This window comes from Chenopodium quinoa, unplaced genomic scaffold (assembly GCF_001683475.1).
Source record: "Chenopodium quinoa cultivar QQ74 unplaced genomic scaffold, ASM168347v1, whole genome shotgun sequence".
In the NCBI taxonomy this organism is placed as follows: domain Eukaryota; kingdom Viridiplantae; phylum Streptophyta; class Magnoliopsida; order Caryophyllales; family Amaranthaceae; genus Chenopodium; species Chenopodium quinoa.
This window is the reverse complement of record NW_018745650.1, coordinates 3,391,955-3,464,043: the sequence shown is the minus strand read 5'-3', so window position 1 is coordinate 3,464,043 and position 72,089 is coordinate 3,391,955. Positions and strand designations below refer to the sequence as shown.

The 72,089-nt window shown below is 36.5% G+C and overlaps 3 protein-coding genes across 3 annotated transcripts in view; all 3 read right to left on the bottom strand.

Moving 5' to 3' along the window:
* Window positions 1-7,802, bottom strand: part of LOC110716979 (eukaryotic initiation factor 4A-3) — a 9,478-nt gene extending 1,676 nt beyond the window's left edge. The window contains exons 1-7 of the mRNA XM_021895625.1: window positions 7,345-7,802; window positions 3,856-4,096; window positions 3,639-3,719; window positions 2,919-3,026; window positions 2,716-2,835; window positions 1,758-1,925; window positions 57-143 (exon numbers count right to left, since the gene is read on the bottom strand). Coding sequence (XP_021751317.1) covers window positions 57-143; window positions 1,758-1,925; window positions 2,716-2,835; window positions 2,919-3,026; window positions 3,639-3,719; window positions 3,856-4,096; window positions 7,345-7,649 — 1,110 coding nt within the window. The 5' untranslated portion in view covers window positions 7,650-7,802. The remainder of the gene's footprint in view (window positions 1-56; window positions 144-1,757; window positions 1,926-2,715; window positions 2,836-2,918; window positions 3,027-3,638; window positions 3,720-3,855; window positions 4,097-7,344) is intronic.
* Window positions 7,803-17,905: 10,103 nt separating this feature from the next.
* On the bottom strand, window positions 17,906-27,285 carry LOC110716809 (ATP synthase subunit O, mitochondrial-like). Its single transcript, XM_021895449.1, has 6 exons — window positions 26,965-27,285; window positions 26,792-26,836; window positions 24,600-24,843; window positions 18,747-18,859; window positions 18,547-18,633; window positions 17,906-18,348 (listed from the first exon to the last, which is right to left on the bottom strand). The coding sequence occupies exons 1-6, from the start codon at window positions 27,091-27,093 to the stop codon at window positions 18,229-18,231; spliced, it is 738 nt and encodes a 245-aa protein (XP_021751141.1). The 5' UTR covers window positions 27,094-27,285; the 3' UTR covers window positions 17,906-18,228.
* A 16,332-nt stretch (window positions 27,286-43,617) lies between these two features.
* LOC110717004 lies at window positions 43,618-45,015 on the bottom strand. Its single transcript, XM_021895649.1, has one exon. The coding sequence runs from the start codon at window positions 45,013-45,015 to the stop codon at window positions 43,618-43,620; it is 1,398 nt and encodes a 465-aa protein (XP_021751341.1).
* Between the last annotated feature and the right edge of the window lie 27,074 nt (window positions 45,016-72,089).

Here is a 72,089-nt window from a genome sequence, read left to right as displayed (position 1 = left end):
AACTAATTTATAAGATGTAATATGATCAAGCTTAACTGTTAACAGATATCACATACCTTACGCCCAAAACGACCAGAGCGACCAATCCGATGAATATAAAGTTCACGATTATTAGGTAAATCGTAGTTGATTACCAATGAAACCTGAAGAAATTAACAAGTTAGTTAAAGCACAACTGAGGCAATATTTTTCCAAGAGCTATTAAAATATCTTAAGTGTACCTAATCAGTTATATAACCTTTAACATACTACATCATCCATTCAAAATTTTTTGCACATCACCCCCACCAATCGTATTTAAGTATAAGATAAAATTCACCAAAATAATCTTTGTGATAATTGTGACCCTCTAACCTTCTGTAATCACTCTTTAAAAACAAGGGATATCTGATATCTTGGGAAATCCAGTCATTCAACTTAAAATATAAGAAAATTCTTTTAGGACAACCAAAAGCAGTAAATGCGACTATTCCTTAAGACAGTGGGAGTAGAGGATAGTAAATAGTTGCAAATTTGAAAATACACAGTTGGCTAATAATAATGCTTCCTCCATTGTTTTAGTATTGCAACAATTGGAGCTCATCCCAACAGACAAAGCTATATCCATTAATATACTTAATTATTTTATAAGTAAGAATGATAAGGTTGGTATTTTAAAAGTATACATTGAGAAGAATTCAACAACACCACATGACAAAGTTTAAACTCAAGTATATATCGCAATAAATGATCAAAGGATAGTATGTGAGTAGTACCAAAACCCTATTTAAATTACCTTATTTTGGATGAAATTAAATTATTTAGATTGAACTTAAATTACTATTACTAATTCAAACTGATTTTCAATTATTAGTTTTTTTTTTTAATTATAAATGATTTTACTGATTTCCTTGGTTAGTTGCTGGTTTTTTTTTTTTAATGAATTAATATTTAGGGAATTAAAACTGATTTTTACTGAATATTAGTTTTTTGAAGTGATGAGAACAGGGCCTAGGTGTACAATTTATATAGGGCTCACACCAGCACAATATGGCTCTCTTTTTATCCCCTCAACACTCTTTTTAAACTCTCTTGAATTTAATTTGAATAACTTATTTTTGGTTCTCCCCACTTATGGGACTAAGGCTTTGATTGATTAATTTTTGGTTCCACTTTACACACCTTTTTTTTTCCCCTTCGCCCCACTTTTATTCAATCAACTATCTTGCTATGCTCAATTTTCTTGGCGAATGGTTCCTTATAACGATTCATGTTAGCCGCCCTTACACCATTTAAGGACTAAGGCTTTATTTTGTTGTTGTAGTTGGCAACCTTTGTAGTTCATTTCTTGTTTGTTTCTTTACCTATTAGCAGTAAAAAGTTATACTAGTTACTTAGTTAGGGTAATGGAGATGGCATCTCAACTATATTTCTATATCGAGAATGATAGTATGGCTGACTCAGACAACCGGCAGGACATAGGGTAATTAAGCTTGCACTAGTAGGTTTATCAAAGAAAAGAAATCCAAATTTGCCCATAAAGGAACCATTCATGATCAACATATGTAGAATCCAAATGGAAAACAGAGGATAATTAGCAACCTAGAAAACACAATGGAAACAAAGGAAATTCAAATATATGAATTAAAATCTAACAAACTCCAAGGATACGAACCATTAAAATTAATTTCGTGTAGCAAAATTGTTATGTAAAGCACCTTATAAGAGGGGAGGGGGGAGAGTAGAACTTAAACTTCAAACCAAGTATAGACATTTACCTGTTGGACATCAATTCCACGAGCCCAAACATCTGTCGTGATCAAAACACGAGTGTCGCCATCACGGAATTCTTTCATAATAGCATCTCGCTCTTTCTGGGGCATATCACCATGCATTGATGAAACAGTGAAGTTATTGTTTCTCATCTTCTCAGTCAGCCAATCCACCTATCACATGTTGAGAAAAATTCAATTAACTTAACCAGAACAAAATAGAGGAGATGCCATAGAAAACTGAGATAGCTGATTCAACAAAGTTAAATAAAAAATAACAGAGATCCTGTGAAGTGAATATGCAGTAATGCCTTCTTAATACTTTATTTCATTCTGCTTGCAATATCATCTTGTCTCACACCCTCACCCACCCCACACTCCATTTCATCCTAGGATTTATAGCCAGCTTTCTTAGCATCAACACAGCAGAATTAAAAACTAGTCATGATACTTATGAAGCACAGCAACAAAGAAAGAAGATGCTACAGATAACTGATTCAACAGAGAATAATACTCCGTAAAAAAAAAAAAAAAAAAAAAAAACCATTGATCCCGTGATGTGAATATGCAGTAACGCACTAACGCCACCCTAGTGCTTTATTTCGTTCTGCTTGCAACATGATCTTGTCTCACACCCCCACCCACCCCACACTCCATTTAATCCTATGATCTATCAGCTTTCTTAGCATTGACACAACAGATTCAGAAACTAGTCATAATTCTTATGAAGCACAGCAACCGAGAACTAGCAAAACATCAAAAACAAAAAAGTCACTTGCAACCAAGCTTGACAAACAAAGAATACATTAATGCCAGGTGATAAGTGAATCGAAGTCATTTATTGAGGGAATAACCGTATAATGAAAACCCCACCCCAAAAAATCAATCAATCAAATCAAAGCCTTAATCCCACAAGTGGGTGGCTACCCCAAAAAATAAATAAAAATTAAAATGAATATATTACCTTTCGCTTAGTGTTGCAAAAGATAACAGCTTGAGTAATTGTGAGGGTATCATAAAGATCACAAAGGGTATCAAACTTCCAATCTTCCTGCTCAACTGCAACGAAGAATTGCTTGATGCCCTGTCATTGTTGGTTGAATATAAGAATAAGGAAACTGTACCTGTTGTCTCATTTGCAAGATAAAAAAGGAGTAAGGTACTTACCTCTAAAGTCAATTCATCACGTTTCACGAGGATTTTAACAGGATCTGTCATAAATTTGTTCGTGATCTCCAGAATTTCATTGGGGAGGGTGGCAGAGATCAGCACAACCTACGAACAGCACAGACATATCGTATATTAATGACGTAGTACCATGTAAATTTAAACAAACATGAAATAATTACACCTATAAAAGCCAGTAAGAGAGCAATAAGGTTGTCTTGGTTTAGCATGACCATACGCCAAATACAAATTTTTTGACTATAATAAAGGAAGCAAAACATCATAACATCCTTCTCTTCACACCACATCCTCCATAACCAAAGAACATTACCTATCTGTTTTTGTCCTGCATATTTTCTGTTCCATTCTTTTCATATAACTAACTAGTAAATCAGCCAATTAGAACAAATATTTACAACAAAAAATTTATCATAATCTTTTAAGAGATCTTCCTTGCACAGGCAGCTTCATAAATTAGTAAAATGCAAACATTGGCACCCATAAACCAGACATTTAGAAACTTTGGGACCACCAAGGTCTATGGTGAAGATAAATTCTCTTGTAAATCATAGAATCAGGGTGACTGCATGAAAAAGCCTCTAACCCACTAAAGCAAGAACAATAGAAGGAAAATTAAGCCCAGACATCATTGTTTTTCCCTCTTATTATTTTCTTTGTGTGTGTGTGTGTGGGTGGGTGGGTGGGGGGAGGGGATGATACCTGAAGCTCTGGTGGAAGGTAACGATAGACATCATAAATTTGGTCCTTAAAACCTCTGCTCAACATCTCATCAGACTCATCCTGTAAAAAAAAGAAATAGTACCTGAGTTAACTAAACTAAATGACAACAATCCATTCAAAGCTCAAAAGCAGTAATATAATCTCCAATTATATAAGAGAATAAAATACTGATAAAAAAAAAGCACCAGTGACTTACAAGAATTAAGAGTTTGATGTTTCGGGTTCTCAGTGTTCTCCTCTTGATCATATCACACACTCTACCTGGGGTTCCAGAAACAACATGAACTCCATACTCCAATTTCCTGATATCCTCACCCACACTTTTCCCTCCGATGCATGCATGGGCTTGTATATTCATGTGGAGACCGATGGCCATTATAACTTTTTCTGTTTGCGAAGCCAGCTCCCGAGTAGGTGACACAATTAATGCTTGGACCCTAGAGAATAAAGGAAACATTACAAAGAAACATGAACCATGAAGCCAAAGAACATACAACTCTTACTAATCTCCACCAAGGTTACCAAAAAACAAGCAATAGAAAGAAAACAAGTTTATGAAAGATGGTATTAGATTCCCTTTCACCATCTGATCTAGAGTACTACTTTAACTACGTAACTCCACACAAACAACAAATAACTTCAGCAAATATAAGCTCCTTGTAATCTACTAGCTCTCTTGCAGTCCACCTGGTTGAATACACACCTTATCAGCCACTATATTCAGCACATATACACACACAACAGATAAAACCTTTCCACTCTATAATAAGGGAGTTACTATTTGACGAAATAAAAATACTCAGGGCAACATTATAAATGACCTATATACCCTTATAAATAATCCCTTCCCCCTAATTCAATCTACCTCATACACCACCATCTCCTTCACACTGTTCACCAAGCCGCCACCACCCACAACACCAACCTAAACGACAACAACCTCTTCACGACGACAGCAGCCCACCACGCAACACCGGCCGAGCTCGTCGGCTAGGGCCTAAACGACAACAACCTTTTCATGACGATAGCAGCCCACCATGCAACACGCAACACCGGCGAGGCTCCGCAAACCAGGGCAAGCGCGAGATAGACGCCACCACCGTCATGCCTTGTCAACGAAAGCAACTACGGGGGAAAACGCCGGTCACCGCGCTGGTAAGTTTTTTTGTTTTTTTTATTTTTGTTGTTGGTTACGAACGTCTGTCGGAGATGTCCTCGACGTGGTGGAGACATCTGTCTGAGATGTCCCTTCCACAATGGAGACATCTATCGGAGATGTCCCTTCCACGGTGGAGACACCTATCGGAGATGTCCCTACCATGGTAGAGACATCTACCTTTTGATGTCTCCACCATGTGGAGGACATTTTTTGTAGATGTTCTTCCATTGGTAAAGACAATGTGTCGGAGATGTCTCCACCTATGGTACATCTCCCTACAGATGTCCCTACCACAGTAGAGACATCTCGAGACATCTCCTACAAATGTCCACCGATATTATTTTTTTTAAGTTTTTAAAATTCTTTTTTTTTTTTAAATATTTCGAAAATAATTAGTCAAAATTAATGTTTTGCATCTAATTTGAATTTTCATAATTAGCCAAAATTAATAATTTTGCATCTAATATGTGTCGTCCTTAATTTGGTTTAATTATGCATAATTAAGCGTTCATTAATGTGGCGGTGTGGTGGTGGTGACGGTGGCTGGGGTATTAATGGTGGTGGCAGTGTAGGTGTTGTGGTGTGGTGGCATGAACTTGTGGTTTGAAGGTAAGTATGGGTGAGGATGTAATAACATTTGAAAGTAAGGGTATGAAAGTAATTAACATTGTCAACTTGAGTATATTTATTTCGTCAAATAGCAATTCGGTATAATAATGGTTGTTCAAAGTAGTCTAAAGGGTGAATAACAACTAGTTATGTGCAAGACAAGTCAGCATTTGAGAGGAGAAAACGAACGATTTTCCTCAATATTGTTGAAACAAAAATAAATTCCCATTATGCTTCGTTATAAAAAAAATTCCCAAAATACCGTTCATGCAGGATTGGTTTTCGGTTCAGCTTAAGACTGCTATGTTAGCGGTTTTGCAATTTCTTTTAATAAAGTCAAAGAGACCTGTTTTTATTAAAAGGCGATCTCTTTGAACTTGTCAGTGTAATTGACGACGCTCTCTTTTCTTGCTTTAGGCTAAGGCTTGTGAATTAACCGAAGACGCAAAGAGACCTATTATTAGTTAGAGGCGGTCTCTTTTCTAAAACCGCTAATGGTAATAGCGGTTTTAAGCTGAACAAAAAGAAAAAAATTAAAGGCCAACACCGATCCTACGTGGACAGTATCTAGGGAATTTGTTTTTAAACCAATGTATAATGGGAATCTATTTTTGTTTTAACAATATTGTGGGAAATCGTTTGGAGAAAACTCAAATAACATAGATCGACAAGAAAATGAGAAACGAAAGGACAGTAGCTCCAAGCCTCCAACTACGATTAAGATAGCATAAAAAGGTTGCACATGAAGAATGTATAAAACTAGACAATAAGGATATCCATAAATTTGAAAGAGAGTATAACAAATTCACAATAGGGGAAAAAGTGCTGAGGCAAAATGGAAGTTTGAAATGCAAAGTGGATCCAAGGTAAGAGCTTTTCATTACAATGGCAAATTAGTGGGACAGTAGTTTACTAGTTTCAATAAGGAAGGTCATTAAGGTACGAAAAAACTGCAACCTTGCTCAAGAGACAAAAGAAAGAAATTCAGGCTATTGGTTCGTATAATTTCGCAGAACTCATGACTCATTCAACTGCCCCCTTGGAGACATGGTTGAAAACTGACATTGCCAGGTTACCTCTATCCTTCCTATCGCATAGAACCAGCTTACAAATGCAAACTTTTACCCATAATTTCCAACCCTACCCCGTTAAGGAAAAAGTCGAGAGAAGGTAAGCAAATGAATGAGCCCTACAACAGATTAGCAGCAACTCTTTGTTTCATGCTCTGCAACTCTACCTCAGCCATGCTTGGGAAGAGTAGAAAATAGGATTAATCTTCCTAATCCACGCGCTTGCTCAAAGGCAATACAATTGACCACAGCATTAGTAACAACTTGTCCTCTCCCTTTATACTTATCCCATAAGGAGGAAAACACTGCACCTCATCATTCAAGCTCGTAAATTTACGCCCCTTTCTTCTTTGTCAACTAATTCCCAATGACAAACAGCCGTATAACACATCAAAAAGCATCTCGAGTTCTCAGCCCAAAGTCAATTGAAAAGACAGTATAAACCAGCTAATTCCATTTTGTTACAATCACAACCTTTTCCAAAACTTAACTCCTGTTACCTTCTTCCTAAACACTTCTTTTCACCAAACCTCATCGTCCTAAGCAAATTAACCCACTTTAATAAACCCACCTCGCCTTTCTGACACACTTGGAAATTAAGGATAAACATCAAGCGAACCCTAATTTCCAAATCTTTAACCTCACCTCAAACTTAATCAAGCAATTCATCAAAATCAACAAAAAAAAAACCCTTTTTCCCCAACCCTAATTTTCTCAAAACCACTAAAATCCCAATCAAAACAAACCCCAGAAAAATTAAACCAAACAATCACAAAATCCAACTATCAAAACCCTAAAAAAACCAATTACAACAAAAATAAAAAAATAAAATAAAAAATCCACATACTCTCGAGTAGAAGTATCAACCATCTGACAAACAGCGAGAGAAATCATGGAAGTTTTCCCAGTACCAGACTGAGCTTGCGCAATAACATCACGACCCTGAATAATCGGCATAACAGCACGCTGTTGAATAGCAGAAGGCTTCTCGAAACCATAAGCATAGATCCCACGTAAAAGGTCGTCTTTAATCCCCATTCTTTCGAAGCTTGTTACAGGTTCAATACCTTCTGTTGCTTCGAACTGTAGCTTTTCATCATCGGTTAGGTTTCTTCTTCCTCTATTTGCCGGAACTACTGAACCTGACGCCATCGTTGCCGCCTTCGAAAGGTTGTTCTTTTGCTGCGGGTAGAGATTTTCTTGGGTTTTTCTCTCTCTCCCCTTTTGGCTCGTTGTTAGCTGTTTCTGCCTGTGTTTATTTTTTTATTTTTTTTTGAATTAATTAATTGTTTGTGTAATTGTGTGTATTAAATAGGGCGAACTTAAGTAGAGGTGATCATGGGTCGGACTCGCTGGGCTTTGTCCGAAAAATTGACCCATTTTGAGCCAAGTTTACAGACCTGGTCGGAAAAGTTGTGCTCAAATTCTAATAAGTAATAGCTAGTCTCGAAACTAGCTATATAATTATAGTCTCTTGCTAGAAATGACACCGGTTAATTGCTTCAACAATAATGAGACGCGCGCATGACGTTTGCTCGTCACATTATGTCAAATCAAACATAATTACTTCTTTTAAAAAATAAATAAATAAATAAAAATAAAAAATCCCATTTTTCACTTTTAAAAGCAGTTATACCAATTTTCTCTCTCTAACCGTCACTTTTTCTCTCTAACCATCATTCTCTCTCTCTCTCTCTATTTCCTCTCAAAACCACCATAATCAAACTTCTAAAAATTAGAGATCAAAATTGTATGCATAAACATGGATATTCGAGATGAAATTAGAGGAGCATCTAAAGAATATGAAAATCGACCTTGGAAGAAACGATAATTTTACAATTTCCTTTGTACCAGTAGCATATTTGTTAAATTACAAGCTAGATTTTTTTTAGCAATTTTATTTGATTATGTATGGAGCAATTTTGCCAAATTTCGTTGCAATTAAGTTGATTTATTTTGCAATTTAGGTTGATTTTACCTACATTTTCAATTTTGGTTAATTAATTACAATTTTGCACATTTTGTTTATAGCAAGATTTCATCATCAGTGCCTGAAAAAAGATCAGCAGATGATTGAAATTATTCATCCTTAAGTAATTTTTTACTAACTACTTTGTTTACTAGCAATTGCCCTAACTCTTTTTGTTTAACATTTAGAATGAGAAAAATCTATGAATCACTAAGAGGAATGGAAGCAGAAGATTGTAAGTGTTTTGTTTTAATTTTGTTCATAATTTTGGAGTATAAATATTATGATTAGTTATGCTTTTATTGGCTAAATATTCATTATTTGAAAATTAAATGTTCAATCTCAGATCTGAAAATTATATGTTCATTTTGATGATACAGTGATGATGACAAAGATGTGTGACTTGTGTTTAAAATGGTTGTAAATAAAAACAAACGCAAAAACCTTAGTCATACGATAGATCAAAACCTCTTAAAAGGTACCAATAGACCCACAATGTAAGTTACAATTTTAATCATCAGCATTATCTATATAATAAACGTTAAGTTTCAAATAATTTAATGCTCATTTGCAAATAAGCTAAAATAATTTGGTTGTAAACTAGATTTTAATTTGTGGTTTTGATTGATGATTGATTGATTTTGCATTTTTGTTCAATTATTAAACAAATGAAGTTCATTTTTGTAAACCTACCTCTTAAAATTAAAGACACCAATAGATCCACCAAGTGAGTTACAATTTTATAATCATGAGCTTTTTTGTACAGTAATTGTTCAACCTCATATAATTTAATGTTCATTTGCATAATAAGATAATATAGTTTTCTTGATGGTTAGATTTTGTGGATTAGCATTTTTATTCATTTAGTAAACGAATATTTGCATTTTTATTCATTTAGTAAACGAATTAAGTTCATTTTTGTAAACATCTTAAAACATGTTAATAGTACACAAGTTATAATTTTATAGCTATTAACATGTTCTATACAATAAATATTCATTCTCATATGATATAATGTTCATTTGAAAAATAAGAAAATATATTTTGTTGTTGATTGGATTTTGTGGATGTGCTTTTTGTTCACTTAGTAAACAAGTGATGTTTATTTAGAATAATCTTGATATATAACACGTGTAATCCATAACATGCATGTGTAAACACCTGTTAATGAAAAATAATGAAAGTGCTGGAAATGCCCGCTTACATGAATCATACAAAGTTGAGGCATTATGTAGAGTTTTTTCAGTATTTCTTTTATAGGATAATTGATCCAGTTGAGGCATAATAAAAAAAGCACACCTCTTTTTCATATTCTTTAGCGAACGAGCTAGCTTAAGGTTGACTTCTGTAGGGCTTCCCTCTGTCAGCATCTGTTACTAAAGTAGGCTTTTTCTGGTTGCATATTACGGTGATGTGGCATACTTCTAATGCATGTGAAGGATGCCACGTGGAACACATATATCTTGTATTAGAAACACTTTTTAATATATAAGTATAGATAAATAATTTAGTGTTCATAATACATGAAATTGGATATTTCTTCTCATATGATTTAATGTTCATTTGCAAAATAAGATAGTACAATTTTGTTGTTGATTATTAGATTTTGTGAATTAGCATTTTTGCTCATTTTATAAAAGAGTGATGTTCATTTAGAATACTCCTAATCCATAACATGTGTAAACACCTTTTAATGGGAAATAAATAATCAAGTGTTCATAATTCATGACATTGGATGTTCATTTTTATTCAATAGGATGTATATTCTCATATACTAGTAATTAAATACTCACTTTCATTTACCTCATCAAAGTAATAGGATTACTCCAGTATCGCCATTTCTTCTGTATGCAATCAAACTCTTAATTTTTCTGGTTGCTTTCATTTTAGGAATTTCAGTGCTTTTGAATTGAGGGTTTTTTATTTATTTATTTATTTTTTTGTTGTTGTTGATTAAATTTATACAAGTTTACATTTTTTTATAACAATTAATTGAAAAGATGACGGATGGTAGTCAGAGGAGTTTAACGGCCATGACTTATGGCTCTACGCTTCTTCCTCCTCATTAACAGGAGCAGGTTGTAGCATAATACTTCACCCTTTTCTTTCTCTCTCCTCCCTTGTTGTACTAAATCAAATCTTCCCAATCCATATACTCATGGCTCTCTTTTATTTTCTCAATGTTAACTCTTCAATCCATTGTGGAAGAAGATTGCCTCACTTTGATGCAATGTTGATGGGCTAATAAAGTCGTATCACCTAATCAAAAGTAAATCCTAAGTCCTCTAACTAAAGCAAACAGGGAAGTAGGGTCGAATCCACAGGGAAACATTGTTCTTTTATTCCTAATAAATTATTATAATCTAAATAATCAAGTAACCAATTGTGATTTTATATGAATTAAACTAAAGGAAATAATTAAACTAAAACAATTAAATAAATAAGAATATCAATAAACTAAAACCTAGGGTCATAGGTTCACCAATAATTAATACTCTGGGATAAAACATAACAATCAATTATTAATGCATAAATTAACCAGATTATAAAGGGCTTTCACTACGTATTATAATCACATAATTAACCTAGTGATATTAAATCGCATCTTTCGAATCTTGACTCAACCATTTATAAATTAACCTGCCTATCATATCACTAATAAATAAAGTCGGTCTCGCAGCCAGGTCACGAGACAGCGACACTTGACATTCCAGTTTTTCGCCAAGCGTCGCGCCACGTAAGAGATAAATATGTATTATTGACACATATGATGCTAAGTAAGCAATTTTTGGATAAATTTTGTAAGATAAAATTGTTGCATAGAGTTTTATTATCGATAAAATTCTAATATTTCATATATACAAAATTAATCGTAATTTTTAATAAAATCATACAACTCAATTCTATTTCCATCATCAAATTCGTTTTAAAATATTCTTTAAATTAAGATCCATTTATAATATATTTAATCACAAACTTTTATACATAGCTGACCAAACCGTGTCACCACCTATTACAAGATCAGAGTTACTTCGTTAGTGTTATGGGGCTACTCGGTCAGTGTTATAATGATTACTCAATCAGTGTTATAGATAGGGGTTACTTAGTCAGTGCTAGAGGTTACTCAGTTAGTATTATAGGGGTTACTCGATCAGTTTTATAGGGGTTACTTTGTCCGGCCAGATGGTGTGGCTAGCCGCATACAAAATGCATTGTTATTTAATTTATTTAAAAAAAATTAGAGAATCAGTATAAATAAGTTTTAATCAGTAAAAATAATTTTAGTTTGGTAAAAATACTTTTAGTTTAGTGAAAATAATTTAAGTTCAATAAAAATATGTTTTAAAAAAATTCAATAAAAATAATTTCAAGTCAATAATAACATAGATATCTATTTACAAACAAAACTATACAAAGTACACTCCACATGGTATCGTATGTCCAAATATCCTACATTATCAGAACGAATTATTTGACCGTTTTAACATGTAAAAATGTTATCTTAAAATTTTATCAACCATCTGGGCATCGTCCAAACACAAAACTAGTTGAAATTAAGCCTAAATATCTATTCTCATATGTCGAATCTCGAATCAATATTGCATGACTCATACAATTAAACCACGCCTAATCTAATTACATAACATTAAATCAAGCAATAGGAAATTAACCCACAACATTAACAATCAACAATAATAAATCATCACTTCATATTAATCATGGATCCCCAAGAAACCTAAAGTTAAAATAAGCAGAATTAAAAAAAAAAACAAATCCCCAAGAAACCTAAAGTTAAAATAAGCAGAATTAAAAAAAAACAAGAAATTAAAGAAAACAATAATAATAAAACTAATTATAAAATCGTAACAACATAACAAAGAAAAACTAATAATATAAAAAGTATAATAACGAAAAGCGTAAAATGAAGTAATGGTATCCTAAACTAATAAGAACAAGAAAAAGCTTAAAAGTTAAAACTACCTAATCTAAAAACTAATACTAATACCGCCCCTTGACTCCTACGTACTCCCATCCTTTTATAACAAGGAAAAGGAGTTTTAGACAAACTCAACTTTCTCATTTAACTAAGCCCTGTTCACTTCACCTTAAAAAATTTAATATTAAGTAAAAATAATTTCATTTCAATAAAAATAATTTCAGTTCAATAAAATTAAGTTCAGTAAAAATAAGTCCAGTTCAGTAAAATTCAGTAACTATAAAGAAAAAATATAATAGAAAATCAGCAAAAATAATTTCAATTCAGTAAAAATAATTTCAGTTCAACAAAAATAATTTAATTTCAGTAAAAATAATTTCGGTTCAACAAAAATAAGGTAAAGTAAACGGGGCCTAAAACAAGGATTAGTAACAACTTACATCCCCAATCAGATACAGAGCACTATATTAGGCCCAAATCAAACAACAAAAATGACTTAACAAACAACTTGCGGCATACTAGCCCGATCGGGAATGAGGCCGCCTAATCGGCCCCGTTCAATTGAGCAGCGAGCTAGGTTGCTTTGTTTCTTGGATTTGTATCTTAGGCTTTTCTTGCTCCGGTAATTCATAATTATAATTTGGAGTTTTGGACCTTTCTCTTCTCTAATCGGGTGCTTAATCACCGAATTCAATTTCTCTAACTCGGTCTTGGGCTTTAAATATACGGTCATAAAATACGATCGGACTCTAATGCTTTGTAGTGGCTCGATAAGCTTGGGAATTGTCATAATTCTGCAAATTTTTGCAATATAATACCAACTTTACAAAAACACTAAAAAATGTATATTAGTAATAAAAATAGCTTCATAGAGCTCAGATAAGCACAAATATGACCGTGGGACAGGGAATAAAAATATATATAAAATAGACTCATCAAATTTGTATAGTTTTTGATCAAATAAATAATGGGATTTGATCCAATCTCTAATCTCTCTCTCTCTCTTCATTCAACAAGGTTATTGTTAATTCCTTCTCTATTATTCTTTTATTATTGCATTCTTGCTCTGCTATTTTGTTTTCTGTTAATTTGATTTTTTATTGGGCCAAGAATTTTTATTTTTATTTTTCTTTTTAAAAAAAAAAAAAAAAACAAAACTTGAATTTACACAATCCTACTATTCTAGGGATTAAGTGATTTTTATAAAAACTAGAAATTGGTTTTTGTGTATGTAAGAGTAATTAGTTAAAAATTATTAAATTAAATTCTTCCCTTAAAATCAATATCCAAATTAGATAAATAGAATTATGGGCGTCAGGTACTGCAAAATTGCAAATAGTAGCAATATAGTGGAAATGGAAGTAGCAGGACTTGAGACTATGGTTACTGAAAATCCTGCACCTAATTAGATGTGCTTGTGTAAATGGCTGGACAAAATGGATTTCATTACCTGATGAGTTGAACTTGAATATAGGACTTGAGACTATGGTTACCTAAAAATCCTAAATATTTAACAAAGGAAAGTTTTCTAGCTTCTGTCTCTGCATATTTGGATTTTGATTTATTTTTTTCATTTGAGTACTCTTTTTTTTTTTTTTTTTTTTTTTTTGGCTTGTTCGTGTGGAGCCTTTTAAAAGTTCTTTTAAAGAAGACATTTTGGTCTGGCTAAGTTGTGACACATTTTAAAGCATCACTCTAAACAGAATATAAACAAACATGTGCTCTTTTTATTTAATTGGATTTTTGGTATTTGCTATAGGGATATTTTGCTTATGAGAAATTTTTAAATTGTTAGTATCAGGAGGGGTTTGTTTAGAGATTATGGTGTTTGATTGAGTCTCAAGTCAGAGTTTGAAAACTAAATAGAATATCATCTAACAGAATGCTTTAACTATGCTTTTAATAATTATGCTTTAACTTAACTCTTATAGATTAAACTTTACTGCAACAATTATGCAATAGGAGGTAGCTTTCTGTAATCTGTGATTAAAAAGGCTTACAAGCCAGTGCTAAGTTTATGTAAAGAGTATTTTCATTATATTGAACTTTCATTTTTTCTACGATTATGATTTGGTGAATCTGTTAGGCCGGTTTGATTTGTATTTTGTGTTTGCGTATAAATCTGTTGCTGGTATTGCATGTATTTATGATTCTTACCTGCCGATTGCAAATTTTCCCTTGTGTTTGTGTGATGGTCAGGCTTGGGCGATCTGGTTGGACTGTTTGGTTTACAGAAGATAGATAGAACTTTGACATCGCAGCTTACAATTCCTTTGGTATGCTTTCTCTTAATTTGAATGGCTTTGCTTACTACGAATCAAGTTAGATAATATTTTCCCTTTGAAACATATTTTTATATGTGTTTTTACATATTTTTGCCAGAATTTGCATCCTTTTTGTACTTATATGTGTTTGCACTTATTGATGCATGCATTTTGTGTAACTTGGCTGCTTGTTTAAGTGTTTGATTTGCTGGCCAAGGTGTCTTAGTTTTGTTACTTCATTATTAAAGTTTATGACCAGGTTTTAGTTTCTGTATTCTGGAGAAGCAGAAATTATGTAACATCAGTTTAAAAAATTGCTTAAAAAGGGTTCATTTGGTTTAGCTTATTTTAAGTATATACATAGCGGGGTAAGGGTTTATTGGTTTGAAACCGTTTTTGAACTAAGAAATATAATTTCGGTCTCACAGGTAATGGCTGCAATGCTGCGTGTAATTCCGATTCCTTTCTAGCCATTGTTAGGGCATATCACTGCCTGTCTCCAGCTTTCTGGACCTGTTTACGAAATTCTAGATAGCTTTTCATTGAAGCTAGAGCAAACTCCTTGATCATTGAAGGGGGAATGTGGAAACATGGGAAATCTTCTAAAGCAGCTGCTAAGCTTGGTGTGCACGCTCTCATTGATCGGTATGATGTGTGGGTTAAAGACTTTACGTGTGACTGTATATATATGTATTAAGAGGTGTGGTCATTTATACCATATGAAGATACAAGAATTAGAAGATATTATTGCAAGGCGAGGTCGAACTCCTGCAAAGAAAAAGGCATCAACTATTTATTACAAAGACTTTCTGAAAATGTTGCTCGGAAACTGCGGCTATCCTTATTAATAAAAAGGAGTCTTTCCTCGTCTGTTCATTATAGCTTTGTATTACTACGTATTATAAGATTAGAGAAATAATAACTATTAGAAATTACTCGGCTAAACTTGTAAATTTTTTGGTATACTACAAAGTAATATTGTTTCTGAAATACAAATTTAATGATGTGTAGTCAAAATTCTTTATACATTTTGCCAAATATTTTTAAAAAATGTGTAGCCAATTAGCCATGTATAGTTGTATACTAGATGCTCACATTCTAAGATTTTTGTGCTAATGTACACATTCTAAGATTTGTTTATATGCAACTGTTACACCTTTGCTTATGTATACTTGCTCAATAAAACTCTTCAAAAAGTTAAAATATCAAACACAATGTCTCTATACAGATTCCAAAAATGGGTTCATCTCCTTAATAGAATGTAAAAACCATGTAATTGCACTTTCCGATTATGCTTATTTAAATTAGAAATAAATACACTTATTACCATTTACCCTCACATTTTAGCCCATTACGCTTTTAAAGAATATTGGAATTACGGCAAATTACTCTGAACATGACAATACAAAGAATACAAAGACGTGTTAAATCTAAGTACATCTTAAACTAATCATAAGAACGATAAAAGTACTTAGTTAATTAAACTAATAATTACGACAAAAAAAAAACGCTGGACTATCGCGCGTGTTGGATTACAAAAAAGTGTTGCATTCAAGTCTATATGTCACGTGGCACTTTCCCTTCAGGTGTTATATTCCATATCATACATATAAAACCTGTTTGGGAAAAGTAACGGTAACGGGTAACTTTTAGCGGTCGAGTAGCGGGTAGCTTTTAGCGGTCGAGTAGCTGTCAAGGTAACGATTGATAGTACGAGTCTTTGGTAAAAGTAGCGGTTTCAATACTAAAATATATCAAAATTCATATAAATATTGTTTAAAAAGTAATAAAATTTTGCCAAACACTACCCGCTACTTCTAAACGCTGCTATTTTTAACGTTTGAACAAAGCTACTTAAACGCTACTTCTATCGCTAACCGCTACTAGAATCGCTACCTTGCCAAACACTCTCAAATTTTTTCTAGTAGTGTTTTGACTAGTCAAAACGCTAACCGCTACCTCAAACGCTACCACCAAAACCATTCAATAATTGATGTTATCTTGTTAATGTAAGATATAATTATATAAACAACTTAACATTCATTGCATATATCACCTCAGGCATCGCCCGAACCTAAAAACTAGTTTAATTATGAAATCTTTGTTGTGGTTGTTTGTATATCCAATGTCTTGTATATCATGATTCAAGATGTTTAAAACTACATATAAGGTTAATTATTCGAAACCATAAAGTTAATAAAGTTATTTCATAACAAAATACAACTTGTCTTGCAATAATCACAATCCTTTTTACTTAGACTTAATAATTAAGATGCTTTAGGACTTCTTTCAAAAATAGTTAAGATGCTTTATTAATAAGACCAGGTACTTAGAAATTACAAAGTGATTACGGTCCAACGTTTTTTTTATTAGATGCATTACATTCTAAAAATGAAAAATTCAATTTAAATGCATCACTTCTCCCTTGTAATAAACAAAATACTCCCTCTGTCTCAAAATACATAATACAGTCAACATTATACATATGTCAATGCACTAATTTGACTCTATTTTTATATAATAATATTAAAGAAAATTATTTTAAAAATTATATTATGAAACTTTATATTACTACCTATCTAACAACATATTTTATGATAAAATATATTTTTAGTATAATAATACAAAAATTATGGTCAAAGCTAATGCGTGAATAGTGAAAAAAGTCCAACGTCTCATGTATTATGAGACGAAGGGAGTATCAACTAATCAGCTATATATTATCACATTAGATACTATTGAGGCAGAAAGTATTTTCTACTTTTCTATTGTTAACTTCAAGTTAAATTGATTAGTAATTTAGTACAAATTAATCAGTATTAAGTTCATACAACTTTAAAGAATCACATAATCAGAATTGAAAATTAAATGGTTCTATACTTCTACAACGGTACAACCTTACCAAAATTACCTCATTTCCACCTTTTCTGAAAACAGCACATACTATGAAATTGCTACTCGTACTTTATAAAGATTCACGTTGAATATTACTCGTAGTAGTGTTTGTGAGCAAGGCTACTCCATATATAATTGTGTCAAAACTTCATTTATACCTGGAGCACTTTTGTTATGTTACGCCATCTGCTAATCACATTCCTAGTCCCTGCCAATCTACAAAGCATTGTGCATAGACGCATAGTATATGGATAAATCACTTGCACTATTCATCATCACAGTTAAACTAGGAACCCTCCTATCTATATCAGGGGCGAATTCAGCTATAGACAGATCAACCATATTTCTAAGCACAAAGCATCACAAAATTTCATTCCAAGAAAATGATCGACTCACAGTGATTAACATTATAATTGCAATGCAATTGAACAAAATTACAAGAATAAGTCAGTTTACTTTGGCTGGGTGAAAATGCCAACCACAAGACCTTTGATTTTTATTTTGTGCATCAGATCACGTCAACTGAAAAATAGAAAAAAGTTGGCCTGAACAATTTTGAGCCAAAAGAGACAGAAGTAAAGACTTTTCATCTTATGCAGCACCATTGCCATTATCACGAACGGAAATCTAAAAGTCGTTCTGAAAGAATAAGACTTCAAGGGGCACTTAAAGATTGACTGGTTCTCGCAAAAACCTCTCCATCTGTTTTGCCCTGGTCTTGATGGACATATCAAAAACTTTTTGCCCAAATTCAACAACTAGACCACCAAGAATGCTAGGGTCAATCTGTAACAGCCATGGGAGTTCAAGAATCAGATCGACAAGTACACTAACATTTTTCAAGAGACTGCAGTAAATTAATACTCGACTACAATAAAGCAAACTCAATGGTTCAGTTTGGCAAATAGTCACAAACATAAAGAAAAAAAGAAAAAAAAAAAAAAAAAAAAAAAAAGACATGAGGAGGTATAGACATAAACTTACCTTCTGTTCAAGCTGGACTTTCTTTCCCTGCCCAAGTATTTCCTGTAGAGTTTCCTTCAGTTCTTTCTCCTCAGCAGGAGGAAGAGGCTGGACAAAGAAACCAAGACAAGGAACAAGAGAGTATTATCATAGATATACTATACAAGTTAGTGTTATTGTACTTTAAAGTTAAAAGAGAAAACAAGGATAAAGATACATACAATGACAGTTGTTACAATTGCTTTCAGCTCTCCCCTGTGTGCCATAGTCAATTCTGAGAATCTCTTTGCAATGGACTCTATGTGCTTTAGCCTTCCATACTCGGCCATAATAACTAATTGAAGTGAAGAGAAACATTAATTTTTTCACAATAAAAGAAAAAACATGATTGAAAAAGGGATCCAACAAAAAAGGATTTCAAAAAATCATCTCACACAATAACATTTAAGCTATCACATATGATATAGACTTCATATAAAAAGTATGCAATTATGATTTGCCTAACGTGATTTCAGCAAGGTGCTAGGCAAGGTACCAAGCTAGAAGAGATAGAATCAATGGCAGCCAAGGGAATGATAGTAGTATTGATAGACAGAGTGTTCAACAATACAAGCCTCCTTTCAAGAGGAAGGAGCTCTCCCAAAACAAACTTCTTAATTAATTTCTGGATACATTCCCCCTTCACCAATCACCTATTAATACACCAAAATTAAGCCATAAAACAAACTTAAACACACCTAAAGCATGGCAGCCAAAAATAACAAACTAATAACAAACTTATCTCTAGATTACTAATTTACCCTCTTCCCCAAAACTGATTCTAACAACCTTCCAACTCAGCATTCTTCTGGCTAATTCTTGGGCCTTCTAGCATAAGTGAAGCAGACATCGGGTTTAGGCTGATTACTTGCAATACCTCCCACCCAAAGTTTCACCTTGACCTCAAGGTGGAAACTAGGGAACCTGAGATTAACTTCCTCAAAGTATTCCCAAGTAGCTTCAAAGTCCTGCAGACCCTTCCAATGAATCAAAACTTCCATAGCAGCCTGAGAATTTCTCACACCAAGCACTGCCCAAGGCTCAACCTCCAACACCAAATCAGCAGCCAACTGTGCAGGAAGGTTGGTTGGTCGATGCCCTGCCCCAATGGCCCTCTTCAACTGAGAAATATGAAAAACTGGGTGTATTTTAGACCCCGGGAAGTTGCAACTTATAGGCAACCTTGCCAATCTGCTGAGTCACCTGGTAAGGGCCATAGAAGCGCGGAGATAGCTTATCATTGGATCTTCTCAACAAAGACCTTTGCCTATATGGCTGCAATTTCAAGTAAACCAGATCACCCACCTGGAAAGCTCCCTCACGCCTTCCCTTGTTCTCATATTGTTGCATGTACACCTGAGCTTGCACCAAATGGAACTTCAAGTCATCAAGTATAGCATCACGTTCCAGCAATTGTTCCTCTACCGATGACACAGCTGTGCTGCCACCTGAGAATCTGATCAAATGAGGAGGGTCCCTGCCATAGAGAGCCTTGAAAGGAGTGTAGTTGGTGGCGGTGTGGAATGAGGTATTGTACCAATATTCTGCCCATGGAAGCCAGCGAGCCCAAGTATGTGGTTTGCCGTTCACAAAGCATCTCAAGTAGGATTCAACGCCCTTATTGACAACCTCAGTTTGGCCGTCTGTTTGAGGGTGATAAGTCGTGCTGCGCATGAGCTGAGTACCTTAGAAGCTTGAACATTTCAGTCCAAAAAATTGTAAGGAAGACCTTGTCTCGATCTGATACAATGGAACTCGGTATACCATGTAACTTCACCACCTCAGACATGAAACTTTGTGCCATACTCTGAGCAGTAAAAGGGAGTTTGAGTGGGATAAAATGCCCATACTTGGTCAATCTATCCACTACCACGAGTATGGTATGCCAGCCAAAGACTTTGGCAATCCTTCTATAAAATCCATAGATATGTCCTCCCAAATCCTTTCCGGAATTGGGAGGGGTTGGAGAAGACCCAAAGGAGACAAGGTTGAAGACTTGTTCTGCTGACAAACGTGGCAGTGCTGGACATATTTTGCCACATCTTTTCTCATCCCAAACCAGAACCATTCCCCTGCCAAGCGATGGTAAGTCTTGAGGTCACCAGCGTGCCCTCCCACCAAAGACTTTGAGCAGCTTGGTGGTCAGCTCAACTTGCTTTGGAATCACTATCCGCCCTTTGTATTTCAAAACACCATTCTCCAATGTAAACCATTTTGGTGCTGCTTCCCCTTTTTGTAATTGCGAAATCAAACGTTGCACACTACATCCTTCTCTATAAAAGCCTGCACATAGTCCCAATGAAGACCACAAGAAGTCACCATAGACCCACACTCAATCTCATGGCTGTGTTGGCGGGATAGCGCGTCTGCCACCTTATTGGTAAGGCCCGGCTTGCAATGAATGTCAAAAGTGTACCCCATCAGCTTGCTAATCCACCTTTGGTAGGCTTGCCCCACCTCCCTTTGCTCCAAGAGATACTTAAGGCTTCTTTGATCGGTACGAACAATGAAGTGACGGCCCAATAAATAGTGCCTCCATTTCTCTACCGCAAAGACAATTGCCATCAACTCTTTCTCGTAGATGGGTTTACCCCAATTTTTGATGCCCAAGACTTTGCTGAAATATGTGATTGGGTGCTGTGCTTGCAGCAGGACAGCCCCCAAGCCATGCCCTGAAGCATCCGTTTCAACCACAAAGGGCAGAAAAATCAGGTGCTGCCAAGATAGGTGCATTCACCATAGCAGCCTTGAGGGTATTGAAAGCTGAAGTGGCAGCCTCAGTCCACCCAAAATTCTCCTTCCGTAATAGATCAGTTAAGGGCAGAGCAATTTGAGCATAGCCTTTTATGAACTTGCGGTAATAACCTGGAAGGCAATCTAACATGGCCTGAACCTTGGAAGAGTCCACTTCCACCGCGGCTGCTGAGATGATGTGACCTAAGTAAGCCACCCTGTCCTTCCCTACTTCACACTTCTTAAAATTGGTAAAGAGCTGGTGGTCGGCTAGAGTCTGCAACACTTGCTACAAGTGTTCCTTGTGAGTCTCGACACAAGGACTATACACCAATATGTCGTCAAAGACTACCAAGACAAACTTACGCAAGAAGGGCCTGAAGACTTCGTTCATAAGCGACTGAAAAGTAGCGGGGGCATTGGTTAGCCCAAAGGGCATTACGAGGAATTCATAGTGACCCTCATGGGTTTGAAATGCTGTCTTATGGACGTCCTCGGGTTTCACCTGAATCTGGTGGTAACTAGATTTTAGGTCAAGTTTTGTGAAGATCACCGAGCCACCCAATTCATCAAGTAACTCATCAATGATGGGGATTGGGAATTTATCAGGAAACATGAAATCAACACAGAAACGCCATGATCCGTCTTTTATCTTCACCAACAAAACCGGACTAGAATAAGCACTTGTCGACTAAGCATATCCGAGACCAACTTCTCGATCTCATCCTTCTAAGATTATCACCACTACGCAACACAATGGCATGCTCAATCTGTCTTTGTGGTGGTAACCCACCAGACATGTGGAATACATGCTGATATTCCTACACGAGAGGTAGGAAGGCTATAGGGATATTTGGTTCCACTTCCCCTGCCTTCTCTAAGTGATTCAATTCGAGCAGATAACCATGGCCTTCCTTCTGCAAGGTTTTGTACATTGCCTTTGGGGAAATACCAGTACGCCCCAAGTGAGGATCACCCTTCAAGGTGACCTTATAACCATCCAACTGAAATCTCAGTGTTAGTGTTTGTGTTTTCCAGTTGGTTGTCATGGTGCCAAGCTTCTCCAACCATTGGATGCCAAGGATCATATCCAAACTACCCAATCGAAGAATGAGGAAGTCTTCTAGATTTAGTTGGGTTAAGACCTAATTTCTGGGCCGCAACATTGGAGATGAAGTTATGGATCGCTCCAGGGTCAATCATCACCACCACGGAACTCCCATTCACCGCATCGTCTTAGGACTAGTTAGCCCCATTACGGAGCTCAAGGAAACTTTTGGGGTCGAATTTGGGTTTGGGTGAGGTATAATGAGGCCATCTGGGTTCATCTCCACCATGGAAAATTCGCCGACATAATCCACGTCTTCATCGTCCACCGTGAGCAACACGCTCAAGCCGCGACGCTGACAGCGGTGGTTCATCATCCATTTCTCGTCACAACGGAAGCACAAACCCTGCTCCTGCTTTTGCTGAAGCTCCTTCTCGGACAACCGCCTTATTTCGTCGGTATTTTTGTGGTTGTTGAAGGTGTTTTGGTTCGGGAAGGGTTGGTTGGTGGTAGAGTGGTGGATTGGGTTCGTGTTTAGGGTTGATGTGTTTGGGTTGGATCGTAGGTTTGGAAAGGGGGTACGCCAAGTGGGCATGTTACCGGCCGGTTTGGGTCGTGGGCCTAACCTCAGTTTTCTCCTTGATCCTCATGGATAGATCCATGGCTTGATCCAAGGTAATCGGGTCTATGATCCGGACCTCAACCCGAATCTCTTCCTTCAACCCTTTAATATACTGGCCCTTCGCAATCTCCTCTGGTACACCACCCTCAATCGGAGCTAAAAGTTCAATGAAACATCGCCGGTAATCGGCCATCGTGCCGGTGGGAGTGGTTCTAAAATGTCGGAGAAGCAATTTCTTCAGCGCTTCCCACGATAGCAAAGGATGGCGCCGATGCTCCCATTGATACCAGAGCAAGGCGTCTCCGTCAGCGCGACAATGGCCGCCTCCAGTTGATCTTCTTTACTTAACCGGTAAAAATGAAAGAATCACTGAGGATCCACCCATCCGAGTTTGTGCCATCAAACAAAGGTAAATCGAGTTTCCTCAATTTCCAATTCGATTGCCCTCCTTGATAGCCACCGTCTCCATAATCTAAGTGAGGCTGAGATGAGAACGGATTATCCCACTAAGATTGTGGTCCATTCACCGGTGAAGAGCAAAGTTCTTATCGGATTCTCTCCGGACGCTGCCATCGCAGTGGTGATCTCCTGAGCAACGTGCGACGGAAGCCCGGACATCTCCCGCTCCAACAAGTCCAGACACTGACCTTCTTCCTCGGCTTGGAACGTCACTGCTTTGATACCAATTTGCTCGGGATTAGTATGAAAACAGCAAGGTACCAAGCTAGAAGAGATAGAATCAATGGCAGCCAAGGGAATGATAGTAGTATTGATAAACAGAGTGTTCAACAATACAAGCCTTCTTTCGAGAGGAAGGAGCTCTCCCAAAACAAATTTCTTAATTAATTTCTGGATACATTCCCCCTTCACCAATCACCTATTAATACCCCAAAATTAAGCCATAAAACAAACTTAAACACACCTAAAGCATGGCAGCCAAAAATAACAAACTAATAGCAAACTTATCTCTAGATTACTAATTTACCCTCTTTCCCCAAAACTGATTCTAACAACCTTCCAACTCAGCATTCTTCTGGCTAATTCTTGGGCCCTCTAGCATAAGTGAAGCGGATATCAGGTTTAGGCTGATTCCTTGCACAAGGATTGTGAATCCCACCGGCCAAAGGCTTAGAACACATTTACATCCATAATGAATGATTCTTATCTCATAACTAATAAGCAACCTCGCAGAAGTGACTTTCGCCTCATAGAGATGGAGATAAGGTAGCAACCACAGTGACATATGCCAACAATAAAATCCATTCGCCCAACCCAGATGAACAAGAAGTAATGAGTTTGGCTAAAGATTCAGTGGGTTTGTGACAAATTTTTGAACAAGCATCTCCAAGACCAAAACGAAACCAGCATATGTTACCAAAGATGTTCCCTATGCCGCTAAGGTAGGCCAAAGTTCTATTTAGGCTGTTGCTATTCATATAGGACATATAAGACATTTTTACTGGAGATCTTATAGGTGATCCTCAATTTGATACGGCCTAACTAGAGATGAAGGCAGAATTTTATTTCACATATTGACTTAGCCAAAGAGGAGAAGCATCTTATATTACATGCACAAGAACAAATACAGGAAACCTTACAGCTCAAATCACAAACTAAGTCAAAGAGACGTACCCAAAAAGTTCCTTGTAATATCTGTGAATTTTGCTTGAGCACATATGTCACTCATAGCCTTAATTCTTACATCTGAAGATACAGAGATATCCTTTGTAAACTGAGAAAACCTTGGAGATTTCTTAGTAGCCTCAATAAGGTCAAAAAGCTCAGACTCAACCTTGTCCAAAGCATTAGCTTTAGCAGCAGAAAGATATAAAGCAGATGCATAATTCCCAGAACCTCCAAACATAGCAAAAGGAACCTGATATATCATTAAAGAACACCAAAAAAAACATATAAGATGAGAAGCATGGACTTAGATGTTAGTAAAAAAATTCTATGCCAATATTTAGCAAGCAAAGTTTCTACAATAGCATCCATTCATTAGATCTCTCCTTCCACAAGTATATATTCTGCTAAGTCAGACATTTACAGAAAAAAAAATTGCATAAACTATGAAGCCATATTAAGACATTTATTTTGCAGCTTACTATCCCAAAAAATAAATGCTCTTACACTATCAAAGGGAGCCTTGGTAATTTAATGCACGGTGAAAGCCATCAGATTCAATGAGGACAATTACAAGTCTGCCAAGTATGGAACTAAAACCAATCTGATCCATTACATTTTTTTTCGAAACAAATCAATTCATAGCTGTTCCATTACTTATATCCGTTCTATAACAAATCTTTAGCTTATTATTCCTTGCAAATGACTAGTCCAAGCAAACAAAAGGTTTGTGATAAAGGGGGGGAAAAGAAGAAATCAGAAGGGATGTTTCATTATATAACACAAACCTCACTCTGTATTATGCACCTTTTTTGTTCATCCTTCTCCAACCCTCTCCGCTTAGAACATGAAAGTGGTAAATAAAAGGCCCATTTACTTAAATAAAATTTGATTCTTCTTTCTTTACTGTAATTTTGTAACGGATATTACCTCTAGAGAATTAAGTGAAAGGTAAACAAAAGGTCCTAAATATTATAAATTTCATTGAATTTAATCAAAGTTTATTTCAAAAGAGAATTTATATATTGTGTATACAAGTGCATAGTATACAATATACTTAATAAAAAAGCCAATATTGCATACGTTTTAATTAGTATGTGATTTAACATAACTTATCTTGCTTTATACAATCCGTCTAGACCTACCGAAAAAGTAAAATAAAAGCAACATAGATAAGTTACTTTATTATGGTCTTAGATCGCTTGCTTCACAATGCTAATTAAGTCCTGTTTAAATTAATCTTTATGATTGTTGAAGCACCAAACCATCAAGGGACACGGACACTAGTGAATTAGTGGTCATACCCTATCTGAAGATATAATGTCCAATTCTTTGAAAAATCGAACAAAATTTGGAAGGTTAGCTATGATGTATAACTTAATAGCAGTTGCATTTACCACCTTCCTAGAGGGTGTAACTACTGGGTCTTGATATGTTGGAACTGATATTGGTCATTGTTATTGCTGTGTGTCATCTAATGCTTGATTATTCCCGAAAGCCACAAGCGAGCAAGGGTCATTACTAATGATGAGTCCTTGGAATATAGAGAGCTTGTGGTTTGGGTTCTGCCGCAAAAAGAAAGGTAAAGCCCTTCTTGTAAAACCAACTTTTATAAGCAAAAAAACATTACAAAGTCTTACAAATAATGTACATTTTCTTCAGATAAATTTGAGTAATTTGGATGTAATGAAGAACTAAGAATAGGCGAGTCAAAACCAATAATTTGTCAAACCGACGAGAATGCCAGGCTAATGAGATTCCAAAAACACAAAAATTATAAATTTATGAACAAATTTCCTAGCTTTTATTTTTGGAATGTGGTATGTCATGACTATAGAGACATCTATATTGATGATGCTGCAAATGGATAGTCGAAGGACGGGCATAAGTTATCCTAAACCAATGGGTGACAAGTGGTCTTCTTAGAAGTGAGCAGAAGAGGTTCAAGCAATTAGTATTACGAATCTAATTAACAAGATTTCCCAGCTAACTTAGAAGCTCTCCAAAGCTGAAACAAAGATCTCAACAACAATTCACAAGCAATGATTCTAACCTAACACAAATTCAAGCAGCTAAAAATCACCCGGCTTAATAACCTAATCTCTAAAGATCGATAATCATCAAATTAAAGAGGAACAATAAGAAAATAATTGGAATTAAATTCCATAGCAGAAGGAAAATAAAAAAGCGTTAATAATTACCCTTATTTCTTCCTTCTTAACGGGAGCTGATGTAGCATACTTTCTCTGAAACCCAAAAAAACAAAAAATTGGAATTAATCCCCAAATCAATCTAAGCCAAACAACCAATGAATTCAATTAAATGTCCATCCCCAAAATCAAAATACCCTAATTCAAAAAATGTAAGAAAATACCTGATCGTTGACGACATAAGGGTTAAGAAGAGTCTTCTGAAGAGTGGATCTTCCAGAAGAAAGAGATTGAGATGCCACAAATTTCTGAATCAAAGGAAGGCTCGATTTCATTCGTTGACACATCGCCATTCTTCTTCTTCTTCAAGATCGATGATTCAAAATGAGAGAGAGAAATGAAGAATAAGGCTGCTCGTTTGGGTGTTTTGGTGGCTAAGAGACTGGGCTACAGAATGTTGAGCTGGAGTGTTATGCTCTTCGGGTTTTCACGGCCTTGCAAAAGGGTGGCACTGGAAGAACCCCTTCTCACTTGATTATTGAGGACATTAATTGGGCTGGGACCTTCTTCGATCCTTTCTCTTGTAACTATGTTAAAAGAAGAAAATATTTTAAAATATCGGATGTATAATAAAATATTATATATATGCTATAAAGTTATTTTAAAATGATCAAAAGTTACCCTGTAACGAATGAAAGTTACCTCGTACATATAAGTTATCATAATATAAATAAAAATTATTTATAATTTATTAATAAAAATTACCCAAAAAAATCTAAAAGTTAACTTAAATTCAACAAAAGTTACCTCGATGTATAGTAATATTATAAAATGTATACAAAAGTTTTTGTTAAAAGAAATGAGAATGTTGTAGCACATTTTGTAGCTAGAGTGTTACACTGTTACCGGGGGATGAAATAAAACATTTGTATTTGTCTGACTTTTTACAAGGTCTGCTGGCCTCGGTGGATATTGATCTGGTGTAATTGCTCTTCTATTTATTAAAAAAGCTTTTATTAATAAAGCTTTTATTAATTAACACCAGAAAACAATGTAATTTCATTTGTGCCTCACTATTTTCAAACATATCTGATGTATAGTATACAAATTACAACCTACAACCTACAACAGCTAACAAAATAAATATGCATTCCTCAACTTCTTTAGATAAAGACGTATATGGCATCATAATATCCAATCATCATTTCCATCTTGTATACATTCATATACAGTCATTTGAAGCTCAAAGCTTCCAAATTCTTACAATAAACATCAATACAACATACTAAAAATAATGAGTCTCTTTGCTTCGATCAATGTGTTTGATAAATAAATATTATGCACCGATCAATGTGTCTCTTTACTTCAATTGAGCAAACTGGAAACTTATCAATAAAGGTCATCTCAAACTCTTTGATGTGATATTTTAAGACATTATCCCATGGAGGTGACTTACATCAACTCGATTAGATCTAATTGGCTGGCCTTCTTGGCCAACTTCATGGTGCCCTTGAGGATAAGCTTAAGCTCTACAGATTTCGTTCCATTCCAACCTTTCTCCTGACCATTCCCTAATAGAGGTATTGGATTGGCAATACTTTGCAACCAAATGAATTAAGAAGAAAATATTTGTAATCACAAACCCCACATAAAGAGAACTTCTCAAGAAGGCAAAAGGGTACAAAATTCCATAAGCGGAGATCGAAGATTAGAGATCGAGCAAGAAGGGACCCTTGTATTTTAAGAGGGAAGCAAAGCAAAGTGCACAAATTTTAATTTGTTTGGTTGAATGTACTGTCAACACCACTAAATTCAGTAATCTAGCCCTCTAATGAAATCTCCGAAATGTCCAAGCCCTATAAAATTTACATATATATGCCTATCTAAAAGTAGTATTCCTAGCTAACAAATCATCTAATAATCAAACACTATAGTTGTATTATATCCAATCTATCTATTAACCTATACTAAAAGCAAATCCTTCGATGACACTTGTCACTACCTTGTAAAAAAAATTCCGCCTTTTTTTTTTCCTTTTTTTTTTTGCAAAATATTTAAGTAAATTATTTATAGTTTATGATATTTTCTTTCCAATTTGATAATCATATTCCATATATACCCAAATAAAATATTTCTGAACATCTTTTATATACTTTATATTTTGTAATATTATTGTAAAAATATTTAACAACCGTGCATTGCATGGGATTTTAACCTAGTATACGATAAATTTCAAGGATTTCCTTAACCAAGATTAACTACTAAATTGGTAAAATAGAGGCAAATAGTTGCAACTTCATCCAGGGTGTACCGAGGGAAATCAATACTGTGTGTGTGTAGGCACCTAAAAATGTCTCCCCGATCGAAACCCGATGATGAGGAAGCCTTTCATCGCTATTTGGTTCAGGTTTAGTATTGAAATAAAGGAGTACTTCATATTATTTTTGAAACCCATTTAATTTAACTTTTCTAGCCCACATTTATTTTAATCTTAACCCCAATCCATATGTTTTAATCTTTATTCTTATTTTCATTCTTATTCTTATATTTTTCCGTCTCAATTTTCTAAAAATTATCTAAATCATAAAGTAATCTGAGTTTGAAATAAGCTTCTAAAGGTCTAGACGCGTTAAAAATTGTATAAAAATAGATTAATTTTTATGAACTGGAACGTACAAAGACTAATTTTCATAAAACTCAAAAAGCTGGAAACCAACTTGTATCGCGTCACGATGATTTGCATCGTTGCGCGATGCAGACCATCGCCACGCGATGATACTCAGCTGGCGTAATAATCTTCTTTCTGATAATTTTTATCTTTTTCCCGACTATTTTTTTATAAATACCGTGGCCTTTCGTGGGTCACGGACACTGTTTTCTGCTCGCATATTCTCTTATGCTCTAAACTTCTCTATCTTATCTCTCTTATAATCTTTCAAAATTCCTCCTCCGAGTGCTTTAACATCAATACTTCACCCGAATCTCTATTGGCGGTCCACGACGTGAAAGGTTGATCATAAACCCTGAGGGTTTCAATCTAAACTCAATTTAATTTTTATTTTCTTTAATTTAATTTAGTTTCTTTTGATTTTATATATTTTATTGAAGTTTACTAACAGTTTATTCATGATGTAGTTGCAAGGTTTCGCTATCAAAGTAAGTAGGTTTAATTATTCTTTTCGTTTAATTAATTCTACAATTTTTACTCTTGCTAGCATCATGTTTAGGGTTTTTTTTTTTTTTTTTTTTTTTTTTTTTTTTTTTTTAATTATTAGTATCATGTTTAGGCTTTATATTAATCTTGTTAGTATCATGCCTCGGATTTTATTAATTATTGCTTAGTATCATGTTAGGGACGTTTTAATTCGTTTCTCTAATTATTATCTAGTTGCTTCCTATATTTATACATGCTTATTTAATTTATTTGATTTATTCTATTGTTTTGATCACCTTTATTGCATGTTTAATTGGGAATATGTAATTGAAAATCACGCCTAATAAGATAATTTGGATAACCGGTTTAGGTTCCTATTAATCTTATTGCTTAATTCAAGTGGTCACAATAATTAGATTTATGTGCATTAAATATTCAACTGGCTTAGACTAATTAGTTTGGAGCGAATTGAATATTGTTTGTATGTCTTTTGGGTTGCAAATAATACATGTCGCTATAAGAATCGAGTGGAGGCCAATACGGGTGGTATTGGGTTCATGACTCAATCCGTACCATCATCCCTGAATATCCAATTATGGTTCAGGACCACTATGGAGTTAGTAATCTCATGGATTATGAATGGGGTGTAACCTTCATGGATCAAATCGTTGTTGCCTTTCGGTTTGTCTCTTTTCGTGGTTGCATTTAATGATCCATGAACGGTTTACAAGTTCCTTAAAAACTTGTTGGCGGCTCCATACTTTTTTGTCTCTATTGTTATATGTCAAATCCAACTAATTCCTATGATTTCTAAGCATATTCACCTATGCTCAACGTAGGCGCACTTCGAGCGACGCCTACAGTGTGCATACTATAACTTAACTAAGTGAGTGTATGTGTATGCACGCGCGCGCGCATACTATAGCTTAACTAAGTGAGTGAGTGTGTGTGTGTGTGAGAGTGTGTTTGTGTGTGCATAATATTTTAATTTCGCTGCAAATGATCTTAAGTCAAATTTTGCTGTATGATATTTATTCTGAGTAAAGTTCATGAAAAAGCACCAAAACTAGAGAAAAAGGAACTTTGGGGATTTCTGTTGCATCGTACTTTGTTAATGTAAATTTAGGATGTTCAGCGAGAGTGATGTGCATATCAGGGAGGTAACACATACATTTTCTTGTCTTTTCTCTCCTTATCCCTCTCTCTCACACATTCCCCTCACCCCTCTTATACCCCCTCTCCCTTCCTTTAACTTGTCTTTTATAATCTAAATAATTTGCAGTATAATTATAAGAAATTATTTTGGGCCACTTCAAACGTGCATTATAAGCTTGACTAATTAAATGTGTGTGTGTGTGCGCGCGCAAACTATAGCTTGACTATGTGTGTGTGTGTGGGCAGGGGGAGAGAGTGAGTTCTCATTGTTGCAAGGTCTTTTGCATATATTATAATAATGTGATCAGTTTAACAAAGAGTAGTTAACATAACTAAGTTGATTCTCAAAAAAACTTCAAACACACAGTATGTTTCCAATAATTTAATTTCACTACAAATTAGCTAAGTCAAATTTTGCTATATAAAATTTAAACTGAGCAAAGTTTATGAAAAAGCACCAATATTAGAGAAAAAGGAACTTCAGGGATTTCTGATGCCTTGTACTTTGTCAGTGTAAATTCAGGATATGTTCAGCGAGAGTGACATGCATGGGAGGTAAACATACATTCCCCCCCCCCCTCTCTCATTCCCCCACCCCTCTTATCCTCCCTATCTCTTCCTTTCACTCGTCTTTTATGATCTAAATATTAACAAGTCTTGTCTTAAGACCCCTTTTATCTCTCTCGCTCACTCCTAATATGGAATATAAATTTCAAAAAGTCTTTTCTTTTTATCTTAATCTCAATTACTAACTAAGAATGGCCTTTAAAATATTCTCCATCTCTTTGTTGCTAATCTTTTCCTTTAATCATTTTTCTCTCTCTCGTATTTTCAATTGTTCCCTCCTTTATGCTTTTAAATTTATGGTCAAACCTTGTCTAACTTGTTCTCCTATTCCCCCCTTCCCTCTCATTTTTCTTTTATCAAGATTATGTGAATTTTAAAGTATTTGCTTATATATTCGTCTAATACACTAATATACTCTTCTTCCTCTCCTTGCCTCAAGTCCACTCTCTCTTAATTGCATTCCCTTCCCTTACCAATCTCATTGCCAACTTCAGAAACTTCTCACTTAGTGCATAACCGTTTTACAAATTTCATAGAGTTGGTTCCTATTTAACCCCTTTGCGTTTGCTCACACTCCCTCTCCCATTGCTCTCTAATGGTTTTGCGTATTTCATAATATCTCTTACTTTATATAATGATCTCTAAGTGTGCTCATCTTGCGATCCTCGCCTTGCATCATCCCCTGCTTTCTTCGTTCTTACTTCCGTTTTCTCCGAACTTCTCTCCCCTCTCCTATAATTTCTTGCAATTATGAGTGTCTTCTCTCCCATTATTGGTATTTTAAATACTTTAATGGTATTCAATAAAGAAAAATGATATTTTAGATATTTTACTTTAAAATAAACCTACCAAGATGCATAATGCATAGCAGGCTAGCAGCTATCACCTAAGTTAATGTAGAGCCCCTAGTAGCCCTAGGACAACACAACACTATAGCAAGGTTATTTACAAAATTCATAAACATAAACCTTCAAGAAAATGAAAAGTAAAGAGGACATGTAGCAGTTTAACATTTCTATCCTTTAACACCCCCCAAAAGAAAAACCATTCATGATCATCGTACCTGCAAGAAACTATTTTCTTTGACCTATAAGAAATCATCTTTTATGTAGATGAGTGGACCTGATGTAACACCTGTATCATACAAAAGTGTTCATTATAGTAAATTATCTGAAAGAGTAACAAAGTTGGATTCTCTGATTATTTTGTAAATACATAATCAGAGAGAGAGAGAGAGAAAGAGAGAGAGAGAGAGAGAGTGAGTGAGTGCACGAGAGAAAAGAGAAAGATCAACAACTAACATCAATTAGCAGATTCAAATATTCAATGGCTTTTCTTTAAGTCATCAACACTTTAATAATCAATACTTTAAAAATCAGAAATGTATCACCCTTTTTTCTACTAATATTGATGATAAACTAAGCGTAACCAAGCTCATAAAACAAGCTAAGCATATTAAGCTCATGATACCTATAACCTACTTCCAAAAAAAAAAAAAAAAAAAAAACTACTTCCAAAATCAAAAACCCACATCATAAATTAAAAGGATATAGATGAATTAAATCAAATATTTCTTGAAATATGCCCTTATTTAATAAAATATTTAGTAAAGTAGTAGGAGAATTAGTTATGATTCCATTTAAAGGTCAATCAGCCAATCAGGTTCACCTTCCTTGCAGCTTTAACAAATATGGCCTAATAAAACAAATATGGCCTAATAAAAAAAGCCTCTTTGTTACTGTGTACATAGGGATGCGTACATCTGGCCCTATCCTTTTCTTTTCTAGCTTAGGCAAGAGTTGTGTTAGAAGCATTAGGATGATTTTGATATGTAGTGCATAAACACTAAATGTTGTTAATTATCTTGATAAGCTAAGTGATCTGATGTTAAACCATTTTGTACTTGACTACAAGGACTTTTATTTGGAATTGGTTGAAGCGTTGCTATATGACTACTAGATTTATTGTTAAATGATTATTGGCTTCTTCTAAGCTACGCCAGAACAAGTTCTTCTTATATGGTATTTATTTAGATTAGCTGGCTTGAACATAGAACGGCTTGTAAAATAGAGTGTGGTGTGAATTTTTTGTGAGGGTTTTGATTAAGGTAGTTTGGTTCTATTTCGGGGTTTTTTGGAATCCCTCTAGATACCTGCAAAACAATGAATATTCCGGTTGACTGAATATTCGCCTCCGACGATCAAGTTAGTGATCGGAAAACGAAAATATTTAGAGAAAGAAAGTAGAGAGAAGTTAGAGCAATTTAATATGTCTTGAATGATATGTCTCAATCCACCCCTCCCATCATAAATGATTGGGGTATTTATAAAGGTGGGAATGCGTGCATTCTAGGGTTAGTGCCCTAAAAAGGAGTACACTAATTGACGGCGCAATCAAGTTGAGACACATGTCTCTTGGGGCGCCGTTATGGCGCTTTTCTCGGGAATTAGGCCTCCTGATGTATGGAGGCCTTCTCTCCTTCAGGTGCTCTTATGCTTTGCCATATGTCGTCATCCTATTAGGACACGCGTCGCCCTTTCATTGGCCACGTGTCACTATTGGATTGGTCCACGTGATGGGGTATTTTTTACCCTAAACATTTGCCCCTCAGAGGGGGTGACTCGTACCATATGTGTCGCCTCCTATGATTTTTGTTCGTCCGGGTACTGGGCTTATTGAGCAATTTGTTGTTGAAAGGGGCATACTCTTTCTGCCTTTGTCAAACTGCCTTGATGCTGAAGAGGGGGAACTTAACCATACTGAAGATACTATCCCTCCCAATAAATGAAGCACAACATTTGCACTTGGAATGTGAGAGGTTTGAATGATCCTCTCAAGATAGGTGGAATTTGAAAGCTTATTTCTAGCAATAATAAAATTATAGCTTTAGTTGAGACTAGAGTTAAAATGCATAATTTCAATAAAGTCACTTCCACTCGCTCCAATGGAAAAGGAAAGCACCCGGACTAGTGGATAGTACCTTAGGCTGAGAGAGACTTTTTTAGGGCTGTGAGAAGGGGAAAAACCATAAAAAAAAATGACGATTGTTTGTGAAGGTTTGGACTGTCCCTTTGGGCTAGTTGCCTTGGGCTGTCCGCCTGTGTTCAGTTTGGACTTAAGTCTTGAAATCAGACGGACAAATGGTGCCGCCTGATATCAGACGAGACACTTGTCCTTCGTATTTTCCGGACCAACGGTTTAACTTCGTTGACCTGGCCGTTTGTTTTTCTAATACCCCGTATGTTTGAAAGGTATTTTCTAAATTAAAGAGTATTTTAGTCTCGTATTTTTGACGTATTATCTAAATTAATTATTTTCCTAAAGAGTATTTTAGTTTTGGAGCCAAAATGATATTTAAATTTTGGCGCCTAAATCATTATTTTACAAAACTAATTAAATTGGATAATCCAATAAATGAAACTATATTATACTTATGTTATAAATAGTATTTTTGAAAAAATAGCTAAACCAAAATTATATTAATTCGGTAGATTAATTAAATTGTATTTTCGATTTTCATAGAATAAAATTCTAAATTGTTTTAATATCTTTCCAAATTAATAATTTTCATGAAATATATTTTTAAAGAATTAATTTTCAGATTTTATGTAATAAAAATATGATTTAATTAATTATTATAAGTCAAATTTTTGGCCACCCCAATTATTTAATAAAAATATGATTTTATTCTTTCAAGTATTAATTTTCACAAAATAAATTTTATTGGATTATTAATTTTAGGCAAATAAATTATTTTACAAAATCCATAAATTAACATAGAGGGACCGAAATTATTGAGCAATATTAAGCTCAATATTTTCGGCCACTCATGAATTTTCTAAATGATTTTAATTTATATTATTAAAAAAATAAAAATCCTTTAAAATTCCTTATTTCTACTCTTAAATCTAAAATTTATTTGATCTTATTCTATACTTTCACTCCAAGCTCAAAACCTACTATACAAAATTTCATGATAAAATAAAATCTAATATCCTTCCATACATTTAAAACCCTAATTTCTATTCTTTAAATTTCCATAAATTATACAACCCTAAATTGCTATAAAATCATCATCTAAACACCTATAAATACCCCCTCATACCTCTCATATTCTTCACACCAAAAACTCAATTCCCTTCTTTTCTTTTACTCTTCTTTTCCTCGTTTCTAAAAGAAAATCTGCCCGTTTATCTTTGGAGCCAATTTTCGGGCACCTCTAGTTAGTTTTTGGATTTTTCTATTACACAGAAAATTATTTCTCTTGAAAAATAATTGAGTTTAGGCTCAAGAATCACCCAATTCAGAGTAATATCAAAGGAGTTATGACCTCTGCAAGTTCTGCCTATCCTTTCCAACGCAAATTCAATTTCCTTTAATCCTATTCCTTTATTTTCTTCATGGTTAGTTTTCTAAAATATAATTACCTATTTCACAGTTATAATTTTATATTAAAGTATTATTTTTAAAAGAATTTTATAGTCCATGCACATTAGATTTGGGTTTATGCCTAAAAATGTTGTGATAACCGTATGGTTATGTTAATTGCAAGGTGTATTCGTGATTGAACTTTGAAAGTGCGAAGTGTTGATTGATATTCAAAATTAAGGTACGTTATGTGGTTTGATACCTTCGAAAGTTGTCCATGAAATTGTATCTTATTATGTTCCTTATAAAATTATGTTTCATGATGGTTTGAATTAATGATTTTTGGTTAATCAAAATAGAATTTGAATTATGATTAAAATTATTAAAAAGGATTGGATTAAAATTGATTTACAGGTTTCTCAATATTCAAGAATGATGGATTTTTAAAAGGTGCTTTTAAGTAAATCAATCGATATGGTTATGAATCCCACTTAGGGAATGGATTAGAGAAGACTATGGACTTTGCATGACCTAGTCTTTCCTCAAGATTGGCCTTTGTTCATAAAGTAAACCACTTGGGGAGTGTGCACACTTAGTGTGGAAATGGTTTTGGAACGTAATCGATTGAGTTTTAAACTTGTCTTGAAAGCATTGAATTGGAAAAGCTCTTACATGAGTATGGCATTGGTGTTCTTTGATTTAAACTTAAATGATTTAAATTATGTTTTACTTATCTTACACATAACCTACTTAGCATAATTGCTAATATGTGCTTTTGTTTTGGCTTTGCCCTGCTTACCATTTATGGTAAGCAGGTGAATGTTACAGGTAGAAGTTGATTGATGCATACGGGAGTCCACGGGAATTTCACCTAGCTTACGAAAAGTTGGAGTCGTTTTTGTGTCGCAAATTATGAACAAGTTTTATTTAAAGTTTTATTAATAAGAATAAAGAACTTCCACTGCAAAAGTATTTTCAAGTATAAGCCTTGCGTTTTCACGCGGCGGTAATACGCCCAAGTCTATCTCTACGGTATTTATACGTATTTTTCTACATATTTCGTAGAGGGAGATTTGGGGTGTTACAGCTTTGACGTGCCGTTTTAATAACCGTACACCTTCTCCGTCTTTATTGATGGAACGGTTTAATAGCCGTTTGAGCTTCTAGGTTAAATTTTTCAAAAAGAGACATTTGGTCTTCTGGGCGGGAAAGGTAAGCTTACCATTTTGCCCCCATAAATTTTCCTATAAATAGGACTCGTTTGACTTCATAAAATCACTTTAGAACCTTGCGTTTTCTAGAGAGAAGTTAGAGCTTTTTAGAGAGAGAAAGTGTTTTTCTTTCCAATCTTCAAAAGCTTCGCCGCATAGTTGAGTTTTCCGTTCGTGTTTTTGGGTTTACCGGTCAACTGGTGGTGTTATAACGTGACATTTTCATGATCTTCAAACTTCCCCAAGTTTTCTACTCATACAGAGGTAACTGTTTGTTTCTTCTTTGATTTTTCTTTTCATGTACTTGTTTTATTTTTAAACACGAACTGGCACATCATTCGGATTCGTCCGTCTGTCCTCATGAGGTCGGTCGTTTGCTTGGGATTGAGGAGTCTAGAGTGGACGGAGCCGACTCCTCTTCTCTCTAGACTGGATCCATTTCTAGCGCGTACCAACTCACCCCCACGTATTCTTCTCTGTCCCTGCAGTCAAACATGGCGCGTGCGAGCGAGAGTGACGTACGACCGAAATATGGTCAGGAATCCAGACGACACTCATGCTGACAATTTAGTGCCTATAAACCCAAACGACACGGACATGGATGACACAGATGTGGACTTTAGCGGGAGTGCTTGCTCGGTGGTGGAAGTAACTGCCACCTCGTCGGAGAAAAACACACAACAAAACCCCTCATTCCCGGTTTTCGACCAAAAAGACCAAGGATAGAAAAACTAGGGCGCCTGGCCAAAATTCGGAACAACGCCCTTCACGTTACACTAGCTCGTTCTTGATGCCATCCGAGTTGCTTTCTTCTAAGAGGCCTCCTTGTTCAATTTAGGTGAACTCTAGCTCTCACCGAAGAGGGTCGTTCGGCCAAAATCCTCAACGACAATCAACCCAAAACACCAGCTCGACCAGGCCGTCCGGGCTACGTATTTCTGAAAGGCCTTTAACAAATGTTCAGGCAGACGTTCGCGTCCGACCTGCCTCCTTGCAACAGTCCTCCTTCTGGAAATCAAGCGGATGCTGAGGAGAGGAGAAAGGATAAGGGTAAGAGACCCTTGGTGCCAAAGGGAAATGTGGTTGTTGAGCCGGGCCAAGGCTCAATGGGAGGCAGCTCGGCCGAAGTTGGTAATTTGGACAAAGTGTTGTCCTCTATATTTGGTTCAGCCAGGAACCCCGAATCACAAGCTGTCGAGTAAGAGGCAGAAAACCCAAATGCTAGACAAGCGGACGAGGAAGCTTATGCGGTCAACTTCAATGACCCTTATGCCTGCCCAATCGGTGATGTAGCCCTTGGCTTCTTTCATGATAAATTTGAGATTTTTAAAGAATTTCTCAAACTTGGGAGGGGCTATCACATTCAGCCACCGAGGCATTCTAACTCGGTGGCTGCCTGGGAAAATGAGAGGCCTAGAAGTAGGAGCTTCAACGTGTATCGCACTGCTTTGGTGGTGGGCCTCCGTTTTCCCCTTTATCCATTCGTCTAGCAGCTGCTGAATGAATATGACATTGCTCTATTCCAGCTGGTGCCGAACAGCTGGGCCAACATATTTGGCTACTTCGTGACATGCCTTAGGAATGGCTTCATCCCCAACTTCCCGGTCTCTGCGAGATGCACTCGATGGTGCGGATGAATGCCCAGACGCACGGCTGGTCCATCTGTAATACTCGCCCCGACTACTTAGTAGTCTTGCATAAGCCGTCTAAGTGGCGCAACTGGAGCACCGCTTTTATCGTATCAAGACCAACAATAGGGAGCTAAACCTGTGGATGAACAGGTTTAATGTCGAGCCTCTTCAGCTCGGACGGGGGGGATCATAGGCCGACTAGGCCGCCTGTTCACCCGGACCATGTGCACAAGCTTGACTATTTCAAGGTCAAGAAAGTGTGTAGAGACAGGAAGTTGGTGTCCGTGCTGTCCAACTGGATCCCACAGACCGACTGGCTCAATGACCTGGTATTTATGTCGGCGTGTGGCTTGTACCAGAACTACCCCCAAGGTGGAACTTCGTGACTTAACCGTTCGAATAGTTTTTTCTCAAAATATATTCTAACTCTTGGTTCTTTTTCTTATCAGACGAAGCCATGTCGAAGTTGGACCCGGAATAAAAGGGGAAGACAGACATGTCCGACTTCAAGCTCGAACGCTACCGGCTCCTTAGGTAAAACTATGAGGTGGCCAAGGAGGTACTTATCTTTTTCTCTCATTCTCTTTCTTTTTTTTTTTCTTTTTTTTTTGTCCAACCTGCTATGCAAGGAAGGGCATCCTTTTAACTTTTACTCGAACGGGATTGGTATCCCAAGCCTGTTGAGCTGGTATGTTAGGAAGAGTGTCCTTTCCGATTTTGCTCGGTCAGTGGATCTTAATATCTTGTCTTTTCATTTTCAGATAGCTACTCGTAGGCCTGCGAGAAAGTGGTCGGCATCCGCTTCTAAGGACGACCAGTCGTCTAAGTCTCGCAAAACTTTTGCAGCCAGAACTAGAGGTGTGCAAAAAAAAAAAACCGTAACCGTTAACCAGTATAACCGACTCATTTTATAGGTTAATTGACTGTATCGTTAAAAATAAACAGTTATGGTTTATTGAACCATTAAATATAGCGGTTAACGGTTACGGTTACGGTTACACTTTTGAGTAAACGGTTAACCGTTAAAATAAAAATATACTCCCTCCGTCCCATAATACTTGGGACGTTGGGGTAGACACGGAGTTTAAGAAAACTACAAGTGGGTCCATTTAACACATTTGTTATTGTATAAAAAATTCTCTTTTGTATTTTTATATTGCAAGAAACAACAAGTAGGGTGGGAGTGAGGTAGGTGAGGAGAGAGAAAATGTGGAAAAATATTTTTTTTATTAGTGATCCCATACCATATTTAGTAACGTGTCAAGTATTGTGGGACGAACGAAAATAGGAACTGTGCTAAGTATTATGGGACGGAGGGAGTATATTTTTATATTTTTTTTTTGAGAAAAAGAGAATTATAATTAAGTTAACCCTAAAAGAATCTTTATTGATTTTGTAATCAACTAATCAGAGCTGATTCTTGTTCATATCAAAATTTGTATTAGAGTTTAAACTCTTAGATTAGCGAAAAAGTATTGATTTATAATTTATTTATTGGTTAGCGGTTAATCGATAACCGTACCGCTAAGAAATGGTTAACCGTTGCGGTTAACCGTTCCTTAACGACACGGTTACGATTCGTATTTTTAAGTAACCTGTCTAACGATTAACCATAGCGTTAAGGCTTAACGGCACGGTAAATCTAATGTGAACAACCCTAGCTAGAACTCATTTGGCTTGCAGGCGGCCAAGACCAAGCCACGGACTGCCACTAAGCAGTCTAAAGGAGATAAACCTCAGCCGGCATCTCAGGCATCTCAGCCAAGACCAAGCCATTGACTCCGCATGTCGTGGATTTGACTTTTACTGGAGAGTAGCAGCAGGCTCTCAGGCGGACGGGGGGTCGCAACCACAACGTCTGGAGACTGAGGAGCAATCTCATCCTTCTCACTCTTCAAAGAGGGGTCCGTAACCGCCCCCATCTTTCTCGGAAGGTACCAAGTCTGATTTCTCACTTGGCTTTAATGTTTTAACTTTTTTAACTTTCTAACTTGTTTATATCTTGTAGACTTTGCCAAGGAGATGAACGTTCAAGCACCCGGCCAATCACTGACTGGGGCCGAACTCAAATCCATTCGGGAGGCCATGATTAAGGTCGTCCCGGCAGAAGTGCAAGACAAGTTCTGGGGAATCCACGAGGGGTTCCTCGGCGCAATGTTAAACAGTTGCGCTGAGGTAATCTGGCTTTTCCCAAGCTTTGATACTTAGTTTATTTTTGCACTTGATTTTTCTTTTACTGACTTACTTCTGTCCGTCCGCAGCTCTTCCTTAGGCGCAACGCCTTTCTCGATTGGCGCTTCCGTGAGTGGCGGCAGATCCAGTCGGCCTGGGATGACATCAAGAAAATACAAGATGCCAACAGCGGGACGCTGGCTATTTAGGAGGCCAAGCACTCGGTCACCATCAATGAGTTGAGTGAGAAGTCAGCTAGGCAAGCCGAGGACATAGTGAAGATGGGAAATGCCCTTCATTAGGCGCAGCTTGCTTGCGATGCTATGCAAAAGAAGAGGGATGAGGCGGTCGCCAATGCCTCTCAATAGAAGGAGGGCTCTGAGGCCTCTGAGAAGCTCAAAGCCGAGCTCCAAATGACCCGTTAGGCCCTTGAAGCCGCTCTGAAGGGGATGGAAGAACTCAATCAGGAGATCGAACGTCTCAAGAAGAACATTGAGGACCTAAACGAGCAACTCAAGGCGCCCAAACAGATCACTCCCAGAAGATGGTCCGGATTGAACAATTGTTCGAGAAGAAGCTCAAGGACCGGTTTGAGGAGGTCTTCACTATGATGTTCGACATCAGTGAAGTGTCGTACTACCAGGAGCACTTCGTCAGGCGGTTGAATCACGTCTCCCTCAAGGAGGAGGCCGCCCCCGAATTTGTCGATACTCCTTCTCCTTCCCGAAGCGATGATGAAGATGGTGATGATGATGATGATGATGATGATGATGATGATTGGGAAGAGGAAGAGGAAGAGTCGACTAAGGGAGAGGAGCTGGCCAAGTAGGACGAGGCGACCAAGGGTGATGGTGACAACGGGCCGATTGAATGAAGTGCTCGGTGTCTTCTACTGTAGCTGTTGTTTTAAGCTTTGTATTTTTTGTTTGGACTTATCTATTTTTGCCGCCATTTTGAGCGGTTTTGTAATATAACAATTTTCTATTGGCCGCCTGTTTGAGCGGTTTTTGTTTTTATGAAGTTTTAAATTTTCTTCATTCATACTTAGCATATTTTTCGCAATTTTCATGCTTTTACTATGCGTCTTTGCATGCGAATGAATATATACTGGGGGTATGCCCCTTTATTCGGCATTTTGTCTAGTCCATACTTAAAAAGGTTTGATTAACTTATTAGATTTTATACCTTGAAGGGTATGACGACTAGTAAGTTAATCAAATCATAATAATGATTGCCTTTGGACTAGGAAAATGCCGAATGAATTTAGATATGTGGTCGTTTAATTGGCTTTGCATTTATCTGTGCCGAGTCGTCCTTTGATGCTATCTCTTAGACGTACTCATGAAATTTTAGATATGATTTTAATCTGATAATTTCTAAACATTTAGGGAGCTTTGTAGCTTAGGCCTACCTTTACCCTTAGACTTAAAAGATGCCTTAGACAATTTTTAGGCTGCCTTTATTTTACTCGTCCATCCAACTTTTTTGTTGGACGTATTGAGTAGCAACCTGGCCATTGCGGCCGAGTTACTTAGTTGGAAGAGACCTTGTTAGAATTTTCTCTCGGCCTTTCAGCCTTACCCCATTCAGGGGCCGATTTGCTATGTTGTGCGTAACCATCGTTCTGATTTCGCTCGACATTCATGCTCAACATTAGTTGGTCGAAAGCTACATAATTTGCAATAATTTGAAGGTAAAAGATTAAGTAACAATGTTTGCATATTTCATTAATCTTGTCAAAATTACATTATTTAGTTGTACGACTTTAATTACAAGTTGTAAATACAACTTTTTGGCTAAGTACAAAAACTTTATACATATATTTTTTTTTGAGATTGTCCGTATTCCATCTACGTGGAATAGGACGACCGTCTAAGGCTTCGAGATGGTAATTTCCATCTCTTACTTCTTCACTGATTTGGTAAGGCCCTTCCCAATTAGGGGTTAGCTTGCCGTCTTCCTTTTCTCGGCCTACCGCTTCAATCTTTCTTTATACCAGGTCCCCCATTTTAAGCGGCCGCTTTGACACTTTTTTATAATATGCCCTTGTCATTCTTAGACGATATATTTTATGTCTTAGCGTCACATTACCCCTAGCTTCTGGAAGAAAGTCTAGGGCAGTCTTCATGGCCTCCCAATTGGTTGATTCATCATATACCATCACCCAAAGAGTGGGCTCGTACATTTCAATTGGGAGCACGGCCTCAGCATCATAGACAAGAAAGAATGGGGTTTCCCTAGTGGAATCTCTGACTGTTGTTCGAATGGACCATTACACATTAACCAACTCATCAGCCCTTAGGTCGCCTGCTTTCTCAAGCTTCCGCTTGATGCCATTGGAAATTAACTTGTTATAGGCCCCAACCTGGCCGTTAGCTTTCGGTTGGCCGACCGAAGCAAAGAAATGTGCTATTCCTTGGTCGCTAAGCCAATCTCTGAGATGGTTGGTCTCAAATTATGGCCCATTGTCGAACACCAATGACTGTGGAACACCAATACGTGTGATTATGTTCTTCCAGATGAAGGCGGATACATCTTTACACTTAATCCCGCGGACAGCCTCGGCCTCTACCCACTTCATGAAGTAGTCAACTGCTACTAACACATACCGCCGCTGCCTTATGCAAGAGTGCACGACCCTAAGATGTCCATGCCCCATTTGGCAAAAGGGAGTTGACTACTTATGGCCGACAGGCTATTCGCCAGATGGTGTATGAGGGTTGCGAATCTCTGGCACTTGTCACATTTTTTCACCATTTCCTTGGCGTTCGAATTCATGATCGACCATAAATACCCAAGATGGGCCACCTTTTCATCTAAGGCTCGTCCACCTATATGTGATCTGCAATGCCCATGATGGAAGTCGTCTAGAACTTCATGCCCCCGCTCGAGCGTAACACACTTCAGATAGGGTTTAACAAATGATTTTTTGAACAAGTGTTCCCCCTTATGCTTAAACCACGCCGCCTTTTTCTTCATCACCCAACCCTCCTTCGGATCGTCCGGAAGAACTCCATCTTTGAGATAGGAAATAATTCCATCCATCCATGTGGAGCTTCGGTTAATGGTTTGAACGGACTTGGAATCAATGCTTCGCTTCTCCTTAACTTCCCAGAATACAGATCTCGGAGTATCATATGATGCCGAGGAGGCTAGTTTGGACAAGGCGTCCGCTTGATTGTTCTCGGACCGAGGGACTTGTTGCAGCTTGAAATGATCTAAGCTCTTGGCCTCTTCTTTTACCATCTGAAGGTACTTCATCATTGTCGGCTCCTTAGCCTCGTAGTCATCGTTCACTTGGCTGACTATCAGCTGAAAGTCCAAACAAGCATCAATTTTTGTTGCCCCAGCCGCCTTACACATTCTAAGGCTGGCTAGGAGGGCTTCGTACTGGGCCTCGTTGTTAGAGGCTTGGAACTGAAATCTCAAAGCATACTCAAACTTATCTCCCTCCGGAGATAGATTAATAATGCCAGCACCACAGCCGGTCACTGTTGCACTCCCATCAACAAACACTTTCCATATCTGATCCCTTGCCGGCTGCTTATCCGGCCGTGTCATTTCAGCTAAAAAATCTGCAAAGGCTTGACCCTTGATTGGTTTTCTAGGTTCGAATGAAATATCAAACCCTCTCAATTCTAAGGCCCATTTAAGCATTCGGCCACTGGCCTCAAGTATTGTGAACGACTTTTTCAACTGTTGGTCCGTGTAGATCATAATTGAATGGGCAAGAAAGTATGGCCTTAGCTTCTTTGATGCCATAAATAATGCCAAGCCGAACTTCTCAATGGGTGGATACCTAAGTTCGGAATTGTGCAACACATGGCTAATAAAATACACAGGGATCTGATGGCCATCCCTTTCAGCAAGTAGGACGACACTTAAAGAGTGATCAGAGATTGCAAGGTACATGTATAACTTTTCATCCTTGAGCCAACTGACAAGCCGAGGGAGAGTATGCAAGTGATTCTTCAATTGAATAAAGGCTTCCTTAGCCTCCTTTTTCCACTCGAACATAGAAGTTTTCTTGATTGTTTGAAAAAAATAACGACACTTATCCCTTGATCTAGACAGAAACCGTCCGAGGGCGACTAAGCAGCCGGTTAGCCTCTGGACTTCTTTTATGGTTCTTGGCGATTTCATATCTAAGACCACTTGGATCTTCTCAGGTTTAGCTTCGATGCTGCGCTGATCAATCAAAAATCCGAGAAATTTGCCAGACTCAACACCAAAGACACACTTCTTTGGATTTAACATCATCTTATGCCACCTGAGTTCGGTAAATATTTCTCGGAGGTCACTTAGTTGGTTGGCCGACTTCTGTAATTTAACAATCATATCACCAATGTAAGCCTCCATATTCCGGCCGATCTGGTCTCTCTAGACCGTATTCACAAGTCGCTGAAAGGTAGCTGGGGCGTTCTTCAAGTCGAACGACATTACATTGTAACAGTATAACCCTTGCTCGGTCACAAAAGCTGTTTTCTCTTGATCTTTTTCCCACAAAGGGATTTGCTGAAATCTAGAATAGGCGTCCATGAAACTCATCAAGGCATGCCCGATCGTTGAATGGACTAGGCAGTCAATTTTAGGCAAGGGAAAGCTGTCATTTGGACATGCCTTATTGAGGTTGGTGTAATCAACACACATCTACCAAGTTCCATTCGGCTTCTTGACCAAAATTACATTAGCCACCCAATCAAGGTAGTAAGCCGAATGAAACCTGCGTCTAGCAATTTCTTTACTTCGGCCACGGCCACCTGATTCCTTTCTTCACCATGATTTCTTTTCTTTTGTCGGATAGGCTTAATGGCTGGGTTGACTGCCAGCTTGCATACGGCCAGGTCTGAGCTTATACTCGGCATCTCATGAACTTCAAAAGCAAACACATCCTTGAACTCTCTTAGAAAATTTACCAAGTCATCTCCAAGCAAGTCCATGGCCATAGTGCCAACCTTGAACGTCCGATCAGGCTTTCCCGGGTCCAACACTATGTCCATATGATCACCGGCCGGCTGCGGCCTTAACTCTTCTGGCCGATTGATGGTCATTAACTGCTATGCCAGCTCCTTCTTGATTGACTTGTGGTTTTTGCCGATCTGTTGTACTTGGAGTGACCCTCCTTTTGAGTTTTGCTCGAACACCCAGCTATATTCGAGTGATGTATTTGGGCTTCACGGCCAGCTGATTACACTCTTTTGCCATTACTTGGTCTCCCTGAATGGAGCCTATTTTCCCGTCCGACCGCTCAAACTTCATCAGCAATAAGTGAGGGACAATTACAGCTTTGCTGAATTCAGAGTCGGACGACCGATGATAACATTGTAGCCGATGAGCTTGTAATACCCCGTATTTTTGAGACGTATTTTCTAATTAATTAATTATTAATAATTTTCTAAACAGGGTATTTCGGTAAATTATTTTCTATTTGAATTTTGGTGCCAAAAATATTTTTAAAACTTAATTATTATTTTAGATTTTAGATAAGATTTATTATCCATTTATTTTATTTCAAAAACCGGAATATATATATATATATATATAGGATATTTTGAATAAGAAAAAATTATATCTTTCTTATTTATTTTAAAAGGGTCGAAAATCTATTTAATTAAGCTAGGAATTTCGTATTTTCTAGGCATAGAAAATCTGATTTGTCATGATTAATTAATTAGTTTAAATTTGGTATTTTTCTAATTAATTATTTTCTACAAAATATATTATTTACACAATCATTTTTTACACTTAAAATCTGGCAAAATATTTCCTGAAACTAAACAATGAGGTCCAAAAATATGAGCATGAATAGGCTCAATAATTTTGGCCACCTTATGCTAATTTTGGTTTAATTATTTTGGTGTATTTTAATTATCTTCTTTAAATTTCCTTATTTCCTTAATTCCTATTTTCCATCTCATAAAGATTTGATCATACAATTTAATTGCCTTAAATCCTTCTTGATTATTCTCCAAGCAAGCTCACTTGCCATCTTCCATTTCATGAATAAGCTACTTCACTTAATTCTTTATTTCTTAATCACCATAAACTAGACTTTCCTAAATTCTTTTACTCTCTTTTTCGAGTAATTCCTTAAACTAAAATTACCATAATTTTTTCTACAAAATCTTACATTAATTTATTCATTCATGAGCCTATAAATACCCCTACATACCTCTCATATTCTTAACACCAAAACTCAATTATCTTCTTCTCTCTTACTGTTCTTTTCCCTCAACCTTTTCCTACTTTTCTTTTCCTCTTTTCTAAAAAAAAAAAATCAGCCCATATATCTTTGGAGCCAATTTTTGGGCACTTATGTTCAGTTTTTGGGTTTTTCTATTTCATAGAAAAATGTTCCTCTCAAAAAATCCTTGAGGTTAGGCTCAAGGATCACCCAATTTGGAGTTATATTGAAGGAGTTATAGCCTCTCCAAGTTCCACCTATTATTTTTAATGCAAATTCAATTCTCTTTAATCCTATTTATAAATTAACCTTGAGAATTCATGTTTTGAATACCTATTTCAAAGCTATAATTTTATATTAAAGTATTATTTATTTAAAAGAGTTTTATAGTCCATGCATATAAGATTTGGGTTTATGGCTAAGGATGTTGTGATAACCTTATGGTTATGTTAATTTCAAGGTGTATTCGTGATTGAACTTTGGAAGTGCGAAGTTTTAATTGAGATTCGGAATTAAGGTACGTTTAGGTGGCTAGGTACCTTCGAAATTGTTGAATTAATAACCATGTTTGTGTGATTTTAATTAAATTGCTTTGAATTATGATTTATAAATTAACCTTGAGAATTCATGTTTTGATAAATATGTTTGAGAATGGATTTCTATCTTATTTTAAATGGTTTGAAATTATTTATTATGTTTAAAGGAATTTGGTTTTTAAAAGCATGTTGGATTGATTAAAAGAGTTTTTAAAAAGGTTTGATTTTAAAAACTTGTTAAATTAAATACAAAAGGAGTTTTTGAGTTATTCTATTATGAAGTTTGATTTTATTCAAAAGAGGAATTTCATGAGAATTATTGAATTATTTATTAAAAGCTTTACAAGCATGATTATTATATTAATCCCACTATGCGGATTCATTGAAGACTATGGACTTTGTATGACCTGGTCTTTCCTCAAGAATAGCCTTTCAATATAAAGATACTAGCTTGGGGGGTGTGCACACTTAGGAGAGGATTTGGGTTTTTAAAAATGAATTGGTTTTTATCACTTGAATTATTATTTAAATTATTATTTAGTTTTTTTTGGAATTGTTTAGAGAATTTTGAGAATTGGTTTTGAATTATGAGGTTTGAGTTATTGAATTAATTATTGGAATTTCATGATTGGTTTTAAAAGCATGTTTGCAAATAAATTGAGTTTACTTATCTTGCACTTATCGTACTTAGCATATTTTGCTAATCCGTATTTCCTATTTATTTTGGTTCGCCTTGTTTACTTTAATGGTAAGCAGTGTTGACTATTTTCAGGTGGAGTCAATAAATGAGCATTTGGGAGTCCCGGGATATTCTTCACCTAGTTAGGAATGTTGGTCTTTGTTTCTATTTTTGACTACTCATGACAATAGTTATTACTATTTTATAAGTATTAATAAAAGAAGAGTTGAGTTTTCCGCTGCAAGTTTGTTATTGAGTTAAGTATTTTGAGTAGTCTTGCGTAATCAAGCGGCAATAATACGCCTAAGTTTATCTCTACGTTATAATTATACTAGTATTTCCATAGAGGGAGATTTGGGGGTGTTACAAAGCTCTTTAACAACTAGGAAGCAGACGACCATGTCCCTTCCTTCCTTTCTCGAACCAAAGCGGATAGGCAAGTCTATCTGTCCCATTAAATGGATAATTCTCCCTCCAAAACCAACCAACGGATGGGAGATATCTTTCAGAGTATCCTCTAGAACTTCAAATTTTTCAAGCAAGCTAGGCTGATTATGTCGGACGAGCTACCTGTGTCTATCAACACTCGTTCAGCCTTCAGGTTGGCAACTTTAAGGATAAACGCCATGGGATCATCGTGGGGGGCTTTAATTTTGCCTCTGCCCGCCTCGCAGATAGTCACTTCTGGGAAAGGCTCTAGCTTGACATCTTCCATGTGCATCACTTTCCCCATTTGCCTAGCATCTTGCTTAATTCCTTTCATGGTTGGGCCGCTTGCAACGAAACTGCCTAAGATGACGGCCACAAAACCTGAGTCCATGCTATTCCCATCCTCATCATATTTTTTCTTCTTCTTCTCGAATTTGTTGTCCGTTCGTGAATAAGTGACTTAGACTTCAGCACATACGAGTTGAGCATGCCCTTCTCGGCCAGCTTGTCCAATAATCATTTCAGGTTATTGCATTCATTTGTATCATGCCCCACGTCCTTGTGGTAATGGCAATACGTTTTTTTGTTCCGATATTAGGCCGGCTCCCTCAAAGGTTGGGGATTCTCGAACTGGAACTTGTCCTTGATTTCTATCAAAATCAAGTAACAGTCTTTGTTGTACTCATATTGCAGTTCGTAAGTTTTGGCTTTCTTGGACTTGGTTTGTTGGCAGTCAGCCACCCAGACTTCTTTTCTTTTATTGTTTCCTTCTTTCTTCTTGTCGGTCGAGTCTTGCTGAGAAGAAGGTTTCTTCTCGGCGCCTTTGGTTGGCTCTTTTGCTTTTGTAAGTGAACAGAAATCAACTGCCTCAATATATGATTCGGCTTCCCGTAGAACACCTACGTATGTCCGAATCTTTTATTTGACCAGATCAAACTTAAAACCATTGTGCCTTAATCCTCGAAGAAACTCCGAGTAGGCTATTTCATCCGATAAATTTTTTATTTGCGCTTTCTCCATATTAAACCTCAGGACGTACGAACGCAGCCCTTTCTTCTTTCCTTGGACAATGGTTGCCAAGTTAAGACTAGTCTTCCCGGGTGGTATGTTTCAGGAGAAGTTTCCAACGAACAACAGACTAAGAGTTGTGAAACAGTTTATGCATTCGGCCGGTAGACTGTTGAACCAGTCTTGAGCCACACCTTTGAGAGTGGTTGGGAAGCATTTGCACCAAGTGACATCATTCACATTTTACAAGTACATCAAGTTTTTGTACGAGGAGATATACTCTTCAGGGTTTCCCGTACCATCATAGGCACCCACAAGTACACTCTTCACCTTTGCTGGGTAGGGAGAGTTGAGAAATTCATGAGAAATAGGAGGCGACTTGTCACTTAGAGTCAACAAGCGCATTTTCCAATCAATAGGTTGAGGTTGGGTGGCTGGTCCGGCCAGGTAAGCTACTTGGTTGTATGGCTGGCCATATTGCTTATACCGCCCGTACACTGTGGGAGTAGGTGGCAAAGTTGCACCATAATTATGGGGAATTTGAAACTGAGTGGGTTGAGGTAGAGGAATTGGAGTTTAAGTGTTCTGAGCTTGACTCCTACTGGTCTTGGCCAAGCTGGTATGCTTGGAGAGGGTATGGTGTGACAATTCATCCGGCATGGTGGGGGTGGAAGCAGTGTCCGAGTAGTAGGACTGGGCCTGCTCCTGCCGTTTGAGCCGAAGATAGTCTCTAGCATCCTTGAAGCACTGGGACGGCTCATTTGACTGCCTCAGAGGCTTCCCGGTTTCCCCCCCAACCGACTTCGATTTCTCAAGCAGCTTCGACCAGTCGCCCGAGACACCCTTGGGGACCTCGGTTGCCTCCTGAACAGAGTAGCTCCCGCATCTTCAATATTGGCCGCCTTGGCATGGGGTTTCTTTTAGGTACCCTCTCCGTCTTTCTTGGGTGGCTGCCTAGAAGAAGAGGGTATCCTGCCCTCAAACTCCTTTTGGAGCTTGGCCAAAGCAGCCTGCAAAGAGCCAGGCGTTACAGGAGGATCCTCGGCCTCATGGAAAAAGGCAGTTGGAGGATCGTTGTTGTTGATAGTAACCTCAATATTCTCTACATGTTTGTCCTGACCAGGACCGAGTGTTTAACCATCTTTAGCCACTTTAGACGTGTATCCCAACAGACGGCGCCAAATGTTTTGGGATTTTTTAGAATCCCTCAGGATGCAGGTCCTGAACTAGACGGTCGCAGACACCTGCAAAACAACGAATATTCCGGTTGACGGAATATTCGCCTCCGACGATCAAGTTAGTGATCGGAAAACGAAAATATTTAGAGAGAGAAAGTAGAGAGAAGTTAGAGCAATTTAATAAGTCTTGAATGATATGTCTCAATCCACCCCTCCTATCATAAATGATTGGGGTATTTATAGGGGTGGGAATGCGTGCATTCTAGGGTTAGTGCCCTAAAAAGGAGTGCACTGATTGGCGGCGCAATCTAGTTGAGACACGTGTCTCTCGGGGGCGTCGTTATGGCGCTTTTCTCGGGAATTAGGCCTCCTGATGTATGGAGGCCTTCTCTCCTTCAGGTGCTCTTATGCTTTGCCACATATCGTCATCCTATTAGGACATGTGTCGCCCTTTCATTGGGCCACGTGTCACTATTGGATTAGTCCACGTGATGGGGTATTTTTAGGGTTCTTATGTGGATTATCGAATTATTTTTTAAATCCCAATTTGATTGAATTTATGGTAAGTTATGATTTCCTCAATATTTGTTTGAATTGTTTCTCCAGGGGCCGTGAAGCTTGTGACAACAACATCCGGAGAAGATGAGAAGGGACCTCCAGTATACTTCACACAAGCTACTGCACCACCACATCCATTTGTTTCTAAACAAACACACATGACTCACTACCCATTATTTTCATTCCCAAACCCAAATTAAAAGCCATAATTATCATTATTGCGGGGAACAAAACACCCTAATCATGGTGGTGCAATTCTTCTTTGCGGCGGCGTTCTCGGCGGTGCCAGTGATGCTTTACATGCCGCCGATGAGACACTTAACGCTCTTTGTGTCAGCAATTGAAGAGTTGACAAGAGAAACTAGGGGATATCGAAGAAGAGTCGTACCTCGATTCCACCGCGCCTTTTGGTGCTTGCTTCGTGCTGCTTCTTCCTCCACCAATTAGATCCAATTTAGGATATACAAGACATTTTTACTCGAGATCTTATAGGGGATCCTAAATTTGATATGGTCTAATAACTAGAGATGAAGGCAGAATTTTATTTTCACATAATGAGTTAGCTAAAAAGGAGAAGCATCTATCTTATATTACATGAACAAGAACAAATACAAGTGTAGACATCTGATAGTGTCTCCCCAAACACCAAACCTAGTGAAGAGTACCTTTCATGTTTTGATTCACGAGTTCGGCAAAGAGTTGAAAGGTCGTGAAAAATTTCCTTAAGCCTTGACCACTTTTCTAACCTTACCTAAAATGTCTTTAAAACCAAAAATATTCATTTCGTGTCCTTAAACCCAAAAATATTCATTTCTTGTCCTTAAAACATTCATTTCGTGCCTATAACCTTAAAAATGTCCAACCTGATTATTTTGGTCCTTTTTTTCAGTATAATTGTTATTTGGTTGGATGGGGTTTGAAAAAAGAGCTTCCAACAATATATTATAAGCCCAAATCCGACTTAAAATGAATAAGATATGGCCAAAATACTAAACCGTGCCCAAAACGAGCCTAGATTCACCTTTAGTACGACCCAATGAGTATATGGAGTCCAAATATTTTATTTAGGCCCCATATGATCATATTCCTAATCCTAAAAAAGCTAGAGCCAGCTAGAATCTTCTAGAAGGTTTTAATTTATCCTTCCCGAAAAGATAAAGATCAAGAGTTTGAGATTGAATAGAACTTTCACGATAATCCTTAGCTTTTCAGAAGACGTTCAGATATATTTTGCAGAGATAATAACAGGCTAAAGTCATATCACTTAATCAAAAGTAATTCCTAAAACCACTGACTAAAATAGATAGGGAAGTAGGGTCGAAGCCACAGGGAAACAATGTTCTTTTATTTCAAATAAACTATTATAATCTAAATTATCAAGTAAAAAAATATGATTTTATGTAAATTAATCTAAGGAAACTAATTAAACTAAGCAAATAAGACTAAGAGAATATCAAATAAATAAAAGCCTAGGGCATAGGTTCACCAATAAATAATACTCCGGGATAAAACATAACAATCAATTATCAATGAATTAATTAGCCAGATTATAAAGGGCTTTCTCTACGTATTACAATCACATAATTAACCTAGTGGTATTAAATCGCATCTCTCGAATCTCGACTTAACCATTTATAAATTAATCTGCCTATTGAAACTAAGCCTTAATATCAATTCTCATCTGTCAAATCTCGAATCAATATTGCGTAACTCATACAATTAAACCTTCGCAAATCTAATTGCATAACATTATACCAATCAATAGGATATTGTTTTTAATAGTTCCTTTTAAGCTACTAAAAAGCTACTGCATTGTTTAGAAGATTTGGCCTTAAATAATCACTGCCTCAAAGGAACAAAACCGACTTAACGCTCAGCTTCAAGACACTCGCCCGATCGGGCCCGTTATTTCTACTCACCCAGTAGAACTTGTGGGCTGCTTGCTTCTTTGTTTGGGTCAACAAACTTGGGCCGATAATTTAAGTGTTGTCTAAAGATTCATGGCCTCATTACTTGGTCCGTAATTTCCTTCTTTTTAAAATAACTTGGACTTGTAATAACTAGTTGTTTTGCCGTGCGTTACACGCGCGGACCTTTTAGCAAATTGTTTTTGTTAATGAAAGTAAATTTAGGTGTTTATATTGTTGATAAATTAATTAAACTTAAAAATGACATTACACTTAATTTGAATACTATTTGGAAGTTTAAAAATGAGAGGAAAAAGTAAAGGGATTTAAATATATATGACATATACAAATTTGCAACAAGGTTGGATTAACCATATGAAGTAAATATAGATAATTTGCATAGTATTCATATTTTGGGGTGAATTCACAACATCATATGTAATAGTAGCCCAAAAAAAAAAGGTTGGTTTATAATGATAGTCTCCAAATAAATAGGCCATGTGTTTGCCTATAATGGGCTTGAAGCTAGTTTAGAATGATCTATTTGTTTTCCTATATGACAATGTATTTTTTAGTATATCAAACCACTTTGGAAATGTATCAAAATGGGTTGGATTATGTGAAATTTTTACCCTACACCCTAGTGTAGGATGTTCTACCTATCCCCCCCCCTCAAAACTACATTGTTTTGTAGCTAGTATGGGTAGTACTCCCGAACAACTTTGATTCTTTTTTTTTTTAATTCCTTCCTATCTTATCATTCAAGCTATGTATATATATGATTTTAAACCATATATTTTCTCTCTCCTCAATTGATTGTAATACCTTCATTCTCTCTGCTCAATTCATCTTCTTCATTTGATTTTTATACTAATTTTCCAGTTTATTTTTTACGATTTTGATAATCGTTGTTGATCATCAATGTCTAATTCTTCCTCTGCCGATTTCGATCGTGATTTCGAAAGTGTGTTTTCATCTGAAGTTCGATTGATTGATTCGTTTGTTCAACAATGTATGATCATAATTTTGTACTTTTTGATTATCAATACTGTGTTATGTGGATGCTCTGTTTATTTCTACATAATTTTGTACTCGATTTTTTTGCTTCAATGTATGTGTTATATGTTTTCATTGCTTCAATTTTGATATTTTGATTATGATGATGATGAACATTTTTGGATTGTTAATACTCTGTTGTGATGACGATGAACATTTTATGTTCATTTTCAATGTCATATTGATCATTTGTTTTTACAATTTTTTTCATGATAATATTATGTGTTTAAAATTTTCAAATTGAACATGTGCAGTTTCGTTATTGAACATTTATGTATTAACTATTGATCATTTTTGAAACCCTTTATGTTCACTTATAATTGTGTATTAATAATGTGTGCAATAGAAAAAAAAAGGGTGATATAGTTGATGAAGAAGCAGCTAAGTCTGAATTAACAATTTAAATCTGAAGAAGAAGCTTTTGAAATGTATAACGAACATGCTTTTAGGAACGGTTTTGGAATTCGAATTGGGAAGAGTAAGAGGAGAAAAGACAATTCATTTTTTATTATTTGTTTGTTGTAGTGAGAGTTATAAAGATGATAGGTGTAGGAATAATAGTGTTATGATAAGTGTAGGCTTATATTGAAAGCACTCTTCAATCCAGCATATCTGATGATTTAGATATTTCATCTTTTGCTAAGGTTTTGTTTTCTAATATGTGTATATATGTATTTGTAATTGAACATTTATTGATTTAATATTGATCATCAATTAACTTTTTTTTTTTTTGCAGGCGAAGGATTTAAATGTTGTTGAACGTGTTTCCGTTGTTCAAGCTCGTTCTAACGTTTCTACAAATATAAAGGTGTTGTTGGTGTTAAAACTAATGCTCAAATTAATCTAAGAAATCCAATTCATACTAGTGCGTCTACAAAATCTCAAACTGGTTATTTTGTTCCACCCATAGTTCTTGGCATTGTTCAAACTTCAACTCAGGATTGTTCAAACTTCAACCCAGAAATGTTCAAACCCCATTTCAGAAATGTTCAATCAACAAATATTTAAGTTATTCTTCCCACGGTTCCAATAAATGATCAAGGTGCTCTTGTTCAAAGTTCTTCAAGTGTTAAAGACATAATAATTTATTTCTATATAGTACCTTTTTTAGTATATTATATTGTTTTTTTAAAATTCAACATATGTAAATGATTATTTATCAATTTGAAAATGAACAAAAGTAAAGAACCAACAACCAATTTATAAAACCTAAAAAATATTTTTTTTTTCATACAAATAAAGATTAAAATGAAATATCAATTACAATAATTTTTTTAACAAATAAAATCTATAAGTCTATTTTCCTCCAAAAACAAACATCTATAAAACTATATATAATAAATGAACATATACACATTCATAAATGAACATATAACATGTACTATTCCTTTGCAAACTTTCTTGCTTATCTTCTTTTTAACCTAGAATTAGTGTTTTTCTTCAAATAATATAAGTTTCGCATCCTTGCTTCCTAATTTGGTCCACCTGTTGAACAAAATGAATTAACAAATGTTAATTATTATAGACACTGCTTTATAAATGAACAATATATCTTACATTATTGAGCATTTATCACTTTTACACTGTTTGGTTTCAAATCACAAATCTAACTCTCATTAAGTTTAGTAGTGAAGGTTTCTATATGCTTCCTAATGTATACTCCGCAATTTGTATAATCAGCGCTAGCGTTGCTAAGTCATTTTATCTTCTCCAAAACAACTACATATTCTTCAATTCTATGTGCAAATTTATATCATATGTGTAACTTTGGACATCACTACAATATAGCTAGATTGGTTGTAAGATATTAGTTTTAATGCATACAAATGAATATTATCAATATTACACATGTGCATAATGTATAAAAGAAATGAACATTCGTCTCTTAGGCATATAAATATATATATGTAATCTGAAATGAAATAATATTAACATATATTTTAAAATGAACATTACTTTATATGTAAATGAACATTATGAATTTCATAAATGATCAAAAGATTTCATTGAATGAATAAGTCAGTTTCTCAACTCAAATGAATGAATATTTATGCATTTCATAAATGTGCATAACGTATCATAAAAATAAACATTTTTTATTTAGGCATATAAAGTCAAATATAAACTCAAATAAATTCAAATATACAAATGAACATTTATAATTCAGTATATGTTCATATATTACCTCGAAATCGTAGAAATGTTAACATCTATACCATGAGACTTTTTAATATCTTTTAAAAGTTCTAGATCTACAACTTGAGACTTTTGTTCGCTGTTTTTTTTTTTAAAAAAAAATTCTACTATTGTTTAAATAGGTTTTTGAAATAATACTTACGTTTCTTCAAAATCTGCCTTGTTGTGTTCAACGAACAGGATTCTAATCTGAGTAATCATTCTCTTTATCTCTCTATTTCGAAACATATTTTTCGGTTCTACCAAAACAGCACCAATATAGTAGATTTTAATGATTTTTGCATAAAATAGTTCTAATCAACTTAGATTATGTTTCTGAACATGTAATTTCAAAATAAAATAGAAAAACTAGGGTTCGTACAAAAAATTGTAGTAAAATTACTTACTCTTTCTGTGAATGTTTTTGCAATTGTTGAATTTCTTCGCAAATGTAGACATTTAAAGCAATTTAGCAGTATTTTGAAGCAATTTCAAAGTATTTTGAAGCAGTTTCGTAGTATTTTGAAGCAATTTTGGTTCAGATTTTTTTGTTTTGATGAGAGAGAAAGTCTAGAGAAATGAAGAAGAAGGTTTGAGAGAGAAATTAAAATGATTTGGTGGGTAGTTAATGCAGGTTTGTGGGTTATGGGATGTGGGTAAAATGATAAGTTTAGAGGGGGGTGTAGGTACCCCTACCTACACTAGGGTCTAGTGTATACCAATTAAGGATTATGACAACATGACAATTTCATATGGATATATATCAATAACGACACATGGTGATGGCATTATTTTTTATTATTGAATAATGCCATCACCATATAGGTAAGTTGATGCTTTCATTCTATTGTTTTTTTTTTTTATTATTGAATAATGACATATGGTGATGGATTATTATTATTTTTTTTTAAAAAAAAGTATATGTAGTTACCTAAATGATAATGGAATGACAAATTTACATTAGTTATAATTTAGAAGGGAAAAAAATGCAAAAATGTTTTGTTTCATATTTTTACAACAAAAAAAAAAAAAAAAATCAATGGCACTCATTGAATGTTTTTCAGTTTGTTTTATTTATAAAGGTTAATATTTCGTAATACCCATTTTTCTTGGGGAAATGTAAAACAGATTAAGGTTAGGTAGAAGGTTTAATTTTGTAATAAAACTTTGTTAAGCAAATAATGGTAGAATATTTTGAATGTAAAATAATAATAGCAAATTACATAAAAAGGACTTAAATTGAAAATTATGAAAAATAAAAAAGCTAAATATTTTGTCGGAAAGCATTTGGTGTGTTGTTTATTTTAATAATATACATAACCGCATTTTGCTAAAAATTAAAGCAAATGTAAATTAGTTTTATTCCATATGAAATTGGCGCGCGATTGTTTTTTGCTATTACTATTACGTACAAATAAGTAGTACGTAACTTGTTTTTTCTATTGTTAGAGTGTTTCATGTAGTACTAATATAGTAAGTGAAAAGCTATTGGATAATTAGAGTTGAAGTGTTTCTTAGGTAATGTGAAATGTACTCTGTAATAAGAAGTTTTCAGAGACATTTGAAAAGACATGGAAGTGAAAGCAAACGTCTTGATTGCTATTAAACCCAAACCTGCAGCATTTCTTGGTACCCCAAACTCATTTCTTCTGAAATTTTTCTGATATTTCAAAAGTGTTTTTTTTTTTTTGAGAATTTCATTTTTCCGATTGTCTCTTCCTAATGGTCGGAAACAATGGAAGTTCTTGAATTTGGCACGCATACCGTCAGTTTCTGGAACATAGGAAATCGAACCTCCGAGGGCAATTATCGGCAATCATTGAAGTTCGATTGGAGGCAACACGTAAGTGTGATGAGTTGCTAAAGGAGCTTGATGAGATTGATAGGCAGCTAGCAAAGTGCGACAAGGCTGATAAAGATAAAAGAGGTGGTAAACAGCTTAGAATTGAGAGCAATTGCGAGGGTGTTATTCAAATTGATAGTGACAGTGATGATGATTCTGTTGGGGTGAGGAAGAGGCACTTTGTTGTGGGGGAATCATCCAAAATGCAGGGGGAGGCTGGTAATGTAAGTGGGGTTGTGGCCGGTGGAGTTGAGGGCGGTGAGGCTGACATGGAAATAAGTGACGAAGAGGAAGCGGTGAAAGAAGTTGTTCATGAGGAGCCTCTTATTCTGGTTAATTAGGTGCAGGAGCAACTTGTAGCTGATGAGGAGGTGGAAGCTGAAAAAGAAGAAGATGAAGTGGAGCTGAAACCAGGGGAATGGGATGTCAGTTCGGAAGAGGATGATGGATACTTGTACCATCACCACTCCCCTGAAAAGTTTCCTATGAAGACTCCGACGCCTATGGATTTGATTCTGATTAGCTATGTAGATCAGTTTATATAATGTTAGTGTAGTTTAATCTATCTAGGCCATTTCATTTGTTTAGTGTTTTTGTTATTGTGTTCTCAAGTTCAAGCGTTTGTTTAAATCTGAGATGCTTGCCACTGACCAAGTAATCTATTTGCTCTTTCATTCTTGTTAGTGCCAGATACAAAGCTGTTTTATAAGAAGATACATAATGATAGTGCAAAGAACACATGTTCCACATCCTGTGAATGAGTGTCCTTGTTAGGATTTGTTATGGTTTATACAAAGAGTTACCTATGCTATGAAATTGTAATGTTTGGGGATTTTTATTTTGATTTCGTTCTTTTTATTTTTAGTTTCATTTTATTTATTATCTTCATTTTCATTTCCTTTTATTTTATTTATTTCATTTTTTAGTATTAACCTTGTATGATTTGTTATGGTTTAGGATTTGTTATAGTTCATACAAAGAGTTACCCTTACCTTTTTCTCTTCAAAGGGGATGAAATAATCCCATTACCTGACGAGTTCGAGGCTCTACTAGGTTTCCCTGCAAATACTCTCCCTGTGACTTATGCCCCTAACTTGTCAAATTCCAAACCTGCTTTTCAACAATTTTTTTGTCTTGAATGACAATGATATGGCCAAAAATGATACGGAGCATGGCGTGAATTTAATTCAATTCGTCGAACATTTTGTAACTCCTCGAAACAATTTGACTAAACAACGTTTTAAAATTCGTGCTTTATGTTTTTGTCTTGTTGTTAATTGTTTACTTAGGATAGGCAAAGAATACGGAGATTATTCAATGGTGTCCATAGTAGAGCAAATAGAGGGGTGTCATTCACCCGCCCCACTGGCCTTGGTAGTAATAGTGCTTTGCTTGAATCGGCTTAGAGGAGATCCAAACGAGAACGGTTTTACCGGAAGTCCACTCCTTTTACACGTACGTTTTTTTTAACGTACTCGTCAGCGCGCGCAAATCTGGAAGTTGCACTTGTATGTCCAGCGTAATCTTCACATGCGCACGCATGTAGGGAATATTTCAAACTCTCAACTTTGATCCCCACTGTAATCATGCATTTAAGCATGGTGGCGTCCGAAGGGAAAGAAGCTAGAGATAAAAGAGTCGCCAACAAGTTTTAGGAACTTGTAAACCATTCACGGGTGTGAAGGTTACAACCAATTCACGATCATGGAGACCGCTAACTCCATGGTGGTCCGGAACCATGACTGGATTGTCGGGGATGATGGTACGAATCCAACCTAAAAGAGATTGAACCTGCCCTAAATAGGCCTCTACTTAATTCTTATGATATTCATGTGCACTTTCGATCAACATACACACAACAAGTTAATCCTAATCTTGTTTAACCTATATTGGTTGAGTGTTAATGCACAAATAAATCTATTATTGGCGATCATTTGAATTAAAATCATATTAAGCCTAAAATCAAATTATTTATTATCTTATTAGGCGTGATTTCAAGTACAAATTCCCTTTAAACTTGCAGAAAAGGCGTGATAAAGCAATAGCAATAAATTATGAATAATCAAGCAATGTAATAAATAACTCAACAATCATCATAATAATAAAGCAATATCTCCAAAATAATATTAGCAAGATCCTAGGCATGATACTAAACGGATTAATAACAAACCCTAGCATGTCGCTAAATAAGAAACATCAAATCTTTAGCCTAAACATGATACTAAAAAGCAACATGATATTAAGAATATTAATTAAAACCCTAACATGATACTAGAAATCAAAATCAACATTCTGATATGATACTAGGAATTAAAATAAACGTCCTAACATGATACTAGGAATTAAAATAATATTCTAAGCATGATTTCTACATCAAAAGCGAGGAATAAAGATAGTAGATCTACTCACTTTGATGCCTCATATCTCTTTCTATTAAAACAATACACGCGTTAGTAACTTCAAGAAAGATTAAATCAAACAAATCAAATAAATCAAATAAGAATAATTAAAATAAGGATTAGGGACCAAACCCTCAGAATTATCAACCTTTCACGTTGAGGTCGAAGGCAACTTCGAGAAGGGCTTGGAGTATTCAAGTCTCGCAAAGGTCGTATGCTGTGATGTATTTAGGCTAAGGCTAAGAAAAAGAGAGAAGCTTAAAGCTTATAGAGGGAGATTAGATGATGATTGTTGGTGAATGAAAACGGAGGAAAACGACCCTATTTATAAGGGAAAAACGAGGTAAAAGATCAGAAAAAGAGTCAGAATCCGACTCGAAGTAAAACGCTTTTCATCGCGTGGCGATGGTTTCTTCGCGTCGCGATGCTTATATTGTTGCGCGATATGTGCATCGCTGTGCGATGATTCCATCATTGCGCGATGCTTTTCAGAAGATAAGATCTGTACGAAATCCGACTTCCAACCAAATTGGGTTAATCAAATATCTGGACTTATCCTTATTTTATAAGAATTAAATCTATTAAAAACAAGTATTTTATCCAAAGTAAAATTCTTAAACTTTATCTTTTCAAAGAGAGGATAAATTAGAACTTTGTAGAGGATTCTAGAATCCAATAATAAATCCTAAGGGTTTTAGGACTCAAAACAACCTTCTAGATAATTCTAGAAACTTATGATAAATCCTAATGGTTTTAGAAAAACAGTTAAGATAAATGGACCCTCCACATGATCATTGGGTCCGCAGATAAGGCACGGTTTAGGCCCAGTTTTGTATTTTGGTCATAACTTCCTTGTTAAAACTCGGATTTGGGCTTGTAATATATCGCTCGAAAGCTCTTTTCAAACCCTACTAAAATAAGCTGGATTGGACGTTTTTATAATGAAGACACGAAAAGGATTATTTTAATTTAAGGATATGAAATGAATTATTTTGGGTTTAAAGACACGAAATAAATGATTTTGGTCTAAAACATTTAGGGAAAGGTTAGAAATGATCAAGGTTAAAGGGAAATTCACGAGACTCTTTAACTCTTCACCTAACTCGATAATCAAAGACGTGAAAGGTACTCCTCACTGGGTTTGGTTTTTGGGGAGACATAATCAGGTGTATAACTCTTTCTTTTGTAAAATGCATAGGTTGATAGAATTAAGTTTCACTAATAAAGAAATTTCTCACGAAAAGAGCACTATTTGTTTAAAGCTATCACGTCATCACATAAGGTGAAACAAAAAACAATCCATTCACACTCGCAAAAATAAAACAACAGCAACAGAAAAAATGAGCTCAAAACATTGGCAAACTGACCAAAACTCACATACAGCAACAAATGATCTGGTCATTCTTTGGTAAAATCATATAGGATAAGAAGCGTAGGAAGTGATACCACATTTGTTTTGACCTCTAATGATCCTCATATAACCATTTTCTCCCCAACTTTCACCCCACGAATTCTTCAACACCCAATAATCAGTCCCATATGTATCAGTCCCATACCCGACTACAGTAACAGCATGATTAATGTTATCGCGGCCACACTCCCCATTAAAGATACTATTGATATAGTGTCTGAAGTCAAGTCCATGAATATCAATACAAACCGCGACAGGCTGTTGCGAAACTGCTTTCATAAGGGCGGACTCATCGTTGGGAACTCTTTGAAACCCGTCTATTGTCACTGCATTATTGCTTCCAAGAGTACTAGCTTGAAAATTCAGCAACATTAACTGAAAATGATAGTATAAACCATGCTATGCGATAAACTAATATTATCAAATCAGGGAGCCAAAAAATGAATAATAGACAAAATTCCTTAAGTATTGGAACAAACAATGACTGATACCCATATGATGCTACTAATGATTTCACCAACCGATATTTTCCTCATTCTAAGTTTGAGAATTTAATCACCAAAAAAAGTACACATTCCTGTAATATCAACATATATTCTCTATTTCAATAATTTAGGTCCAAGATCTTTGATTCTAATGGGATAACTAAAGTAAGATTTAAGATGCAAAGTAGGCTGAAAGTACATAATTGCTGGTTTTTAATGGCAGACAATCAGAAGCCTAAGAAAGTAAGAAGTCATAATTTATGTTGGAGTTATAATGCATTAGAATAACAACGTCATACTCATTAATTTAACCTAGTATAGAAGCAAAATTAACAAGACAGAGAAATTAGCTCAATGTTTGTTATGCTGTTGTCAAGAATAAAGAGAACAACGAGAACCTGAAGAAGATGAAGCCAACGATTTTAGTCTTCAACAAATTGTGCAAATTGAAACTGAGTTAGTCTTCCTTCCGCTGCTGCAAAATCTGTCACCACCACCACAAAACAAAACCCTAAAAAACACCTCAAGTTTAAAAACAAACAAAACCGTAAGATCGAATGCAACTGAAAAAGAAGAAAGAGGGAAACCTTGATTGATGGAGCACAACTGAAGAACTCCACAATGAAACCGGGGAAGGGGTGCATAGGTCGCAATAAGGCTCGCAACTGGGTTCTCCTACTTATTTTGTTCGAAAAAAATAGAAATAAAACCAGAACCCTAAAATTACGAAATTGAAAACCAAATCAACGACAAACCCTAGATTGCGAAGGAATTCGGTAGATTAAGAAGACCACATTACCTCGAAGTTGCTTCAATGGAGGTGAGAAAGCTCAGAATCGGCTTCAATGGAGAATATAGAGCACGAGTTCAATGGAGGCCAGAGATATGGAGAGAGAAAGAGGTGCTACTTCAATGGAGTGAGAAAGCTCGTAAACCACTTTAATGGAGAGAGAGCGAGCTGCTTCAATGGAATGGAGTTTGGGAATAATGAAGAAGAAACCCGCGTTGTTGAATATGAAGAAGAACGACGTATTGAATGAAGAAGAACAAAACCCGGTTTTTTTTTTTAATGGCACCGGTTTGAACCGGTGCTAATTACCATAGTTGGCACCGATTCTCCTTAAACCGGTGCCAACTCTATCCCATAATTTTTTTTTTTTATTTTTTTTTTTAAAAATTCAGTTGGCACCGGTTTGAATCGGTGCTATTTAAATGGTTGGCACCGGTTTAAGTTAGAACCGGTGCCAACTCTAAATTTTTAACTCCCGCTCATTTTTTTTGGCACTGGTTTTCAAGAACCGGTGCCATAGGGGGGGTGCCTATTTAGTTTTTTCTACTAGTGTAAGGATATGAAATGAATTATTTTGGGTTTAAAGACACGAAATAAATGATTTTAGTCTAAAACATTTAGGGAAAGGTTAGAAATGATCAAGGTTAATCTAACTTTCGTTGTTGTTGTTGTTGTTTTTTTTTGTTTTTTTTAAGATTTGGCTCAAGGAGCGCTTGCGAATTGTTGATCGGCTACAAAATCTTGAGGCTAGTGGAGTGAGATCGTTCCCTGGTCGTCGTATTCTTTACAAGCATAAGACTGAAGAAGAATGGACGACCTTTTTCTGTCATGGGGTTCCTAACATACGCTTTGTTATTCCTTGGTGGAACATAAGTAGTATGGTCGGGAACAGTTCTAATTGTCCCTATATTCGCCTTTTGGGCCTTCCTAGTACCACCTACATATTTCCTTGCAGGGTTGTGAGACAATACGGGATGAAACAACTTATCCCTCTACAAGATTGTGATGCTCTCAAGGATGTGAACTTTAAGGCCGAAAGAATTCCCCGTTGGATTGAGTATTGGACTAGTCTTCCTAAGTGGGTAGTGCAAAATCCCACCACAAGCATAGTCCTATCTTCCTTTACAAGGTTTGGATGAATGTGGCGACAAGGGAGAACTAAATAAGGCTCGTCAACAAAATCAAGCCGCTTTGGCTCGCAATCCACCTAAGCCTTTAGTGCAATTGGCCACCACTACTCCTTTTTAATGGCCAAAACAAAGGAGTGAGGAGAAAATTGGATTTTTCCAGATCTCCTAAGGCTCGTCCAAGAGAACCTAAGGGGAAGATTGCTCCCAAACCTGCGCAACAAGGACTAAAAATTAAAGAGCCATCCTCAAATCCTCGAAAAAAGGCTCCTTCAAACTCCAAAGAGAAGGGGAAAAAGGTAGAAAGGGCTCCTATTTCCAAATTGAAGAATAATGTGTGGGTCAAGAAGAAGGGAGAAGGCGAAAGTTCTAAGGTTGCTGAAAATACTGCAATGGATACTACTCCTCCTTCGACTATCACGATTGAGGATATAGTAAAACCTTAAGGTGTTACACAATATTATTATTAGTACTTTTTTTTTAATAAAGTGAAATAACTACTAGAAGTTTTTTTTTTTTTTTAATTTTTTTATTATCACTATCTAAGTTCTATGATGTACTTTTGAACGCATTTATGTTTTGGAATAAAAGAGCTCTTTTTATTCAATTTGTTGTTTAATTTGACCGGATCAAAGATTGCCTACGTATTCGTATCACAAAATCAGGTCTTGCATAGTTCTTGTGCAAATTTATTTTTTGTTTTGTTTTTCTTTAATCCTACTTGTAGAAATTAAATGAAAAATTAATCAAACTTTGTTCGATAATTAAAATCAAAGTTTGGTTTCGTTTTTCGAATATATATAAGAATTGAATACTCCTTTGTTTTATTGTTAGTAAAAATTGTAATTAATTTTCTTCAAGCGTAAAACTTTAAATTTCACAGTTCGTCATCGGGTGGCACGCGCAACGATAGGAGTTGCGCGTGCTTTCGGCACCTGTGCTGCGAGTGTTTCGCTTTTTTTTTCGTTTTGTTATTTTTTTTACCAAGGTTTAAAATAAGTAAAAAAAAAATTTAATATCTTATTTATCCCCCCCCCCTCCCCCAAAGTGTGAGGAATTTTTTCGTGGAGTTTGAAAAAAAAATCTGAACACTTGAACGACTCGTTTTGATTTACCTCTCTTTTTTGGTCTGCCCCCCCCCCCCCCAAGTGTTATGAATTTTACTGTGTGGTTCGGTAAAATTTATAGCACTTAAGCGAGAATTTTTTTGTATTTATATGTTGATCTACCCCCCCCCCCCCCAAGTGTTATGAATTTTACCGTGAAGTTCGGTAAAATTTATAGCACTTAGAATCTCCTAACTAACAATGATTTCAACAATTAGAGGCAACAAGAATGGTTCAATCGGTCAACCAAACAATTGGGGCCTATGGTCCAACATCTAGGATTCCCTCTCGGGCTCACCTAAACACCGCCTACCCAACCCCGCCTCGGTGGTCGAGGTCATCCCTAACCTAGTCATCATCACATACAAGCTCACTCTCGCGCAACTAGCATGCAACACAAAATAGGGTCTTAGAGGTGATCAATCTCTAATTCCTAACAACTAAAACCTAGGTTGGAATCAATTGCAAAACTTCTCAATCTACCCAATCTTGCACCACATATCATTCATTTCATCATTAGTTCATCATTTCCCCCTCCCCTAGCTAGAAACCTAGCCTAGAGAAGGAAGGGTCATACCAAAGCACACAAGAACATTAACAAAAGCAAAAACTAAGTTTAATGAGAGAAACATGGCTAAAACCAGAAAATAGGATGATTAAACTTTACTAAAGAAGTTAACTTTGAAGAGAATATGTTAAGTCTACTTGTAATCTATTCTAAATAGCATGAAATCTAAGCAAATAAGGATAATATTATACTAATAGCAAGAAAATAAAGGATCAAAACCAGAAATTGCAAGTTTAAACAAGGAGGCAACTAAGACATTAAACTATTCTATTGACTTGAAATAACAACTAAAGATAAGCTAAAACTAATTAAAATAGATAAATAAAGCAATAAATAAAGAGTAGGGATAGAAATAATACCAAAAGATTTAATCTTGGATTGAAAATGAAAGAGAGTAACAAAGAGTAGTGTTTTAGATCTAATGAGGAACTAAACCCTAACTAATCTAAAGTGCAAAAGAAAGAAAGAAAAACAATAAGCTGAAATCTGATTTTCTAATATTTCTCTCTACATACCCCTCTCCAATTACAAGGAAGAGAGGTATTTATACCCTCCTCTAAAACCTAACCCAAATCAAGGCCCAAAATTTTAGGCATCACGTGCAGAGTAAAATAATTAGAGCCGTCGGCCTACGCGTGTAGCAGAGTTCAAATCGGTCAGGGGAACACGGAGCGCCCGCTCTAAGGCCAGAGCGCCCGCTCTGAAGTCTCGCAGAAAATGCTCTGATTATTCTGGGAGCTAGAGCGCCCGCTTCAACATGAGAGCGCCCGCTCTGAGGTCTCGCAGAAAATGCTCTGATTATTCTGGGAGCTAGAGCGCCCGCTTCAACATTAGAGCGCCCGCTCTGAGGGTTGGGTACTTGGTTTTTCTGCAGCAAGGAATACAGAGCGCCCGCTCCATATCTAGAGCGCCCGCTCTGAACTCTTCTTCCCTTCATATTTTGGGCTCTAATGCTCCAATCCCTTTGACTCCAAAGCATGCCTAATCCTTGCATCCAATCCTTGCTTTCTTAGCCACGGGAGGACCTGTAAGATGGAAAACACAAATCATAGGAAAGGTTCTAATAGGAGCAAATTGAAATGGGTTAAAGGAGAGGGAATAAAACCTTAGGAAATGAGCCAAAAATGACTCAAAACCACTCCAAGTAACAAATATGCTCAATAATAACAAAACTAAGCTAAAATAGAGGAAAAAGGGCAAACAAAGGGCTCAATCGGGGAAGAAACGAAGTAGAAAAGTGGGCCAAATGGCCACTGATCAAATTCCCCCCAACTAAGTCCTTTGCTCGTCCTCGAGCGAAGTAAAATAAGCAAACAAAAATAACCAAAAGCATAAGTCTATACACTAACTCACTTTCGTAGGAATCACGGTCGTTTTTAGCGTAAACGACAAGCCATTTAAACCCCCAAGTCACTTAGGAGGACGAGTATGCTCTCGTGAGGGTTTTCGAGAGAGATTGACCCACAACTTCGCACTAAATCAAGGCAAGGTTTTTAGAGACAAATAGAAAAATAGAAAAATAGAAAAATAAAAAGGGAAAGAAACACAAACATGAATGGTTGAACTTTCACTACATTGCAATCACAAGGATGCGCAAGCTTCTTGACAAGATAGGTGGACAAGCTAGCTAATGCTCCTGGTTGAAGGCCACATAGCTCATGCTCAAAATCTTGGACTATAAAGATCCTATCCTCCAATTGTCCCTCACCAAGGCAACCTTCCTCATCTCGGTCATGTACACTAGGCGGCTAGTCGTCTCGAATTCCACAAGAGAATTAGGAGAACAACAAGGAGGTGGGCAAGGTAGGATTGCCCTAACTTAGTAAATGCAAATCCAATCTAAAAGCTCTACCCATGACTCTCTCCACCGACATTGACTCAATCACTCAAGGTCCAAAGGGCTTTTAAGGTGCAATGAAATGGCTTGGGGTAAGGGTTGGAATAAATTTGGCTAGTGGTGTAAGCTCCTAAGAGTGAAACATTAATGAACCGAGCAAAACCATGGCCAACTAACCTTAGTTGGTGGGTATTACACCCCCCAACTAACTCTAAACTATATACAAAATCAATGCCTTACTCATGCATTCTTATTCCAACTTCATTTTTTTTTTTTTTTTTTTTTTCTCTCTCTCTCTCTTTTTTTTTTTTTTTTTTTTTTTTTTTTTTTTTTTTTTTTAATACCAAAAGATTTATTGGGGAAACAAACACGTCCCTTGCAATTTACATTATAGACATCCACTATGCCAAACTTTTAACTTAGATACAAAGCCAAGCTCGAGTTTCACTCATTTCTATAAAGGTGAAAATAAAATTAGGTTCATAAGGCTTGTAATGCGGGTAGACAAAAAGTGGAAGGCTCAAGGGGGGTACGCAAAAGGTGAATGTAAACCCAAAAACCCGAAATTTGAAAGTAAAGGTGTCCTAGGAAATAAAATAAAAAAGGATCTAAAAAGAATGAAAAATTATGCCCTTATCCCGAAATGAATGCCTTTATAATCCTATGAGTCGATTCGGTCGCGGTCTCAAGAGTCAAATGGAGCGAGTTTTAGATCAAGTAGCAAAACACTAAGTCTCCAAATTTCTAGCCACCTAGCTTTCATTCACAAGATGAGCTACGCCCACAACCACAAACTGAGGACAAAAGGGATCATGGCCTAAATAGCCCAAGATATGTCCAATAGGAGTCATTTGAGCAATGAAGCTATGTGATTTTCAACCAAAACATTAAAGACCTTGTAAACCTATCAAACCAAGGAACCAACTCATATATGTTCATACATTGTAGCTACTAATTCAGCCAAACACAAAACAAAGTTTTAACACTTGCCTTGGATAACACTAAGAGAAAGAAAAAGAAAAAGAAAACATTGAAGAGCAACAAGAGAAGTAGGACTTCGTTTGGAATAAATTCCATAAGTGGGGGCGGTAGAAGGTACGTGAATTGAATGCACGTCCTCCTAGGCATAAAGCCGGGCGCCTCTCACGAGGTGTGAACCTCGCCCCGTTGCTACTCTTCAACAAAAATAGAAAGGAAGGGATAGAAGGATAGAAGAGGAACTCAAGAATGAAAGCATCAATTCACACAATTCTCAGTACACAATTCCAAGTATGCAAACATCCATGAATCAATCAACTTAATCCTAACTCCGCTCCTAGGAACTAAGCAAGATAAAATAAATAGAAGAGAGTTTGGAAAGATCTCACCGGAGCCATGCCAATCCAAAACATAAAAAGAATGATGGGTTCCAAGTCAACCAACCTTGGCTCCTTCCAAAAGTAGTATACAACCTGCCAAAAAGTGAGAAATACCAGAACTCCAAAGCAAAAAGATTAGAAAACAAAATAAAGAAGAAAAAGGAAAAGTGATCATGTATAATACAAACCAACAGATACAAGCCAACAGATTATTAAGCACAAGCAAGCATAGGAAAGGCTGCTCATCCCCAAAATGATCTTTTCATTTGCCCCTAGATATGAAAATGCTAAGGCACCCCCCCAACTAAAACCAGGCACCGTCTCGGTGCGATAAAACATGTAATAGTCAAGGGTGGGGGGGGGTCAAAAGAAATGATCATCTATTCCTCAGAGTCTTCCTCTTCCTCTCCCTCTACAACTACAGGGGGCGCCCAATCATAATCAACATCGCATGGCGGCCCATATGGCTCCCACCCACCGTAATAACCGGGGGGAAAGCCGTCGCCCTGATAAGGATAGGCGGGATCACCGAGGTAATCACACCCACCTGGGCGCTGGTAGTTGTAGGGGGGGAAGGAGTGGGGAGGGTCATGCAGGGTACCGGGGCCTTGCCAATAGGGGTATTGGCCGCCGGTACGAGGAATGGGGTTCCCATTGTCATCTACCTGAGGGGGCTCCCAATTCGGGACAGGCCCGTGCTGCGGAGGGTAGTAGGGGTAGTTGACACATGGGCTAAAATGTCCCTGGTCCACATGGTAATCATAAATATGGTTTTGATAAATATCAAAAGTGGGACCAGGAGACTGAGCAGGGGCCTCCTCTCTTTCCCTAGGCCGGGCTTGAGCAAGGTTCCTAACCTCCAGAGTGAGGCTAGCGAAAGCTTGCTCAATATTAAATGCAGAAGAGGAAGAGGGCTCACCTCCCCCCGAGAACTGGGGGGGCTGCTGAAGATGCTGCTGTGCCTGAGAAATAAATTGTTGAAATTGCTCTTGTTGCTGCTGCTGAAACTGTTGCTGCTGTTGCTCTTGATGTTGCTGGAATTGTTGTTTTTGCCGCCTCACTTGCCTTCTTACAACAACAATATAGAAATTTTCCAAAGCAACACACCACAACAACCCAACAATTTCCAACAATTCTACACAATGACCACTAAAACAAAACTCTCCAAAACTTTGCACAACCACCAATTCTAAAATCAAAACTTTCTACAAACCAAAACCTAGCAAAAATCCACAATAATTTTCCCTTGCCAAAGCACCACAACAAACAACACACTACAATTCACAACAAATTTTCACCACATAAAACACAAAACCCATTCATTCACCATCAATTCTCCAATTAAGCCAACCTTAATAAGCAAATATCCAAAGAAATAGGGAAAATTAACTTAGTAAGAGTAGGATTATACCAACAATTGGAGACAAATTAGCCTAGAGTTGAAATTGAAGAAGAACCCGACTTGGCCCGACGCGAACCCGGTAGAACCCGCTTCAATTCTTGATGAAATCCGGACTAGGTGCTGAATTCTTGATGGAGATGTATGATTTTTGAAGATAGGGGATGAATAATTTGTGAATTTTAGAGGAATTCGTAGTTGGAAGGTGGAGATTTGGAGGAGATGAAGGTTTGGTTATGGAGGAAGAAGTTGAGGGAGTTTGAGGTGAGAGAAGGGATAGGTATAGGGAGTTTGAGGTGAGAATTTGGGTGCTCAAAATTAAAAGGGGATAAAACGCAAAGTCTGAAATGAGGGTCGGAGCGGGCGCTCTAAGGGTAGAGCGGCCGCTCTAAGATTTCGCTGAAAAATCAGGTTTCTGGGTTGAGAATCAAAGCGCCCGCTCTAAGACCAGGGCGCCCGCTCTAAAGCTGCGCAATTTTCCCACACTTGGTCAATTTTTCACCCAAAACTCAGAGCTCCCGCTCTCTGACCAGAGCGCCCGCTCTAGCTTCTCGGATTTTAGCACCAAAAATGTAGAATTTCTGAGGGACCTTCAAAGCGCCCGCTCTACACCCAGAGCGCCCGCTCTAAATTCTCGAAATTTTCCTTCCTTAGCCCCCTTAAAATCAGAGCGCCCGCTCTACACCCAGAGCGCCCGCTCTAAATTCTCGGATTTTGGCCTCAAGTATTCTGAATAATTCCCAATGATGCAGAGCGCCCGCCCTCTGTTTAGAGCGCCCGCTCTAGACTGTCGGATTTTTGGCTTTAAAAGCATTATTTCCCAAACCTGCAAACACTCAAATATCACTCAAACCAAAATCGTTAGTACTTCTATAGGATGCGACCTAAGCACCCGACTCAACCATTGATTGGTTGAGCCAAGAGGTCGTGCCCTTCGGTTTATAGCATTTTGGCTAACGATAACCAACATAAACCATCCCCTCTTTGGGGAAAAATCCTCCGGATTTTTGCAAAGTACTTAAAACAAAAAGTAACTAAAGAGATAGTTCAAAGACAAA

Bases quoted from the DNA above. Each gene is read 5' to 3' on its own strand.
- LOC110716809 (XM_021895449.1), bottom strand. From the start codon at position 27,093: ATGGCGATGTGTCAACGAATGAAATCGAGCCTTCCTTTGATTCAGAAA. The intron at 18,860-24,599 runs GTACGTCTCTTT...CACTTCAATTAG, and splicing joins TATTACAAGGAACTTTTTGG to TTATTATGGCCGAGTATGGA. The intron at 18,349-18,546 runs GTAAGTTTATGT...TGGCTGTTACAG, and splicing joins AAGTCCAGCTTGAACAGAAG to ATTGACCCTAGCATTCTTGG.
- LOC110717004 (XM_021895649.1), bottom strand. From the start codon at position 45,015: ATGTTCGAGTGGAAAAAGGAGGCTAAGGAAGCCTTTATTCAATTGAAG.